The sequence below is a fragment of the Mizuhopecten yessoensis genome, unplaced genomic scaffold (genome assembly GCF_002113885.1).
Source record: "Mizuhopecten yessoensis strain PY_sf001 unplaced genomic scaffold, ASM211388v2 scaffold10403, whole genome shotgun sequence".
Taxonomy (NCBI): Eukaryota; Metazoa; Mollusca; class Bivalvia; order Pectinida; family Pectinidae; genus Mizuhopecten; species Mizuhopecten yessoensis.
Window position 1 is genome coordinate 242,620 of NW_018408529.1, and position 72,089 is coordinate 314,708.

At 35.9% G+C, this 72,089-nt stretch overlaps 3 protein-coding genes across 6 annotated transcripts in view; all 3 read left to right on the top strand.

The window, feature by feature from the left end:
* Window positions 1–27,391: 27,391 nt before the first annotated feature.
* Window positions 27,392–34,456, top strand: LOC110460465 (membrane progestin receptor beta-like). Its single transcript, XM_021513396.1, has 2 exons — window positions 27,392–27,470; window positions 33,012–34,456. The coding sequence occupies exon 2, from the start codon at window positions 33,099–33,101 to the stop codon at window positions 34,083–34,085; it is 987 nt and encodes a 328-aa protein (XP_021369071.1). The 5' UTR covers window positions 27,392–27,470; window positions 33,012–33,098; the 3' UTR covers window positions 34,086–34,456.
* Window positions 34,457–50,405: 15,949 nt separating this feature from the next.
* LOC110460462 (membrane progestin receptor beta-like) lies at window positions 50,406–53,996 on the top strand. Of its 4 annotated transcripts, XM_021513388.1 has the most exons (3): window positions 50,406–50,741; window positions 51,325–51,352; window positions 52,856–53,996. In XM_021513388.1, the coding sequence occupies exons 1-3, from the start codon at window positions 50,697–50,699 to the stop codon at window positions 53,860–53,862; spliced, it is 1,080 nt and encodes a 359-aa protein (XP_021369063.1). In that variant the 5' UTR covers window positions 50,406–50,696; the 3' UTR covers window positions 53,863–53,996. The 4 variants fall into 4 exon arrangements, with proteins under 4 accessions (XP_021369063.1, XP_021369064.1, XP_021369065.1 ...); XM_021513389.1 differs by lacking the exon at window positions 51,325–51,352; XM_021513390.1 differs by lacking the exons at window positions 50,406–50,741; window positions 51,325–51,352 and adding an exon at window positions 51,361–51,476.
* Window positions 53,997–69,661: 15,665 nt separating this feature from the next.
* Window positions 69,662–72,089, top strand: part of LOC110460453 (protein starmaker-like) — a 36,549-nt gene continuing 34,121 nt past the window's right edge. Inside the window, exons 1-3 of the mRNA XM_021513370.1 lie at window positions 69,662–69,755; window positions 70,246–70,342; window positions 71,300–71,374. Coding sequence (XP_021369045.1) covers window positions 70,255–70,342; window positions 71,300–71,374 — 163 coding nt within the window. The 5' untranslated portion in view covers window positions 69,662–69,755; window positions 70,246–70,254. The remainder of the gene's footprint in view (window positions 69,756–70,245; window positions 70,343–71,299; window positions 71,375–72,089) is intronic.

Consider the following 72,089-nt stretch of genomic DNA (forward strand, 5'->3'; position numbering starts at 1 on the left):
TATAGACTTGTTTATCATAACGTTAACTCTGGCAATTAAAGATCAATAAGACAGGTCATTGTGGTCAGATATTTGGATTTTCTTTATGTTAAACAACCATCTTTTTTAATTCAGGATTCAAAATGGCCACGGTGAACTGGGAATGGCTGATCATGATATATTCCAAATCTATTTGGCTGACTTTGTTGTGAGAATGAATGCATGAGGATGTTTTGCAGATCAAATGACCGACATTCAAGTTTCAGGATACAAAATATCTGTACTTATCTTCTTATTTCTGTACTAAATGATAAAATCAATTTCAGGTCGATATATATTTAAAACTTCTCAGCTGACTGAACACAATGAGGAAAATAAGTCTCAGAAGTTATAGTTCAAGGGAAGTAACTCCCAACTTTTAGATAAACATTTGTTAATGTTTATGAATACGTGTTATAACCTCAATACTTTTGAATCACTTAATCTTGAGGCAATGAGGCATTTATAAAATTCGACAAAACAAGAACAAGAGAAACAGCTCGTGACATACGAAGGAAATCGATCAAAGCAAAGAACAATATGAATCAATTCGAGTTCAACGAAACCTTTCAACTTGAGTTTAGAGAAACCCTAGGAACTTTCATTTTCTAACCTGAATTTTATAATGAGAAACAAAATTTAGAACCGACAAAGGTCTTGTTTCTCCAAACAAGAAACCACAAAGCATCACAGAAAAACAAAAGTTACTGAAGTCATACCGCACAGAAACCAAGGCCTGTTATCATTAAACTGTTCTCGTGTTCAAGATTGAATTTTGCGCTCAAGCCTAATTTGTTGTTCCAGTTACAAATTAATAAAAACAATCTAAATTGTCCAGGATTTGGAAATATTTTGAAGAAAACTTAAAGCCAAATACTGTTTTTAGCTCACTTGCCTGAATGGCAAGTGAGCTTATGTCATGGTGCGGCGTCCGTCGTCCATCCTCGTCTGTCAACTTTTCCTTTAAACAAATTCTTCTGAAGAATGGACATACCTAGAGTCATGATATTTGGCTGAAATCTTTGTTGATAGGAGCCCTACAAAGTTTGAGGACGAAAATGACCTTGACCTACTTTCAAGGTCACAGGGGTCAAATATGTCAAAAACTTTCAAACGACTTCTTCTGAAGAACTAAAAGGTATAGAATCTTCATATTTGGCTGATGGCTTCCTGGGATGGAGCCCAACAAAGTTTGTGAGCGAAAATGACCTTGACCTACTTTCAAGGTTACAGCAGTCAAATGTGTCAAACACTTCAAACGACTTCTTCTGAAGAACTGAAAGGTATAGAATCTTTATATTTGGCTGGTGGCTTTCTGGGATAGAGCCCAACAAAGGTTGAGAATGAAAATAAGTTTGACCTACTTTCAAGGTCACAGCAGTCAAATGTGTCAAACACTTCAAACGACTTCTTCTGAAGAACTGAAAGCTATAGAATCTTTATATTTGGGTGGTGACTTCCTGGGATAGAGCCTAACAAAAGTTAAGAACGAAAATGACCTTGACCTACTTTCAAGGTCACAGGGGTCAAATATGTCAAAAACTTCAAACGACTTCTTCTGAAGAACTGAAAGGTATATACTCTTTATATTTGGCTGATGGAGCTCATCAAAGAGTAAGAATGAAAATGACCTTGACCTACTGTCAAGGTTTCAAGGTCACAGGGGTCAAATATGTCAAATGCTTCAATCGACTTCTTCTGAAGAACTGAAGGGTATAGAATCTTTATATTTGGCTGATGTATTCCTTGGATAGAGCCCAACAAAGTTTGAGAATGAAAATTAGTTTGACCTGCTTTCAAGGTCACAGGGGTCAAATATGTCAAATGCTTCAATCGACTTCTTCTGAAGAACTGAAAGGTATAGAATCTTTATATTTGGCTGGTGGCTTCCTGGGATAGAGCGTAACAAAGTTTAGGAACGAAAATGACCTTGACTTACTTTCAAGGTCACAGGGGTCAAATATGTCAAAAACTTCAAACGACTTCTTCTGAAGAACTGAAAGGTATAGAATCTTTATATTTGGCTGATGTATTCCTTCGATAGAGCCCAACAAAGTTTGCGAATGAAAATGATCTTGACTTACTTTCAAGGTCACAGCGTTCAAATATGTCAAACGGTTCAAACTACTTCTTCTGAAGAATTAAAATTCATAAAATTATAATATTTGGCTGATGACTTCCTGGGATAGAGCTCACCAAAGTTTGCGAATGAAAATGACCTTAACCTACTTTAGAGGTCAACAACATTTTAAAGGATTTGTTCTCAAGAACTAAAAGGAATGGATTCATAAGATTTGGCTGGTAGCATTTTGGAATAGAGCTAACCAATTTGAGAAGGAAATTGACATCGACCTACTTACAAGGTCACGGGGGAAAATATAGCAAGCAACTCACGAAGAAGAATAAAAAGCATAGAATCTTATATTAATATTTTGCTGGTAGTTTTAACAGATAGAGCCAACAAAGTTTGCGAGGGAAATATTTGTAGTGCAATATAGTATTTAATGATTATATTTTGCTATGACTGCTTAAATATTCAGGTGAGCGATACAGTTGTTTTCTCTTGGGCCTCTTGTTTACAAAACAGATTACAACTAACTCATTTTATTTTGTCCACAATTTATTTATCGATTTGAATCTTCAATGAATTTTCCCTTGCGTCGTGTCAAACAAATCATAATTCAATAGAAAAGTTATGAGGGCTCAAGTTGTGACTAAACTGTATATGAAACAAGCGATTTATATCGTACGACCTCATAATTGGTGTCACGAGGTTATCGTTTCCGCGATGGTTTTTTTTTCACCTTTGCAGAAGAACATGTCACGGTTTATGAAGATGTCAACCGTAGGTCTCATAAGCGTTAAGAAAAACTAGCGATGTGTGTCATTCATACTTGCTTACACGAAGCAGTATAGTGTATATTTCAACTTAATGATATCTAAAGAATGAACTTGAAATCCTAGGAAAGACTTCGTGAAGGATGTTGGATATTATATTGTATATTGCCCTGCTAAAGTAAAAACTCAACACAGACTGACCTACCAGGTATAATTTTCATTATAGATTTAAGACATTACATTAATAAAGTAATCTCCCCTCTACCGCGTTAAATTTTCACTTGCAAAACCATGGCATACAAATGCATCTGTACATCTTTTACCGGAGAGACCCGGGATAGGTCATACTATACATGTACATGTACCATCGTGAATAACATTTCTAAAGATAAAATAACGATTTGGTTTGTTTGTGTTTTACGTCCTGTTAACAGCTATGGTCATTTAAGGACGTGTCGGGCTTTGGTGGTGGAGGAAAGAACACCCCCGACCTGCTGGCAGTACCTGGCAAACTGCCCCACGTAGGCCTCTAGCCCGCGACCCAATGGACAATTGGTGGAGGGCAAGTGATAGAAGAATGTCAGACGCCTTAACCACTCGGCCACCGCGGAAACAATGAAGGGTGCGTCACTGATCATTTTACCTATACAAGAGGTTTATACTGTCAACAGTTTATTTGTTTCTTAGTACTTCAGTGATATTTACAATGCAATTATTTTTTTTGTGAGTGACTTGCTCAGGTAATATGTCTTGCCGTAAAGCAATACTTCATTAAACATTTATATCTTTGGCTCCCCTTATAGAAAGGCAAGTGAGCTTAACAGTCTGCGCCCATCTAGTGACAATTGTTTTCTTTAAACAAATTATTCTGAATAACGAAGAGGCTTAGAGCATTACATCTGGCCAGTAGCATGCTGGGATGACAGGTTAAAATTACAACTGCCTATGTTTAAGGTCAATGGAGTAAAATAAGTTAAAACCTTTAGAGATCTTTTGATGAATAACCAGTATATTTGCTTATGATATCATGCCAATAGTTTGCTAGTATGCTTGGATGACGGTCTTTCAATTTTGTTCATACGCATTAGCTATACCCACTTACAGTGTCACGGGTATAAAATGAGCTAAAACGCTTAAATTTCCCCTAATTAAGCAAGAGATCTAGGGTCATGCTATTTGACCAGGAACACGCTAGGATGAAGAGTTGTCAGGCAAACTTCTCCAATTGAAAGACATAGATCAAGCTTTTTTTTTTCGAAACTTTACTGTCCTTGTAATCACTTTCATTATCAATTAAAGTAAAGCTTTCTCTACTCTTTTCAATGGCTTGTTGCCTGGAATTGTCATCCTAATTGACACAATTTAAGGTACACACGGATTTCCATAAGTATATCATTGTTATTTTCTACAAAAAGAGTAGTAATGGACACCGAGTTGCCACTCAAACCCTGTTGAATAAAAAGAAATCCCAATATCCTCAATAGCTTAGTTATATTACGATGAAGGATGCAAGAAGCAAGCGTTATGGATTGAGGCTCGCCAGTCACTAACATTGACCCAGTAGCAGTCCAGTCAGTTGGACAGACAGAACTTTTGATGGTCGCAGAAGTGTTTTAAGGAGACTCATCGTTCAATGTGAATGAAGCATACATAAAAGGTAACCTGTCAAATTTCGTCCATATTTGAGTAAATATTTAAATAATGCTGTGTCAAAGAAGTGGTTATATTAACTGCCAGTGGTTTTACTAGATCAATAAACATGCACATTTCAAATGTCGTCACTGACAACCTCAGCAGTTCTGAGTTAAATGGAATTTTAACGGTACCTCCGAAGTATGACTACAAGACATTTGACTATTCACCTTAAGCGATGGTATGGCATTGGTAACAAAATCAACATTGCAGACGATTTAGCTTGTTAATGGATTTGTGTCCGAAAAATGACCAACATACCTTTCTTTGGTGATTTTTAAAGGGCACGTCTAGATCTGGCATTAGGTAATTGGGAGAACGGACTTGGTTCTCACACACGATACACTTTGCATAGACGAGAGGCCGCTGAAATTAAAATTGTCCTTATCATAAAGCTTAAACATAAACTGCCTATGTCGTAAGCAAAGTTCTAGGAGAACGGCTACAGAAAAAGAGTCTGTTGTGTCCTTGCTCTTAAGTTCAAGATGGTATAAACGATCAACGCGGTTAAAACTAGAGACTATGGCATATCTTGCATCACACTATCCTTATCGAAAAGAGAATTTCACAAAATAACTCTCTCTCCGGTTTTACACAAACTTGAACGGTGTTTGTTACTAACACTAGCAAATTTTCTCTCAATATTCATCGTTTGTTTATAACAATATACATGTAAACAAAACTAAACATCCAGACAATACATTTCAAATATTTATATATATGTTTTGACACATAAAGCAAGTGTCGCTTTAACCCCTACTGCTCGGGAATAACTAAATATGCAGGCAAAGCTAAAGCAAATGTATTGAATGTTGTCCGAAAGGGATACCGAACGTATTCCGTAATGGAAAGTCATCATCACTGGTAATAAGTATATGATGTTGACGAGCGCTACACGATTGGCTCTCTGTTGTCCAATGGACGACGCAACTATTGGCCAATAGTTTTCTTTGAAACCTAGCTCAAATATCTAATTAGATTTAAATAGAATACATTGCCTGAATTTGAAAATACTGTCACTGTGTTTGAACCACTGAGAGTACCGTGGTCATCACGCAACCAATGTGAAAGGTAAGACCAACATTACCTATATCCTGTTGTCTGAAGATCTATTACATTGTAGTATAGCTGCGGGAACCGTAGCTTCTAGGCCCGATTTTTTTATTTATTTTTATTGTTATCGGACCATAGATGACAAAACAAAACAAAACAAAAAAAGATCGGGCCTAGAAGCTACGGTTCCCGCAGCTAATTGTAGTATTGCAATGTTTTACTGGTTTGTCGTTACCGATACAAAATGTTTGCCTTGTCAATTTAATTACTGTAGCATTACACTCTGCAGTCATTTCTCCAACCGCAGATAATTTTTAAAAAAAATGGTAAGTAATCCTTTTCTCATATTCACATTATTGTAGTCGATAAAAATTAAAGGAATCTCCAATACCTTATTGCTGTTTCAGAATCAATCAAACGTGTTAATTGACACCAAAAAAGCAGATAACAATCAGGCGCGTAGCTACCATGTAAGCCAATAAGCCCGGGCTTTCACATGATTTTGACAAGTATAGGTTTTCATGACGTGTTTTTTTCTTGCTGATACTATAAAGTGAAGTTTAAGTTTTGAATATATAGTATACATATGTAATTCCTCAGATATGATACATTGTTAATAGTGAGTGGGGCAACCTCGCTTCTCGAAATGCCCAACAAATAACAGGAGCAAGTATAAGGAACCAGTCACAAAGCACAAACAGGAGACGAAACTGTGTGGGAGACTGAGTAAAGGTGACAGTGGGGGTAACCTCGCTTCCCAATTAACTCGGATCAGATTATGAGAAAGACAAACCCAATTGCATGTTCACTAATGCAGAAGTATCAAATGCATTTATCAAGATTAGGTAAAAACCAGACAATGTATGTATGGAAGGGTGTAAAAAGCANTTGGCTCCTGAGACGTTCTAAAAAACAAAATTTTCATGGGGGAGACCCCCCAGACCCCCCTTAAAGTGGGGGAAGACCCCCTCCCAAACTCTCCCCCTGGTCGGGCTTACACATGGTAAAGGGGCTAGCTACGCGCCTGACAATATATAACATTCTTAGAAAAGGAGTGTAGCATTTTGGCCTTTTGATATTTCAGTAAATGTATGTTTTGTTATCGATTCTTTTCCCTTTTCTCTTTTTAACGTCACTGATCATTTTTTAGTTTGATTGTACGACTCCAGCTACCAGACATGGTTGACATTTGTTGCGGTCATGCAGCTTATTTTACCATCGTCAGTTATCACTGTTTTAATTTGTTCAGGTACTGAAATGTTCAATTGTAACGCCAAGAGGACAAATGAGAAAATATCAGCAGCATGGTTCTTACTGTTGCCGTGTGTTAGTGAAACAAAATAAACTTAAATTACAAGTAACAGACTTTAACGATGTCTTTTTCTACTTGCATGTTATGAAAATATGAGATAAAGAAATATATTGACATATAATGAACAAACGAGATGCATAAACATGTAAAATCACCGCCTTCCTGATGTTTAATATTTAATATCAAATAAGACGTAAATAATGAAAATCCATCATTGTAAAACTAACATTTTCAAATTTTCCGGACAGAGGAGGACATCAGAATCAAATAAGTTCTTCCTTTTTGTTTCCACTAATTTAATTATAATTATCTTTCTTTATGAGTGAAATTTATAGGTACTGAAAACCTTTTGCTATCCTTAGAAATATTTCTACACTTAACGATTAATAGGACGAGTCAAAACGAGTTTTTGAAGTAAAGAAGTTATGCTAAAGAAAAGACAACTTTAGGTTGGTCGTGGTCTACTTCTTAATAATAGTTCACTTGTGTTTAAATTTTCATCATAAAGTTTTCATCGGCTAATGCGTTAATTCTCCGGACAAGGCCGAATTACAGACGGAAAACGCCAAAGTATCATTTGACACCAGAGTGCTCTTAAACTCTTCAACGAATTGCGAGTATACCCACAGAAGCAGAGAAACAACGTAAAACAAGAAAAATGAGCGAAGAAAGAAAAGTCAGTTTTGATCTCTGGTTAGCCCATGAGAAGTCTATGTATTCTTTCTGGAGGAAAGGCTTTTACCTATGAAAATTTAATATTCTGTTTTTAGTTATTCATAAAGAAAACGCACATATTCCCTCGTATTTGCGGTATTGAACTTTCTGTATCATCAATGAAATAACATGTCTGCAACATCATGACGTCATCTCAATGTTTGATTCTAACGATGGTCTCACGTCAGGCTAAGCGAGAGCATATTGCTTTATAATTATAAATCCAAGAAACTTTCACTATATATCAGCTAACAGAAAATTTTACCTCTCCCTATGCGGACAATCTCTAAATTTGGGAGCATGCAACGACTTTTTAAATATAAATACTCGGAGTGGAATTCCTATAATAGGTCACCCAATTCATGACAACCATACCAGCGTATAAATCTGTTTGGGTCCAAGAAATAACCCATGAATTACAACAGTGATTGTTTAAGCGTAAATTTTAATCTTCTGTTTCCTCGTGATGACTGAAAACTCATAAAAAAATATAAAAAAAATGTGACATGTACGTATTTTCATTATATCGCTGCTGTCACGGGTTCAGAGGGAAAAGGCAGTTGGCATGTTCCATGCGAGAGTGTTGCATCGTCCCCTTGCACGAAAGTTTAGTTACAGTACGAAGCAGATCCCTTAATTGTGACGAAAGATCGGGAAGAGAGCTGGAAACGGCTGTTGCATCTGGTGATTTGCATGGAGTATATACAAATTATGTATCCCTACCAAGGACAGATGACAATTAAATCAGAAATTAACGACATGGCCCATGTTTTTTAGTTCTCATTATTATGGAGTTCTGATTGTAACGTGAGATACCATTGATTCTCGCTTGAAGGTTGCAGATTTATTCATTTAGCAAACATACAATTGCACCAAAAATATATTTAAACTGAGGATGACACTTGATTTATTTTGATTTCAATAACATGAAAGTTTTTTTGAAGAAGGTTAATATCAGTATTAACATCATTTTATTGTCATTCATATTCGTTATTCTACTGTAGGGAATTGGTCTAGCAATAAATGTCAGCTGCGAGCAATTAAGAGCTTTGATTTATTCAGTTTTTGACACATGCGTTAGGTAACGCAGGTGTCTAGGGGATCGCGCATGCTACGAAGTTTGTTTAACGTGGAATTACACATTTGACACTTGCACCTAATGTGACCTTATATAGTCTTTCAGCCCTTATATGGAATCTGATTTATTCAATTAAGAACTCAGTGTTTTTGTACACGGTTTAACTTGTGAGGATTAAATTTGCTATATTATAGGTGTTCATTATTAATTTTTGACAGAATTTCAGACTCCTGTGGTGCGATGCAGCAGATTGCACTCGACCAATACATTTCAAATTTTGCATGTGGTCAGGTAATAATGTGTTTTAAAACAGAGGAAATATTTTGGGGAAATGATTATTGAATTGTCGGCCGCTTGAAATCCCTGAGCACTCGTCCCTTCTCTAGCCGATTGACACTCATATTACGATATTATTCCGACTGCATCATCGAGTATCTCGACGTGTGAAACGATGGGCCCTCTATTAAAATTGTTCAATATTTAGTTGTTATTCAAAATGCAATACTATTCAAATTGATGTCTAGGAGTACCCTGTTATTATTATTTTTTTACTAAAGAGTATGTTTGTAATTTAATCGATAAAGTGATAATCTTTCAAAGTACTATCAGATGTTAGGTACTTATAAAACTTAAAAACATTAAAATGCTGAAAATTTGCACCAGAACTTTAATTCTTTTCAAAGGAGAAAAAAATTATGACACAGAAGTTGTGCGGAAAAAATGTAAAATAAACATAATTTGCCTTTAATTGCGGACTTCCAAATTCCAAAACTAAAGTAGCCTCAGTGACGCATTTTTTTTTAATTATTTCCCATGAGTTTCAATCCGCCGTAACTAATTTGAAAAATCAAAAATAAATCACATATTTCAAATAGTAGAACACGCTTGAATAGAAAGAGACGAATTTATAACGGTATTGACCAACCCTTTGAAATAATACTGGAGCACCTCACGTCGCGTAACTTAGCCATTCCCGTGTCGTCGCGATCGATTTGCAACAAATATAAGCGACCGCCATCGATGATATTCTGAACGGGTTGCTGTTCTCAAAACTGCATACCTGCCACGCTAATAACCTTTCTCAATCACTTGAAATTATGGAACGTAATATGAATGAGAGTACACAAAAACGATATATCGTTTGAAGTGATCTGAAATAGTAGTTCAAAGGCCGAAAATCGGCAATTCGACATGTTGTTTCAAATGCGATATTTTCTTTCTTAATAAAGCATATCGGGCGTATGTATGCTTGCTTCAGTACTGGAAAAGTAAATGAAGACAATCATGCAGACCATCTCTGGGTTTTTTAACTTTAAAACGTAGCAGGCCCATTTAGTAGCCACATCGTATCTTTAGTAGCCAGTTAAAAATAAAAATAGTCAATGGCTACCGAAAGCGCGAGCCCTGAAAATATATCACATTGTTATGCCTTGAAATCTAGAATCATTGCGAGATTATATCAATAAATGACAGTTAACACATTAAAAAACTTGCATGTAAATTATAATTCTATCTAATGATTTGGAGCGTTCACAATTCATTTTTCTTTATGAATATACAAGCTACTCTTTTGAAAGATGATTATATCCTGCCTACTGACAGATTGCATAATGAGATTTCCCCCCCCCCCTTTTTTTAAAACATTTTCAGTTGATACTTAGAAATTGAAGTTTTCATCAGAGAAACTTTTTCTTGCATGATGGATTAACAGGTATTTAGTGTTATACTTACGTACTACAAACCAAAGGAGGATATTTTTTCTGAAGAAAGTTGAAATAAATAAATACACAAAATTATTGGAATAACTTCTATGATTCATTCCACTCTAGCATTTTATTTTAAATAAAATGTCAGAAAGAATTTAAGGAAATATATAGATAAAGCCTCTTTGGAAAGTACAAGGTTTCTAGCCAAGACTGGTACATTTTGTATCGAACTTAAATTTATGCAACACTATATCGTTCAGATTACTTGCGTAACAAAATAAACTGGATTGGTGACACCTGTCTGAAGAAAATCTGGATCCGCTTCTGGTAAGGTCTAAAGAAAATATAATAAAAATTGTTGAACATGGAAAAAGCATGACTTATAAAAAAATGACTGTTAAATATTTTTGTATTTCAGACAGCACAGGAAGAATTGAAAGATATGAATAAATCTATAGAGGCTGCAATTATCAACTGCATTGAAACTGAAGATAATATTATCTGCAATAAAGATTGCCAGACCTCGTATACATGCTGTGCTGTTGTGACCCAATATGGATTCAAAAGTGTCCATTTCATCACATATTAATTTTTCAGACACATTCGGGATACATGCTCTCGCATCAAAAATTCATTTTTTTCCTTGAGAGTGACCACCCTTCTAGTTGAGGCCATAGCTCCCTCACATATCCTCCTCACCTAGTCACTTTCATCATTGACTGTTGCATTTTGCAACATTACATAGGACCACCTCTATGGGTAACGAGCTTTATATTGGTATGTCCTGGAACCAAAACAATATTTTTTCAGGTCACAAACAATATTAAAATCCAAATATGTTAAAGTTGGAAATTGTCAACTATTTTAAGAAACATGTCTACATGCGGATAGTTAAGAAGGATGGGGGACTTAAAAATAAAATAAATGTCAGTAAGATGTATTTGCCAAGGAGAGCTGGGCAAAATGAAGGGCTGTCACAATATATCGGGGGAAAAGGTATATCGCAATACACCGGTATATCGTATCGTACCACAATACAGAGATGAAATATTGCTGTATCGCAATATTTTTGTTGAAAGCTTATTTTTATGTATCTCATTCTGTTTGGTGTTTTAACTTTGCAAATTACTACAAGTTCTAACAGATATGCCAATAAGCATAAAACAGGCTTTTAATAGTGGTGCGAATTAGTTCAAATTTTGTAATCGATGGTTGGTTTGACAAAAACCTTAAATCCATGTGATCCATGTTATCTACATGATTAAGTTTGATAACATTCTGACAACAACTTATTATAAAATCGAGCACATCTTTTCTATGACAATATATCGGGATACGTATCGCAATATATTCGTTCTGTATTGCAATATATCGTGATACACTATTGGCGTATTGTGACACCCCTAATAAAAGGTACCCCACCCTGGTCAATTGGCTTAATTGACCCACAGCTTGGACAATTCTGGGGATTGTGATTAACTGTTGCCTTAGCATAGCACACGATACACTTAACTGACTAATTGTAGAATTGATTCCATACTATACCCCTAGTTTACGTATGTAAGAAAATAGTATTTTGAATATCAGAAAAATATTAACTCAAGAAAACTTTCACAAGCCTCCCCTATATTTTGCACCAAAACTGAAACATGTATTACAATATTTGTTTACAGTGAGGTTGTTATTTTAAGACACAATGTTAATAAGTCCCTGATCGGCTCCCGGGGAGGGGGACTATAGGTTTGCACTCCGTCCGTCCATCTGTCCTTCCATTCAAGAAGTTTGGCGAACATATTTTCTATACTCTTTTACCTGGAGTAACCAGATTTAGTGTACAAGGACATCTTGGCATGGTGGAGAATAAGGTCATTATTACCTCACTTTGACATATCCTTTGACCTTATTTGTTTTTAAAGTTTGTCCGGGGCATATCTTCTTTACTACCGGCATTTTACCTGGAGTAACCAGATTTGGGGTACAAGAACATCTTGGATGGCGGAATGCAGAGGCAAGAATTAAGTCACTGTGACCTATAACTTGACATTTGACCTTCACTTTTTCAAAATGTTTGTCCGTGGCATATCTTCTGTACTGTTTGACCTGGAGTAACTAGATTTGGTGTACACGACATCTTGGGATGACGGAGTGCAAAGTGCAAGAATTAGGTCACTGTGACCTATGACTTGACCTTTGACCTTTTCTTTTGAAAATGATTGTACGGGACATATCTTCTAAACTATTTTACCTGGAGCTATCTAGTTTTTGTGTTCAATGACATTTGGGATGGTGGAGTGCAAAGTGCAAGAAGAAGGTCACTGTGACCTGTGACTTGACCTTTGACCTTCACGTTTGAAAACGTATGCCGAGGCCTATCTTCTGTACTATTTCACATGGAAAAACCAGATTTGGGGTACAATGACATCTTGTGAAGATAGAGTGGAACGTGTAATAATTAGGTCACTATAACGTCACTGACCTATGCTTCCTGACATAAGTGTACTGCTTGTTAATTATAGAAACCATTACCGGTGGGGGACTAGGGATTGCCTTGCAAAACTTTGCCTTGTTATAAAACATGTATATCTGAAATGAAGTATCCTGGTAAGGCTGATTGAATACACCAATCAGTGAAATTACCTTGTATCCTGTTGAACTTGGTATCATCAGAGCATTGATTGAATCTGTGCTCCGATTAGGGAATACAGCAATTAAACTATAGCTAATAAGTAGTACAAATAATTAAACTATTTATTCTTCTTTGTTTATTAAGGGGAAATGATTTGTGTTTCATACAGCTACCATTAACATAATCATACATCTGACGTATGACACAAGGCAAAATCCTAGTTGACCGAAAGACATTTGTGACATGTGCACTGCTGCTGGTCTGTAGGAAATATATGTTTCACCCTCTACCAATAGGCACTAAGGAGATATTGCAACAGTCATATAATTATGCGTTCGGAAGTCCACTCTTTATTTATGGCAAAAGCAGAGCCAAACGCTATTGAAACAGTACTTATGGTTGGTCCACGGAGGGAAAGTACATTTCAGGCTATTGCCAACACAGACATTAAATAAGAATAAGTATCCGTTCACATCTGTTTCATCAAATTTGCATTGTGTTTATTCTCCATCTCTACTGACTGTATTGTGTTCTTTTTTTCTAAAATGTTTTATAACTGTGGCAATATTGCAACTTCAAAGCATGTGTCTGGAGTACTTTCAGTACTTTGATTAGTATATCAACAGTCTGATAGCATTATTATGTACCGTAGAAAATCGAGTATATTGACTCAGAAAAACCGTTCCATTAAAAGTGAATTCTGATGTACAGTAAGGCAAGTCACGTTCCCTGTGCCTGCATTAACCGTACATTAGCAAACGCAATGAACTTGACGCTTCAATTAAAAGTTCAAAGAAAAGCCTCAATGAAATAGCCTTCCATTCTTTTCTCCTCTCAGTTATCAGTTATGAATTCAAAATACCGTATTCCTTACTTTCTTAATAGTTTCTTAACATAAGTTTGATGTATCAGCAAATCCCTTTTTTACTCTAAAAATACTAGCATTAAAACGAAGTGTTTTTGTAACAGATGATGCTTAGGGCAATTATTGGCGAAAAACGGCGTACTCAACACCGAACGATCAATTTATAGGAGAAGCCTTTTTGTTTTACTTGGATATTTAAAAGCAACTGAATAAAAGCCGATTCCATTTCACGAAAGCCACACTGCAATATTTACAATTACTGAACCACACCATCAGGTCAACACATTCAAGGTCATGGTTTCCTTGCGTCCATGAATAATGCATAAGCAAGTAATTTGAATTTTAAATGTCAAGATTTCAAATTTTCAAACATAATATTAACGTCGTAATATCATATTACATATCGAAGCATGCTGTCATTTATGGCTTGTTCTATTTGCAGATTTACAAATGTGTACAGTTAGCAGATCGCTGATACTTAATGTACACGCATATTTATTCCTTCTATTTATCTGTGGATATATCTCGCATGTGAACTTCTCAATCTATATGTTAACAAAAAGGAAACGGTCGGTGTAGAGATACTTTCTAGACAGTCATCGAACTTCACAGCATTGTTATACATTATACATATATTACTACGCGTCATGATATTCAGGGCTTAAACTATTCGTTAATATAGAACAGGACTGCTATTAACAACACACATGTCTGTATGTTCCATATAGTGCCTTAGTCAGCACTGCAGTGCATAAGATAGATATATATCGGGTCACTTTGACAAATCCTGATTATGTGATAAAACCGCCTTGATTGATATATATTTACATATGCCCTTCCCTTTTTCCATTAACTCTATGGAAAGTCAGCCTGTAGTTACTGGACATGATCATGGATTCCGTGACGTCAGTGTTAGCGACACGATAGCCGCCATCTTGTTTTTGTCGTTTGGTTCATACAAGTCGCATTTTAACGGGTTTCGCAGACAATGAAGACATCAAGAATAAGAAAGAAATTTCTTACTTTTGTATTTAAATTTTCTATATAATTAAAGCTTTTAACTGCATTTAACAGTTGTCGCCTGGTTACATTTTTTTAATGGCGACCGTTGTTTGGAAAGTCCTCGGTCCGATAATGGCCGTCTGTTGCTGTTCCAAGAATTGGACCATTGAGGTTTTGCGGCAGCAGGACATATAAATTAAGCTCATCCGACTAATTTATAAAAGACAGGTCGTATGAGGAAATATAAATATAACGATTGAACAGATAAATAATCATGACGTCCGTCGTCACCCAGATTGCATTCATATTGGCTGTAACTGCAATCTGACAGACGATCAATCCTAAAAAAACAGACCTGGTAAAGATGTAATATCATTAATAATTGGCTTCACGAAACACAAACGTATTTCAAAACCTTATCTTTTAAATGATCAGGAAACAGATATTTTTTGTTAAAATCTATTGTAAGAAACGATGTCATGTATCAATCCTGTGTTCTTCCTTATATTAACGTCCAGGATAAAATAGTATAAGTAGCTTATTTTATTTGCTAAGGTACCAGAAGCTAGTTTGCCAACATTGCTTGTAAAAATTCCTTGGTGTACTGTGATTGTTATTAGCCTATTAATATACCCAAAGATTATAGATCTTATAATGAAACTCTCGTCTGCTTACAAAATCTTCTAAACTCTATGTAGTTCAAACGTCAGACAAAGCTAGGTAATTATTTTTTATTCTGAATATTTCAATATCTGACATAAAGAATTTGTTCACTTCAAATAGTTTTCTTATTTTTGCAGAGTTAGCGAAATAACGTGCACTTGAAAATTAAGTGACTGACAAAATTCAATAACCCTTAACAATATATATTCCTTGTGGGACTATGACCGCCAAATTGTTATGTTAGAACAAACTACCCGTCCTGATCACACCAGTGCCCCATAAAAGTTCATGTATGCTGCATCCTGGTACGTACTAGTATCCACCACCCATTCTTATTCTAGTAACAAAATTGAGCTTTTTATGTTTCTATTCATGCCATGCGACAAATGCAAACCGGTAAATAATCTGTAAATTCCCCTAATTTTTTTTATTTGACGTTAGGACATGGATTGTCTCCGGTTACACTGACAATACTGTTAAGGAATCGATTTGCAAAACTGTGGCTGATATTGTGTCCTCATAGAATATTTTGTCCTCATAGAATATTTTGTCCTCATAGAATATTTTAAGTTCAATCAAGGCTATACGGCGGAAATGATATTAAACAAGTGGTAATTTTATTAATATCTCAGTAAATTCATTATCGCCATAAACAATTATATACAATGATACTAAATTCTAAATAATATAAATATACTTTTGTTGTATAATGGATGTATTTTGTTGAATAATACATGTTCTCTGTTGTATGATGGAACTATTTTGTTGATATTCTGTTAAATTATTGATATGTGTTTTGTTGCATAATGGATTTATAATGTTGAATGTTGGAAATATTTTGTAATCTTTTTTTCAGAATGTCTTCCAACATCCCAAATATACCTAGCTTATTTGAAGGAGCAGGGCATGCTAAACTGTATGCAAAATACCGACCATCATATCCAAAAGAGTTATATGAAAACATACAAAAATATTGTCAACAATCGGTCGCAAACACATTGGACCTAGCCATCGATGTTGGATGTGGAAATGGACAGAGTACTTTCCCGTTGGTAAATATGTGTAAGCATGTTATCGGAGTGGACATCAGCAGAGAGCAAATATCAGAAGCAAAACGGGCTGTTAGCAACGCCGACTTCAGGGTAGGCCGTGCAGAGGACATGGGTTTTCTAGGTGATGGAACAGCAGACCTGATGACGGTAGGTACTGCCATTCATTGGCTTTACACACCGTCATTGTGGAGAGAGGCGACACGTGTGCTTTGTCCAGGGGGTGTTTTGGCAGTGTATTCCTACAGAGTCCACGCGATTCACAATAAGGAAGCTCATCACCTTATATGGGAGGTATATTCAATGTAACCTGTCATACTAGGACGACATGGTAGTCATGGCGTCAAAAACTTATATTCCGTCTTTGCATATTGCAGAGTTGTCTTCTCTTGTGAGCAGGTATTGATTGTTACGTCATTGGTTTGTGTGAAAAAAATTACGTCGTTTTCTCAAAAATTAGTGACGTTACTCTCACAAACCAATGACGTAACAATCAATACCTGCTCACAAGAGAAGATAACTCTGCAATATGCAAAGACGGAATAAGACTTGGATTTTCTACTTCAGTGACGTATTGCTTTCCAACTCAACTCAAGAAAAAGCAATTAGCATTTGATCATAAAAATAACTATATCCATGCCATTCAATTTGATGCAATATTTTGTTTTATTAATTGACGCGATTCCATTTGATAGAACAATTTGTTTTGTATCAGGATTTCTATAACAACACTCTGAAGGACGTTTGGACTGAGCACCGTATTCATTTGGATAATGGCTTAGCTTTGATAGAACTTCCCTTTGGGGATTCGATCAGGTGACTATCTCTATTTTGCACTTTTAAACAACAAACGTCTTGGCATTTGGAATGCAGACACAAATCAATAGCTTTAAATAAGTGAATCATATACATGTATATATATGAATCGAAGAAGACAATCCGTTACTTCCATATTATTGAAATTCAGATTGAATAGGTTCCACTTTCATGTTTTTTTGCTTTTATTAATATTTCCAAAGAAAGTGAAACATGTTGTGTGACCTTTTGCTTTGGCGAACACATACGACATTGGAACATATTCATAAGAATCACAGTCTACGTGGTACACGGGAACGAACATCGTTTAAACATGTTCTCGTTTATTTATTTGTTTTACATTCAATCGTAGAGTGTAATTAGTAATTAGTTTATAACGTAAATTTTAAACAAATAAACCAGACCATCAACGCACAAAAAGTATCTCAAAGGTGATGCAAAAAGATGAAAAAAATAAAAACCATGGCGACACCAAAAAACAATTCAAGACGCCTAACTCAACCAAATCCATTGATAAAAAAACGATTCTAAAAAAAAAAAATAAGATATTTTATCAAACGAAAATTATTTGAGAATTTACATAGTTAAGTTATGCGATATGAATGATCTGAGACTGATACTTTAAAACAATGGAGGTAATTTAGTCAATCAAACATGTTAACTACACATGATTTTAGAGTATATATGTAAGTGTATTTCATGCATTCCTCCAGTGAGGAACCTCTACTTATCGAGACAGAAGCAGACATCGATGACTACATTGGGTTCATCACGACTTGGTCTGCATGGCAACTATTTGAGAAGAGATACCCCGAATCAACTGTTTTAATGGATTTGCGTTAGAAGTAAGCATTAGCATTAATTGACTTATTTCTATTTAGAAGAACAGTGTCCAGACTCATTTAATGGAGTTTCCACTTGTCCGCTAGTATCACCAGTGTTTTAGAACATATAGTGGCCAATTACACATGCAGATTTATGCCAATCCTACACACGTCTCGCTATTCATATCAAATTGAGATCGGATTATTAAGGTTCCGCTGTAAATAAGATGTTTTTTTTCTGTTATTTAAACCATAACAATATAAATATGTCCTATCCATACCGCAGCACCTGATATTTCCCGAAGGTATTCCTAATTGCCTTCAAACTTGTACCCTTTTGTCTTCAATTTGGCCGTTTTAAGTTAGACTTTTTGATCATGCTGTACTTGTTGTTGTTATACATTATAAATACATTTGCTCTTAGTTCGTTATAGTAAAGTATATCAGACACATGCATTCTTGTTATGTGGATGCAGCACTTCATATTGCCATCGAATGACAGAATATATTTCAAGACAGGTGAAAACTAAGGAACTAGAATCGACACTTCGCTAATAATTCGCTGATACTGACTTATTCGTACAACGTGAGCAGTCAACAACTGTTAGGTCAAGTGATTTGTGTCCCCGCTCCCCCGAAAACAAAACACTGCAACAACAACAACAACAACAATTACAAAAAAATGGTTCAAGTCATTGTAGTAATACAACTGCTAGGTACTTCTTGGTTATTTGTTGATAATGATATATTCGGTCATGTCTATATAAAAACTTTAAGTTTTACGTTTTTCTCAAACTTTATATGAACCCTGCTTTATACTTACAGGCTGCAGACCTTGTATACAGATGATGTGTCGGGTGATGTCCGCCCAATCACGTTTACCTCACCTGTCTATCTGCTGCTGGGAAGAAAACCACTCGATCAAGTTTCTTAAATAATATGTCCAATACATTCAAATGAGTTAGACATTTATAATGGTTTTATTTATCACTCAGATGTCTTTTCTTTAACCAGGATTATGTTTTGCCGGAGAATGTTAAAATTCACTTCTTGATAATCACCTTTATGTGAAAAAATTTGAATGCAAATATAAACAGTTTTCAATAAAGTGTAATGGTGTCTGTATACTACAAATGGAGAGAATCAATTGTTTTTAGACCTGTCTGTGCTTTGTGTTACATTCAGAATTAATCCCATGTCAGCAATTTGTTAATTATGTAATGTATATACAACAATATCACACATATATTATATCGACATTCATTCTTTTGTCAATCTCTCAGCGTTATATGATTGTTTTCAAATCATTTTAAGATGATATAATATAATAAATAAAAGATAAATAAATGAAATCCAGTGCTCGGTATGTTTAGACACGCTTTCAGTTAAAAAAAAGTTTTTTTTCTCAGTTTGGCGTCATTTACATATTTTTCTATATTTCATTTTGTTTCTATTATTGTAACAAGATGGGAAATTCGTGAATGGTAAAAGTCCATTCTCGATACACGAAACAATTTAAAAGTAGTTCTATATTAGAACACTATATACTTACACATAAAAGACAATGTCAGCCGTTATCCTAATTTATGTACAAAGTGTGACATCTGCATTACTTTATATCTTAATGATAAATCATTTCATAGTTCAAGAACAACATATAAAGATCCGTTAGAGAGTTCATCACACATTAGAATCAGAAGGAGATGAGGGAGGAGACGTTCGGAAACAGTTAAAAGTCTTAAACACGAACATTAAATAGTCTTAAACACGACCATCTATAATTAAAACCTATTTGGATGGTTGGGTTTCACCAAGGCGGCCAGGGTTCGATTCCACGATCAGACATGAAAAGGTTGGGGTCTTCTCATCCACCCGATCACGTGGGTTTTATTCGGGTACTCCGGTTTCCTCCCACTAAGACCCTCCACGCGCTAACATCCAGGCCAACAAGAATGACTGATATAAGTTGAAATAACATGTTTCATAATTATTGTAAAATAAATAAAGTTTATTTTTATATCGTATATTAAAACATATATTATAAAGCAACAGTCAAAACTCTGACAACAGATACACAACAATGTGTGATGCTGATTTAGCCTTCAAAATTAAAAAAAAAAAAAAGCTTTATTAATGGGTCAGTGTAAATGTATAGCTACGACTTTGCAACAAGTTAGTATCATATTGGGCGAGAAGAAATACACACAGCTGAATGAACAACCCATCTTAGAATGCGGATTATATTGAGCCAGGTAAAAACGTACATACATGTCAAAATATATTAACTATTACATTTAGGAATCAAGTTTCAATTACACAACTTTATCGTTTCTGAATTATTTAATTACATATTTTGCAATCAACCTCTATTTGCAATTCCATCTCTATTAAAGCAAAATTAATTATCGATATAAAAATAGAACTCGTATTCGTAATATATAGAAAAAAGTGTTTACAATTTTAAATCTACATTTTAAACTCAAACCGGAGAAAAAAGAACTCGCACAGTAAATTTATCTCATAAGAGAAATAAACTACATATCTAACCTGAGCACTATTTTATACACAGTTAATAAAGTTAGAAGTTCATATAAAACACTGATGTCGAAAGCAGCGATAACAAATGGTGTTGATGATTAAAAAAACTATTAATTATCCAAACCTCCTTGGTAGTGCTTTATTTTTGTTTTACCTGATTAATGAATCATTAGGCAGACCAGATAACATTTACAGTTTTAATCATAAAACGTTTTCTTAGTTTGAAACAAATATCTGATCAAAGTTATATTTCATTTTATCCTGATTTAGTAGTCATTTAGGCAATTAAGTTTCTGCATTAATAAATCCATCTTGATATCTCTCTTATTGGATGACTCCTGTTATTTTGACTTTTATTTTTTTTATGAATTCTTTTTTTAGATAATCCCAACTTTATTTTAATACTTGTTCTAAAGTAACAATGTTGATGCATGCCAAGATCAAATATTACAGAAATCACTGGATTAAGTGAAATCAATGGTCCTTCGGTTGTAATGTATTCAAAATGTACTTGTTGCAACTTAATTCAAGACAGTTGGTAGACAAAAAGCAACATCATCTGAGCATATTCTTGAATCCTTTAGGTCCAACTGTTCACCATTTTGTGACACTACGGCAGACCACAGTTTGTCTTCATCTTTTATGGGGAATGTGAAGCATTGCTTCAAAATTATTTGTGATTTGTCATTTCATACCGAAATCACCCCATACCTAATAATGCACCATAACGTTAACTGTAACAACCATTTTAGTAAATCGCCTTGTTATCAAAGTTCATGAAAACTTTGTTTTATAAATAGATAATCTCCTGTTCGAATTTCATTGATGTGTTCATACTTGAATCTTACATTTGATCACCACCTACAATTCTGTGTCTTAAGCGTATCAGTTTAGCCCCATGCATGTATACTCGGGTCACAGCACCAGACTTTTGACATTTTGACAGATAGATGTCTGCCTTCCACATGTACATCAATCTTTCAAAAGTCTGGTGTAGGGATCATTGGAAAAACAATTAAATCGAACTCTGAATTACAAGCTTGTCAACTCATAAAAGGGCATATCGTATGATGGGGAAAGCTTCGACGTTATTTCCATGATTTTCTTACAGTACACAGGGTTTTCTTTGACAAGACAATCGGATTGATTGAAAACAAATAAGGTATGTCTCAATTTTGCATCAAGCATGACATGTGCGTGTACAATGTTAACATAAAACGGCAGCGTTGACAATGACAACTGGAGGGGAGGCGCTGATTAACGAAAGTTTTTAAAAGCCCCCACAGCACCCACCTTACAATTCCAATGACAGCGGGCAGGTTTGCTAACTGGGAAGAAATGGGTGTTTTATGAAACATAAAATAAGTGAAGAGATCTTCATTGTACATAAAACTATGACAGTGTTCTCGCGCATAAAACAGTGATATCGAACTGAACGACAGCCGATAGTCGTGCGTGATATATTTGGCCCTTGCGGGTACCAACGTTGTAGTAGATAGGCGTATTCTTAGTATGTTGCTTGTCAAGATAGGATTTTAAAGCGGATTTGATCGTACATTTTGTGGAAGACTATTCCATTGGTCTATAACAGAAGGTAGAAATGACTGCTTAATATGAAAATATTGCAGCACTACAGTTACTCTTTAAGGTATTGTCGGAGTTTCTGGTATCATATCGATGCCCTTCCGATACAGTACCTGGGATAAGGCTATATAAATAGTCAGGTATATATTGATGGAAAATTTTATGTTACTGGATACTTTTAGGATTTTGCCTCCGATCGAATAAACTGACCCAAGCTGATTCATTGAAAAGTTTGTCAATGCTTACTAATTTAGTTGCACCTGTTACAATTCGAGCGGCTTAAATATTGAGGTTTTCAAGTTTCTTTCCCAACTCATTCGGTATGTTCCCCCACACTATATCTTCATACTCAAGTAGAGGTCTTATAAATGAAAATTATATTGATTGTAAAGTATTTCTAAGCATGCAAACGACTTATGTATATAGAATTCTGAGTTCAAAGATTTAATAAGCTGTTCTGGGCATCTAAAGTTGAATTTTGTGGCATGGATTCCTCAAATTAGAATTGCACAAAAGAAATCTTTGCAATTGTCATTATAAAGATATTGGTACGAATATGTGCAAGATATTTTATTCTCCCACAACCACTATGGGTTCCCTCCCTCCCAACTCATTGGATCAGGCTGCTAGGAAGTTGGACGTAATCTTCTGATTTTATTATACCTCTACTTATTTTACACTATACAAAAGTAACCACATAAACAAGCTATTTCCCCTCTAACTGCATGCCAGGGAAATAGTTCGTCTGGAGGGGTGCGATAGTTTTGAAACTATTTCCCTCAGAAAATGCGGGATATTGAGTGACGTCGTAGGCGGGGCCTGACCGAATATTGACCAATCAGCGCAATCGAATGATGTCGGCAATTTCCGGCCAGCGGAGCCGGTACTTTCTGGACCGACCTTCACCTCGCATTGTTGTTGACAGACGACAACAGAAATGGCGACCCCCAGGTTTTCTGTGTTGGACGAGAGCGAGTTGTCGGACATATTGGAGGCAAAAGACAGTTGGCTAATTTTCAAGCAAAAACTGTGATTTATTGTTTATTGTACATGTGATATCCTTTATTTCATGTTATTGCGAAAACTGTTTTTTTCTGATGTTGATTCTCAAGAAAATTTTAGTTTTGTTAATAAAGTGTCCCAACTGTTGAAAATTTGTTGTCTAATAATATTTAGAATATTGTAAGGGAGTGTTTGTATCGGTATAATAAAACAGTTGAAGTATGGGTATTTCGGGATATAGCAAGTTTATGATCCCCCTCGTCCAGGACTATTTCCCTCAACTTCGCCTCGGGAAATAGTCCTGGCCCGGGAAATAGTCCTGGCCTCGGGGGATCATAAACTTGCCATATCCCTCACACCCATACTTTAACTGTTAAATAACTTCATGTAACAATGCTTTGTGACGTCATATTCTATTGTGACGTCATATTTTATTGAGACGTCATATTTCGTGGCAATTACTTCCCCGATCGAAAATAGGAAGTTTGTGTTCCGATGAAAAACGTACGGTTTTATAGAAATAAAATGAATGTTGTTGGAGAAAATGGTCCATAAACTTGTGATGTTTAATTATCATGATTATCTTAATCTCTGTACGTAATTTCAAATTTGTAAACTGTAGTATATACGTCTCTGCTCGAGTTATATAAACATGATAACTAACCATCACTCGTTTGGGAATTACGTCGGAGCAAAAATTTAGTTTTGCGCCAAATACGGCTTACGGCAGAGTAAAATGCTCCCATGATGGAAGAACGTGGGAGGTATTTTTGCGCTTTCTTGTATAAATACTGAAAACTTACCATTGTAACTCAGTCTTAGCTGCTATATGAATATTTAAATTTGTAGATTGAATTGGTTTTGACTAAATACTCATATATATATATATACGGACATCAGTTTTCATACAGCTTTGCGGAGATTTGAATGCAATAACTATTTACATGTCATTACATTACTTTTACACAACACATGTCTTGGCCAATGACCCATCAACAAAACAACATTGAATAGTCTGAACTAACCACAAGTTTTAGCGATATTTTTAGCAAAATATACAGTTGGTATGTATGCTGATACGGATTACGACCCTGTATGATACGGATTACGTTCATTTACAAACTGGTATGACACTGATTACGGTCAAATAATCATATTTTAACTAAATGAAAATCAATATCTTAACAAATTTTAGGATATTTTCTCGGTCACACAGCATCACATAGGAACAAATAGAATGTTTAAAATTGACTTTCTTAATTTTTTGATTTTTTCTTCTGGGTACCACACTCATTACAAACTTGTCCGTCATTCGGGGTAGATGTGTATCAGTTATATAGACCGAATATGTTCGTAATTATGAAATCTAGACAGGTACTATTGGAATAAAATAATTATCAGACAATTATATAAACTTACACTCTTATTCATATCACATATATTTCATTCACCACACACTGCAGCTCGCACATGCATGGTGTGACTATCAAAAACAAAATCACACGTTTAAACAAACGATGTATGTTTCTAATGAAAACATTTATTCTGTCTCGGAATCACTTAAGTTCAGCTCATAAGTTATAATTAATAACTAGAAAATAAAAAAATAAAAATGGTAAGCTACTTATTAAGGGGTAGTAACTCTTATTTCAAGGGAGGGAATTCGAAATGCTCGGTGATGCGACCTCACAACTTTTACCAACTTGAACTGTAGGCCAAAGGCTAACTAATACCCCCGGCTCCTATATGAACCAGAACTGTAAGCTAAATGCTAAGTAAGGTAAAGCAATCCATAGTCTCCCACCAGTAATGATTTATTTATTCACTGAGCTGTACACTTATTTAAGTATATAGGTAACTGACATACTTTCTGTACTCCCTCCCAATTGCAAAACATACTTGCAAACTAAATCTTGTTAACCCAGATCAACCAGTTTTGCTGAAATCGACATAGTAAGGAAGAGTTGTCACGACAAAGATTTCAACCAAAGGGCCATAACTCTTTAAAAAGGGGTCGAAATGGAAAAAATAACATACCCTGATGCACGAAATCAGGGGGTAATGACCATATCTGTAAACTTTCATTGAAATCGGACCAGTAGTTTAGGAGACAGACAAAGTTTTTTTCCCAACAATGGACCATAACTCCTTTTAAAAGTGTTCGAATGAAAAAATAATACCTGGATGCACAGTAGCAGGTGATAGTTATCATATCTGATAAATTTCGTTAAATTTGGTCCTGCAGTTTTTGAGGAGTTTTCCGGACAAGGATTTTTCAACAACGGTCCATAACTTTGTAAATAAAGGTCAGAATGAAATAAGAATACCTGGATGCACAACTTCAGGTGGTAGCTATCGATCCATATTTTAGAAGGAGTTGTCCGGAGAAAAAGTTTCAGGATTTGTTAAACAAAGGGCCATAACTTCGTCAAAAAGGGTCAGTATAACAAAAATGGTACCTGAATGTTTCAATGAAACTGGTCCATCACTTTAGAAGATGATGTCTGAACAAACTTTTTCAGATTCCAGTATAACCCCCTAACATCGTTGCGGGGGTATAATAACATGTCTAACTTACTTACTCAAGTGATAAAACAATTACATGACTGACATGTTGAGGGTATATAAAAGAGTAACATAAATTCATTTTCGAAGTTACTTTGTCTCTCAGAGCTATTAATTTCTTTACATTGGCATGGCTTTTCCAAATAAGGGGAGGGGACCAGTGCTTGTTATGGCTCAACATTATCCAAACTATAAGTGTGCTGGTCAACGTGTAACACCACCACAACTATTGTGCCAGTTTTTTTTTACATAATGACAAGATACATAACTCACCTGAAGAGACGGAGATATAAAATAGTGATAAAAAACTCTCGCGTGATAATCGATTTAATACAACGTAATCCGTATCAACATAGAACGTAATCCGTATCAACTAAAATTGAGCATGTTCTGTATCCGTATCACCAGTATCAAATTGCAGTTTATGCACAAATGTAATGTATATTTAATAATAATAGTTACTGGTACGGAGAGGACTGATACGGGTTTTGGGGTGTGATACGGCGGGGGCTTTTTCAATATTTCAAAAGAAAAATATATCATAAGACAGTGTAGCTTTTATTAGTAAGTATGTACTAAACAGAATAAAGCATGTCTTTTTCCATATCACACGCGGTATTGTCTCGGGTTGATACTGGGTGTGATATGGAAAAGGTCCTGTATTATTCTTTATTACATACTTACTGATAAATACGGGTTTTTTGTATATGCGATACGACACAATTTCTCTACCCCATATCAGCCCCCGCCGTATCACCCCCCAAACCCCGTAGCAGCCCCCGCCGTATCACACCCCAAAACCCGTATCTGCCCGCAAAACCCGTAAATATGTAATAAACAGAATAAAACACGCCTTTTTCAATATCACACCCATTATCAACCCTCGACCAATATCATTCCTCGGGCCCTCGGGCTCATATTGCAGTCTCGGGTTGATACTGGGTGTGATACGGAAAAAGGCGTGTTTTATTCTCTATCTATCTATTTATTAGTAAGTACAAATGTATGTAATAAACAGAATAGAACATGCCTTTTCCCATATCACACCCAGTATCAAACCTCGACCAATATCATTCCTCGGGCCCTCAGGCTCATATTGCAGTCTCGGGTTGATACTGGGTGTGATATGGAAAAGGCATGTATTATTCTCTATGTATCCCCCGAATTCTCATTAATTAGAAAAATTATGGGTTTGTGATCTATTTTAGATTACTCTCACCTTTTTAACAAAATTATTATCCCCGTGATTTCGTTGTTGTTGCTGATTCCTTTTTCTTCTTTTTAAAAGTGGGGAATATTGAACAAGATCCAGATTTACGAACATCTGTCCCGAAAGGATGGGACGTTGTGGCTAGACAAATATTATCGCGCCTTTGCTACGAGGAGTACTCTCCCATTTTCCGTAATTCTGTGTACGGGTGTGGTTTTAAAGTTATAGGCCAACACTGCGTTTCCTGGTGAAGTGACACATTCCGTTCGCACTTGGAAGGAATACGGCTGAGGGCCTAATGGTAGTTAAACAACGGTAAGCAAAACATTAACTTATCGACTAACAAAGAAATTATGAGATATTCGTGTATGATAAAGATATTCGTGTTTATCATGCAATAAAAGCGCACCATCAGTTCTTAATTGTCACCCAGAGGCAGTGCCGCCGAGGTCGAGGATACATGAGCTACTAGGCCTGATCTCCTTTTGTTTTGACAAGGTTATCGTGGTTACCTACTAAGATCTGAACCTTGAAACTTCCTGACGCAAATAACATACAAATTCTGTAAACAATGCAGCATTTACATTCATGATTTATTCTTAACTTTTCCGCAGGTCACAATAAAAATAGTAGATCTATACAAAATTAAAGCCGGGTCAATGGCAACACTGACGTGCAGGTGTGACAGGTTTTAATTGTACATAGGATTAAGGTCGCCTTCTCGCTTCGAGCTAGACGAAAATTTCCCTTTAGCTCAGTGGTAGAGCGTCCGACTAGGAACCTGAAGATCGAGGGTTTGATCCCCGGTGGAAGCACACTATTCTCTTTCCTACACAGGCACATCAATATATATATATAATGAGATCATATTAATGTGTGTTTATTATATCGTTCCAATGGAAAAAGGGTCACCTTCAACAGGCTCAAGGTTTTATCATGTGAGAGAGCATAGCTAGCAGTCATAGGAAAAGGATATAGATACATGGAATAGGAGAATAATGACGCCAATTGGTTGAATATATATCATCCAATCACTACTCATCTCACAACTCAATCACTTATTTATTGCATTACCAAACCCAAATGATTTTTTTTAAATGTCTTATGGAAAAGCAAAGTTGACAAAACCGAAAGAGACATTGTTATTAGAGACTATATTGATGGTGAATTGAAAATGATGCCTGTAATGTCTTTCATAGAATCCTTAAAATTAACATGGATAAGGCCATTAAGGAGACTATTTACAACATCAGGTAAATGGTATGAGATTTTAAAAACTTATATTGATTTAAATATATTAGCAAACTGAGGGACGGAATACACTGTTTAATGTGAAATGATGAGTAATTTTTTTTTTGGAAAGACGAGTTTAATGCATGGAAAAAGTTAGTAATAGTAAGAGATAATCAATGCAAGGGAGATAATTTCTTTTCCAAAATGCCTTTCTGGTATAATACATGGTTTAAAATAAATAATAAGAGTATTTTTTTATAGAAAGTGGTTTAGTAAAGGTGTAGTAATAGTGAATGACCTACTTAAGGATAATAGTACAAACTTGTTTATATACTTTTACAAGAAGTTCAACAATTTTTTAAAATTGAAACAAATTTTCTTCAGTACCAAGGTCTGCTATCTACAATTAAAAGACATCTCTCTCAACAACATGAAATAAAATGTATAAGTTATCCTTACATACCTAGTAATATACAAATATTTCTAAGAAATAGGAAAGGGACAAAAGACTTTTATAGTTTGCTTTGTAAAAATGATACACTAGATTATAATGATAATACATGGAGAAATATCTACAAAATACCAATTTAAGTAACCAAAAACACAAAACTACAATGGTTTCAGTATAGAGTTAATCAACACATCTTAATCACAAACTCATATCTGTACAGGGCTGGAATAGCAGATATAATCTTCATTGTTATTTTTGTAATTCAGACATTGAAACAATAGAGGCATGCATTATGGGAGTGCAATCAAGTTCAGAATTTACTAACAAACTTTGAGATTTTATTAGATGCTTTGTTTATTCCTTTTGCCTTTAATAAGGAAACATTTATCTCTGATATATACGATCAAACCAGAACTCATTACATGGTAGATAACCAAATTGTTCTTATTATAAAATATTATATTTACAAAGCAAGATGCCTAGAAAAAGCTCTATCAGTAAATAGCCTTATAAACTTTATAAAAGAGACTTGTGCGATACAGAAATATATTGTGAATGGCAAAGATGAAAAACATAGACATAACTTCCTAAAAGACTGGGAAAAGTGGCAATACCTTCTTAATATCCCATAAAACCCTCAATTTCATGAGTAACATGTAGAAAACCAATTAAGGGGTAACAGTTATAGATAGGAATACTCTAAGTATATTGAGCTGATATGATAAAAACGATTACTGTACGATCGACAGGTTAATGGGATAAACTGTTCTTCTGTAACCAATCTCCATCCTCTCCCCCCCTCCCCCCTCCCCCCTCTCTCTCTCTCTCTCTCCAACCTAAGAACCTTGGATACTTTACTATTCCTGAAGACTGTATCTCATTTTCTCCTGCACATAGTTGTATGAATCATAAGATTTGAAATAGAAATGGCTGAGGATATTTCTTTAATTGACTGTATCAAAGGTCCCTTTCTTTTCCTTTCCGTCTTCTTTCTATAATACATCTGAACATCAGAATACATTTAAAAAAATTAAGAATTTATTTCAAAAGAAAGTATGAAAGGTGCGAGAGAGATGATATGATATGCTTTAGCAAATTAACACTCACATGTGAATAAAATTGGTATGTTTGCTTATTATGATGATGATGACAACGATATGATAACTACTTTGTATCATGATGAATAATGATATTATTATTATACAATGAAGATGATATCAGTTAGAGGTTGATGATGGCATGAGTCTGATAATGATGAAATCAGTGTGATTATGACGATGATGATGATGATGATGATTTTAGTGTTATGTTGATGGAATTGGTGAGAGTATGATGAGGATAACTATGAAGAAGATTATGTCAATGTCATGATGAAAATGTCTGGGTAATGATGAGGATGGATTAAATGTTATATGATGATGATGACAAGTGTGATTACGATCAATATCATTGTGAGAATGAGGATGATTTTAGTTGTGATGATGATAATAATAATAATAATAATGAAAAAGTTTATGTCAATTGGATGATGGTTTTGTGTCATGATGGATTTATCAGTGTGATGATGATGATGATGATGATGATGATGATGATGATGATTTTAGTGTTTAATGTCATGATGATGATGATTATTCCTGTGTTTAATGTCATGATGATGATGATGATGATTTCAGTGTTTAATGTCATAATGATGATGATTTCAGTGTTTAATGATGATGATGATGATGATGATGATGATGATGATGATTTCAGTGTTTAATGATGATGATGATGATGATGATGATGATGATGATTTCAGTGTTTAATGTCATGACGATGAAATCAGTATGATGATGTCTGGATGATAACGAAAATATTGGGGTGATGATGATGATGATAATACAACATTATAAAATGTAAGGGAGTATGAAAAGTATGAGGATGGGGGAGAGGATAGGAGTTGGCATGGGTTGCAAAAGGGGGAGTAGGGGTGCAAAAGGGATTGTACTGACCAAATACAGTATGAGAAAGCAAGTGGTCAGGCCATTCCCCACTGTTGACATGACTTACTGGACTGGTCACCAGGGGTGGAGTTGAAACATAGATAGAAGAGAAATGAGGCCAGTACCCCCAAGGACAAGAGTTATCCAGGCATGCATAACAACCAGCTCTAAAAGGGGTGGAGGAGGAGGAGGAGTGATTTTCAATACAATGTTGACAGTATAGATCTCCACTATACTTTTACTACCCAAAAAATACATTTGATGAAAAATTCATGACTTAGATTACTTTTTACCTACTATGTCAGTCCCATGCCGATACTCCCATCAAAAACACAATAATACAGATGAACCTTGTGGTAAGTTTTTCCAAAAAAGAAAATGGACAGTCACACCAGCTCCTACACTGGTTGGATCTTTTTCTAATTCATTACACAGAGTTTACTTCTAGCTCTGTGTACATGGTGAAGTTACATGTATGACAGAGTTCACTTGCACATCTGCTGACTCAGAGACAGCTTAGGGTGAAGGTGAAAATATGGGATATTGGGGATGGAAAAATTAACTGACACAATAACAATGATACGCTCCGTAACTTTTTTAAATTCCTGGATAATAATCTGATCGACCACTAATTGACATTCAATGACATATTTCAATAGGTGGCTGTATTGGAGGCTATCAAAGTTGTTTAAATACTTGAACATTGACTCAACGTCATGGGTTTCAAATCAGTTTCAAGCTAACTGCTTTATAAATACAGCACTATATAAAAATCATCAAAAGGTCTAGAGCAGTCCCTGCATTGCTGGGTATTGATCATATTGGATATCTATAAGGGGTATTGAAATGCCTCAAAGGAACAAAAAAACAACCCCACAGACGTCCTCCAATTCAAAAATAACAAGAGTATGTTCTATGTGTTAACTCCCTGTTACAGATGACAGCATAAGATTCTTAGTAATATTATTTGATCAAAACTATTTACAAATTTCTGTCACCGGGAAATAGTTCCCGGAATGGTGAAATGGCAAAAGGTAAACTTGTTTAATTTCCAGGGGAAGTAATCTCTCAGGGTTAGAGAGTTACAATCAGGATATTTCAATTATTAGACAACTACTCTCCAAAAATTGTTGGCAAGATTTCAAGATTTCAAGATTATTATTTGTATACAGCGGAATAAGGAAATAATGGAGGGACAGATGATAAGGGAACCAGACAGTGAAATTTTACTGTTTTAATATTCAATTGACTACCTTTGATGTATCAAACAAAACACAATCAATCCACTTGACAAGCACTTGACATTGACTCACGCCAAAACATATATGAAGCTAGACAATAGATCCAGGTCATTTTGCGCTAAATCGATTTTGACCAAGGTTGGTTTGCCCTTATAGAAATATACATTTTATGTTATAAATATCAATTTAAATGTGTTCAATGTGTTGCCGGAAGAATTTCAGGGAATGCTGGAGACCTGGTCTATCATATGTACAAGTCCAATATTTGTACTGACAAAAAAATGACTTCAAAGGCCTAAAAGAAGTTTCGTCCAACCAAGCACAAATTGACCCAGGACGAGTAGGATTTAGGGCAAAACAACCCGACACCCTGACAATTATCTAACTGTATCAGGAAACCAAGTTTAAGAGACATTTGTAAAACGCAGGTATACTATCAGACACAAGGAAAGTGTATACCACACAAATACTCTACTTGAAATATTGGAACATGTGTATCACTCATGTATATATGTATACTAGCAGACATGTATTGGGAACATGTGTATAACACAGGTATACTAGCAGACATGTATGAGGAACATGTGTAGCATTAAAGTACACACTACCAGACACATTTTTGTACAATTCCAATCATCCTTAAACCTCTAGTGCATGTATATATATATCACCTGGCTTTAGTGAGCACACCTTGTCACTTGTCAAGGTTAAGTGGAGAACACATGATGATACTGATATTGAACTTAGTGTTTGAGGTGTAAAGGGCATACAGTATTGTGTAATAGATTAAATAGAGATTATGTATACACAGTCACACAGCGATTACATATACCTGGTAGGACACACACGTTTTGTGGCCATAGCTTGAAGTACTGATTTAACACATCACTGGTCTCAGTTAGATCTGACTAACAAACACTGATCAAACTGTTCTTATTTTATTCCACAGGAGGAGGCCTTACTACAAAGATCTGTCACTACTGGAGAAGGTCTTACTACAAAGATCTGTCACTACTGGAGAAGGTCTTATCTACGGATGATGCTGTCTTCCTTAGCTCCAACCACCACCAAGAAGGGTGTACCGTTAGTGTTCCACGAACCACATGTGGAGACGGGATTCCGTACGCCCCACCAGCCATGGAGCTACTATGTCTACAGCCTCTTTCAGAAACACAACGAATGTATGAATTGTTGGACACACCTGGTAGGTCTGTGTTTGGCTCTGAGCAGGGCAGTTGACTTTGCACACAATCACCGCATGCTGGGAGACCCCCACATGTGGCCCCTGACGGCTGGCCTGATCACCATGGTACTGATGTACCTGTGTAGTACGACTGCTCACTGCTTCTCCAACAGGTCGGAACTCGTGCACTACACAGCCTTTATGATAGACTATGCGGGTATCGGACTGTTCGGAGTCGGCAGTGTCATCCTCCACCACCATTACTGCCATGACGACGCCTGGGTGAACTCGTGGCTCCAGACCAACGCCGTCCTGGTGGGGATGATTCTCGGGGTGATAGTCTGCTTCTGTTGCAGTGTGTCCAAAGTTATATACAAGCGGCCTTATCCAATTGCCAGGAAAATTTGGCAGGTGTCCTCAGTGGTGGCTATTTACACTTGGTTAAGTCTTCCCATTCTGCTGCGGCTGTATCAGTATGCGGCCATAGGTGTGTGGCACTCCAGTCTCGATCACCACATACAACAGATGATCTGGTTCGCTGTGGCGGGATTCTTCTTCGGCTCTGACATTCCTCAACGCTTCTTTCCAGGGAAGTTTGACTTTGTCGGCCACAGTCATCAGATATTTCATCTTTGTATCATCATGGTGACCGAAAAACAGCTGGACGGCATCACCCATGAACTGGAACGGCTCAGCCCCAAGTTTGCCAACATGGCGCTGCCCACCTTTTGGAACAGTATAGGTGCAGTGTTTCTAGTCATCATGTTTAATGGCATTGTCGTATATCTATTCCATTTATATGTGAAAGAAAAATTAGTCAAAGGGGAAAAAGTGGAATAAGGTAATCTGGGTATAGGCAATGCATTGTGTGTGGTTGAAGGTAAAAAAGTGTGACTACCTCCCCAACTGGTAGACTTGGGATATAAATGTCGGGCACATTTCATATCCCAAGTTTACAACTGAGCTATCAGAATTAGGTTAAATGTCTTTTCAATGAAAAGCAATGTCTTAGAAGGTATGATGTTGTTTAACAGAACAAAAATAAGTAGTAGTAATACTCTAATGGAAAGTTGCCAAATACAAGTAGTACATATAGCATACAAATGATTGTGTCCTAAAATGTCACTAGCACCTCTCAGCTAGCACAGTTATACATCACTTTAATATGAAAGCATTGTATAATTTACAAAGAAACAGATTTAATTTAGTTGTGTCTTCATATTTTTTTTAATATTTTTTTTTGTGTGTGAAGCATACCTTATTCAATAGAATACTAAATGTTATATATAAAAGGATACATAAAGAATACATTGCCAAATACCCTTCTTACAAGGACACCTGCCCATAAGGAACCCCTTTATCTAAAACCTTGAAATATGCTTGTCTCGCTCTAGGGTCATAACCATTGTATGACGTCACGTCAACAAGGCAATAGTGTCACGCCAATGATGCATTTAGTCCTTAATGTCAGCATCGCATTACGTGACACCATCAGTGCAGGGTAAAAGAAAAAAAATCATTAACCCCATAGGGATGGGATGAGGATCTCAACCCTTGGGGAAACAAGCCCCGTGCTACTTAAGAATTTCCCCCCCTTGGGTTGAGATCCCCCCACATCTCAACCTTACAGCAGAGAAAAACTCTATTACTGTATTTAACCAACAATAAGTCCATGTCTGGTAATAAGCCCAGACATGTTTATTGCAGTTCAGTAAAAAAAAAAAAGCCAACAAATGCTATTTCATTGTCTTGTAGTAAGCCAAACTTACTATTTTGAATGAGATACTATATGTTGACCCCCCTGCGCTTTTTGAAGGATAAATACGGTAATCTAATGTGTGTGAGGACAGACTAACCCGTCTGTCCTCGCGTACATTAGGCTGTATACATGTTACACTCACTTAGTGGTCTTATGTTTTAATAACAAATAAACTTGTTTGCCTTGAGATATTAACCTGATCTGTCACCTGTTCAGGTGTAAAAATTTAATCATTTCCAATAGTTTTTAGTAAGTTCCTAGAATTCCACCAGATTTGTTACAGATCGTTCAGATATAATTCTACAGAGAGGGTGATTGTGCTGTCCGGTACAAGTTTTAAGATTTTCATTGAAAAGTTTTAACTGTGAAAGACACAAGATACTTTCATTATGTTAAAAACATCCATAGTGTTACTACAGATTTCTGACATATCTTTCTATATTTTATGCCATTTCATACAATTTTTAGGACATATATTTGAGGTGAATGAGACTCTATCGAAGTCGATGTATGTGCGAAGGCTATATTTGGTTTCAGACTTATGGTATATGTGGAGTTCCACCAGTCACCAACAGGTATAGCCTTTTAATCCTGGTTTTTCTCTATAGTATAAAATAGTACTGATTGGATATTACTGTGTGTTACTGACCACTATGTGTGTATGAATTAGGGTTGTCAAGGGTCAACCGACTAGCCGGTTATACTTGATCAGAAGACCAAGAACTAGTTTCAAAATGTAATAATCAAATTTAAAAAAAACATTTAACACCCTATAGGTAGTAGTCACGTGACTACCTGGCTTAGATCTACCTACCTTGCTTTGATAAACAGATAGTATAACAAAAATGGTCCAAACGATAATATTGTTTAGTGCATGATTGAAAAACAATAACGTGCCATTCAAATTAGATGTTAGTGATAGAAAAATAGTGATAAAAGAAATGGTATAAAAATATGCTGTACTTGATATTTATTGTTTATACTTTATTTTTTTTACAACAATTATGAAACAAGTTATTTCAAGTTCTATAAATCACTCAGTCTTGTTGGCCCGGATGTTAGCGCACAATGGGTCGTAATGTGGGAGGAAACCGGAGTACCCGGAGAAAACCCTCATGATCGGGCAGGTGATCCTTGACCCCATATACCTTTTCACGTCCGATCGGGAAATCAAACCTGGCAGCCTTGGTGAAAAGCAAGTGTGCTATCCACTAACTGCGCCACCCGGCGGTCAGGTGGTCAATTATATATTGTTGAAATATTGCTTGATTATCAAATCGTATGTGTAAAAAAAATGTGTAAAAATTCATGACAAAATTTAATATTACGTATATTTAACAGAAGGCTTCAAAAACAATCAACTTCAATTTTACACCTGTGCAATTTTAAGCATTTAATGTGCAAATTTTGTCAGTGTGATATTTTGTTTGCACAAATGGAGATGCTCCTATGTTTTTGTTATTTTTTTCATAGCTTTACTTTTCTATGCTTTTATTTGGGAGTAAATGACCAGGATCTGGTATACCAATTTCGTATTCACCGTAATTAGCCCTCCTCCCCTCTTCCTTTTTCGGTAGGAATTGGAATTACATAAACCCCTTCCTGATCTGACCAGGCCCAGTCAATGATTAATAGGTACTTACGCTTTAAAGTCGACTTTATATTGGGTGATCATGTCTCGAATTCCTGTTCAGCGTGAAGTAAAAGAAAAGTTTTAATATCCTAATAAACACCCCCTTTAAGTCAAATTTTTAAGACCCTAGGGGGCTAATTACGGCGGATATGGTATATATTTTTTTCGTATTGATGCTCATTTTTTTGTTAATTTGCACAGCTTCACTTTACTTTTCTGGAACTTGTTGATCAGGAGCTGGTCAGCTAGGGAGATGTAGACATCTTCAGATTTTTATTAACTAACTGACAAGCTGTAGTCAAAAATTTGTTAATTTCAGTACCGGTAGTTAAACAGATTTTATAAAATCAGAAAAGCACACATTACATTATCTTTGAGAAAAAATATAGTGTTTAGAGTGTATGTTTTAGTGTTTTTTCCCGTACATGTATTATTTAATTAAATATCCCTATTTGAAGTAATCGTGTGGAGCGTTCATCAAAATGTTATACATCTGTATGAGCATAATAGCTTTAGTGCAGAATTTTATTATTATGTTGCTACAAATCTATTCATTTTGTAGATATCTATTTATATGATATACATATTATTTGATAATATCTACAACAATTTTTGTTGTGGACATTTTCGTGATATCTGTGTTATACATATGCTATCGGAATCTTGTGTTAATTTACCTTATTTTTAGCTATAATTTACTTTGTTTTTATTGTTGCATCATGAAAAAGTTTATATATATTTAAAATGTATGATATGTTTTGTTTTTTTGAAGAATCAAAATGTTATAATTCATTTTGATTTCTTTGTTGACCTTTTGTTTTATTGTTGTCCACTGTTTTTTGGGACCAGGCAATTTTTTTTTATTTTTTTTTTCTTTAAAATTTTGCAATCTTTAATTTTTGGTTGGTGATTCAAAGGGGGAGAACTGAAATCTGAAATTTTCCCAAAAGAAGAGCCAATGTACGGTGCTCTATTTCAAACAAATGAACAGGTATACATTATTGATTTTATTTGTTTGCTTGATATTCATGACAATTAACAGTTACAAAATAAAAAAAAATAAAAAAATATAGGGCATTTGATATAGGGCCCTATCTAGGTAGCATAAGCCACTCTAAAGCGCTTTACAGTACATAGATATACAATTATGTGTTGGTTGCCAAGACCCAATGAGATACATATTAACGACACAACGTACAAATAATTTACTAACACATGCCACAAGGTAAACTGGACCATGTACAGTCCTTAATTTTGTTTTGTTTCAATTTTATAAATATATGTGATTATGAAATCCAGGGCCCATATTCCTGTAACGCTCAAACATGGATTCTGTGCTCAAACCAACTTCCTTGTAACTTGCTTAGATCATGCAACACAGCCAAAAGATCAAGTGTAAATATCAAAAGCAGTATTCAGCTATAAGTCTCTCTAAAATTCTTCCAAATCATTGAAAAAATGTTGGGTTTGTTTTTACAACTTTTTCATCAGAGCAAAACATTGGGCTTGAGCACAGAATATGAGTTTGAGCACGAGAAAAGTTTCAGGATAACAGACCCAGCTCTCTTGTTTTGTTTTGTTTGGATGGTATGTATTTTCGTTCTGATTGATATTTTTCTTATTTCTGATAAAATTAAATACAGATTAATGTTTTAGTGCTTCACCCCTAGTGATTTTTGGTTGCATCACTAAGTTGTTTTATCTGATACACTATAACATATCCTGTGTCCTTTTCTTTTATAATAGAAAAAATGAAAATAGCATTAAGGTACATCACTAAACTTACATATTTTGCAAGAATCTGCTCACATTAATGTAATTCTATTTTAAGGAGCTTTTTGGATATATTGATTATTTGTAAAAATGATAGTTGTGATTTTCTGTTTGGTCTCATGCTTGTATCTCTTCAAACTTTTTGTTTGTTATTAGTTAATTGTGGGATATTCTATTACTGTTGATCACCCCCAAAACGTTCTGCCCATTTGTCTGTAAACATCTTATTGTATCTCTATGTATACTGTTGATCAGACTTAATGTCTCTATGTATACTGTTGATAAGACTTAGTGTCTCTATGTATACTGTTGAGCAGACCTAGTGTCTCTATGTATACTGTTGATCTGACTTAATGTCTCTATGTATACTGTTGATCAGACTTAATGTCTCTCTGTATACTGTTGATCAGACTTAGTGTCTCTATGTATACTGTTGATCCGACCTAGTGTCTCTATGTATACTGTTGATCCGACCTAGTGTCTCTATGTATACTGTTGATCAGCCTTAATGTCTCTATGTATACTGTTGATAAGACTTAGTGTCTCTATGTATACTGTTGATCAGTCTTAGTGTCTCTATGTATGCTGTTGATCTGACTTAGTGTCTCTATGTATAGTGTTGATCAGACTTAGTGTCTCTATGTATACTGTTGATCCGACCTAGTGTCTCTATGTATACTGTTGATCTGACTTAGCGTCTCTATGTATACTGTTGATCAGACCTAGTGTCTCTATGTATACTGTTGATCCGACCTAGTGTCTCTATGTATACTGTTGAGCAGACCTAGTGTCTCTATGTATACTGTTGAGCAGACCTAGTGTCTCTATGTATACTGTTGATCAGTCTTAGTGTCTCGATGTATACTGTTGATCAGAACAAGTGTCTCTATGTATACTGTTGATCATACCTAGTGTCTCTATGTATACTGTTGAGCAGACCTAGTGTCTCTATGTGTACTGTTGATCTGACTTAGTGTCTCTATGTATAGTGTTGATCAGACTTAGTGTCTCTATGTATACTGTTGATCTGACTTAGCGTCTCTATGTATACTGTTGATCTGACTTAATGTCTCTATGTATACTGTCGATCAGACTTAATGTCTCTATGTATACTATTGATCAGACTTAGTGTCTCTATGTATACTGTTGAGCAGACCTAGTGTCTCTATGTGTACTGTTGATCTGACTTAGTGTCTCGATGTATACTGTTGATCAGAACAAGTGTCTCTATGTATACTGTTGATCAAACTTTATGTCTCTATGTATACTGTTGATCACACTTAGTGTCTCTATGTATACTGTTGATCTGACTTAGTGTCTCTATGTATAGTGTTGATCAGACTAAGTGTCTCTATGTATACTGTTGATCAGACTTAGTGTCTCTATGTATACTGTTGATCAGTCCTAATGTCTCTATGTTTTTACAGTCATAATCCATTTCCATGTGGCACAGTGCAACCCTCCTCATGTCAGTTGAGATACCTACATGTTATTGAAGATATCAGTGTCTTTTCTAGTCGTCATTTATATTTGTTGAATACCAACAAGGTCTGTATCATTTATAGTGCCAGCTTGTGTTGGTTGAGACACAAGCTAGTTCGGTGATGACAGGCAGAGACGCTAACATCAGAACTGACGCTTATGAAGTCATCACGGATTCCCTCTAATATTTTTGGGAGCTAACAAGGTTTGTGATGCTAGCAAAGTCTGTACTTACTTCTTAGATGTTATTTTGTGTAATAATACATAAGACAGTCGTTAGCCTAGTCCAAGGATTGTCCACAGCTTAATGAACCACCTTTCAGTAAGTTAAAATTTCTTCATTTATGGCAAAAGAATATATGAAATCGTTTGTCATTCACATTTTAGTAACTTAAAGCCCAAATCATTGACTATTTGTATGGAACAGAAATTTCGCTGTTACCTGTTTTAGTGAATAGTGTTAACGTTTTTTCATTGAAACTGAATCTGGAAGAATGTTCTGTACTGGAACCTGTTTTTATTTAGTTTTTCTTGGAAATTGTTGATTTAATTTTGTCTTTGATAAGAAATATACCATGACATAGATTTTAGCTCACCTGGCCCGAAGGGCCAAGTGGGCTTATGCCGTGGTGAGGTGTCCGGCATCCATCTGTCCGGCGCCAATATTTTACTTTAAACAACTTCTCCTTAATAACCAAAAAGCCTAGGGTCATGATATTTGGCCAGAAGTAAACTTGGATGAAGGGCTAACAAGTTTGTTCAAATTAATGACCTTCACCTATTTTGAAAGTCACAGGGGTCAAATATGTTAAAAACTTTAAACAACTTCTTCTGAATAACCAAAATGCCCAGGGTGATGATGTTTTACCAGTAGCATCTTGTAGCTATATTTTAGTCCACTTTTAAGATTACAAGTGTGAGATTAATACCAGGTAAGCGAATCAGGCCCATTGGGCCTCTTGTTTTTATTATTTTCAAAGTATCAGCGATGATCAAATCAAACTAAAATAACTTTGCCAAAAGCGGTATTCAACATGTATGCTAACATTTATTTAAATAAGTTGAATATTTGAAATGCATTCTGATATTGAAGTGACTAGACACACTGTTCTCATATTGAAGTTAGTTGACACACTATTCTAATATTGAAGTGAGTTGACACACTGTTCTCATATTGGAGTTGACACACTGTTATCATATTGAAGTGAGTCGAACACTGTTCTCATATTGAAATGAGTTGAAACACTGTTCTCATATTTGAGTGAGTTGACACACTGTTATCATATTGGAGTGAGTTGACATGCTGTTATCATATTAGGTGAGTTGACACGCTGTTCTCATGTTGGAGTTAGTTGACACACTGTTATCATATTGGAGTGAGTTGACACGCTGTTATCATATTAGGTGAGTTGACACGCTGTTATCATATTAGGTGAGTTGACACACTGTTCTCATATTGAAGTGAGGTGACACACTGTTATCTTATTGAAGTGAATTTACACACTGTTCTCATATTAGAGTGAGTTAACACACTGTTTCATATTGGAGTGAATTGACACGCTGTTCTCATATTGAAGTGAGTTGACAAGCTGTTCTCATGTTGGAGTGAGTTGACACACTGTTCTCATATTGGAGTGAGTTTACACACTGTTATCATATTGGAGTGAGTTGATACACTGTTTTCATATTGAAGTGAGGTGACACACTGTTATCATATTGAAGTGAGTTGACACACTATTATCATATTGAAGTGAGTTGACACACTGTTCTCATAATGGAGTGAATTGACACACTGTTCTCATATTAGAGTGAGTTGACACACTGTTCTCATATTGGAGTGAGTTGATACACTGTTATCATATTGAAGTGAGTTGACACTTTTTTCATTTTGAACTGAATTGACACACTGTTCTCATATTAGAGTGAGTTGACACACTGTTATTATATTGAAGTGAATTGACACACTGTTCTCATATTGGAGTGAGTTGACACACTGTTCTCATATTGAAGTGAGTTGATACACTGTTATTATATTGAAGTGAATTTACATACTGTTTTCATTTTGAAGTGAGTTGACACACTGTTATCATATTGAAGTGAATCGACACACTGTTTTCATTTTGAAGTGAGTTGACACACTGTTCTCATATTGAAATGATTTGACACACTGTTCTCACTTTGAAATGAATTGACACACTGTCATATTGGAGTGAGTTGACACACTGTTCTCATATTGGAGAGAGTTGACACACTGTTCTCATATTGGAGAGAGTTGACACACTGTTCTCATATTGGAGAGAGTTGACAGTCTGTCATTATTTTGTAGTGAGTTAACACACTTTTCGTTACACTACAGTTTGTTGACACAATGTCATTTCCTAGAAGTTTATACATTGTCCTCAAGTTGACATATTGTCATAACAATGTAGTTGACACATCGTTTATGTACTACATCATTTCAAACTAAAAGTCCAAGTCTAGCAGCTAGTTTGTGATTGTAAGGACCACTACAGTATAAATACTGATATTGACTTATCTCCCTTTGTGTGTGATGTAACGACCATATTTGTATAAATACTGATATTGACTTATCTCCCTTTGTTGGTGATGTAAGGACCACAACAGTGTAAATACTGATATTGACTTATCTCCCTTTGTTAGTGATGTAAGGACCACAACAGTATTAATACTGATATTGACTTATCTCCCTTTGTAAGTGATGTAAGGACCACAACAGTATAAATACTGGTATTGACTTATCTCCCTTTGTTGGTGATGTAAGGACCACAACAGTATAAATACTGGTATTGTTGACTTATCTCCCTTTGTTGGTGATGTAAGGACCACAACAGTATGAATACTGATATTGACTTATCTCTCTTTGTTAGTGATGTAAGGACCACAACAGTATAAATACTGGTATTGACTTATCTCCCTTTGTTGGTTACTGACATTGACTTATCTCCCTTTGTTGGTGATGTGAGGACCACAACAGTATAAATACTGATATTGACTTATCTCCCTTTGTTGGTGATGTGAGGACCACACCAGTATAAGTACTGATATTAACTTTTCTCACACCTCAGACAGAGATACCCCATGCTAGATTTTTCTTTCTGGTCCGATCTGTCTGGTCCCTTTACTTAAAATTTCTTGGAATTTTTACACTGCGATGTATTCATCCTCACGTTAACTGCTTGAAATTGACAATTTGCAGTATAAATGTTCTGTTTTGTCGTTATATGTATAGTTATGATGTTGTTAGATATTTGATGTTGTAGAAAAAAATATAATCTACACTATGTAATGACGGACTACATTTTTACGCCGAAACATTTAAGTGTAGCTTTAGTAGTGAAGGGGTCATTATCATTTGGGGCCCAAGGCGTGATACTTGTAGTTTTTAGCAAAATTGATTAGTTCTTTTCGAGCAAAAAGGTGCGAGAAAAAAAAATCTATTACCTGTAACTGAGCGAGATCTGGTTATCTCGGTCGAGGGTTAAGATTCTGTAACAAAATCCCAACCGAGGCGTAAGCTCATTTACAGGTAAAATATTTTATTAATCTCCCTTTGTGAGTGATGTATGGACCACTACATTATAAGAACTTATATTAACTTATCTCCCTTTGATTAGAAATGATATGAGTTATCTCCCTTCGTTGGTGATGTAAGGACTACTACACAATATAAATACAGGTGGTGATTGTACAGCTAAACTGTTAGAGGGATCATTTATGTTTTTGTTTGTTTGTTTGTTTGTTTGTTTGTTTTATAAGCTTTGAAGGGATACATGTTGGTATGGGAAGCATCCGGCCCTCCTTACCACACTTTGGTTTCCCCAAGATAACTTGCTGAATATCGTTTAATTTTGATTCTGATGAAACTTGGTCAATATTTATGTTATACGATGACAAGGCTTAGCCGAAAGGTGAGCAAAACCTGCCCATAAATCTGCCAGTTATTATTGGACAATAGATATATCTTTGATTTCAATGAATCAATTATTTACTAAAAAGAAGCAATTTCAATTTATATAACATGGTTGAAATATATACAAAGGGAGACAATTCCCATAAAAACTTTTTGTTTTGAAATTTACATGAATTGTTTTCCCTTCAGCTTAAGTTTGTCAAGCACAGTATGTTTTTTCCTTTCACCAATTTCAATTGAAATAGTTCTCAACTTCAATGAGTAAACAGCACAAATGCTTCTTCTGACATTTCCATATTTTCACACACTTATAATACAATAATGCACCAGAAAGGTTTTCAGTATGCCATATTGGCATTGGACGGGCGTATGTTGTTCCGCCATACGGTACTCTTGTTTGCTTTTGGTTATTTTAGTTTTGCTTAAAATCTTTTCAGAGTTAAACAATATGAGGACCTACGGATCTGTCTTTTTTTCGTCCTCATGCCAGACTGAACCTAGCCTCACATACACTCTTTTTGTCGTAGAAGATGTGATATATTTTCATGCAATGACTGAACAAACATGTAAGGAATGACTTTGTAGTTGATGATTTAAAGAAATGTCCTGATATTTATTGGTGGTAGGTTTTTAGTTAACACAAAACTTAAAATAGCAAATAGCATTATGGTTATTAACAGAAATGTCGATTTTATTAAGTTATAAAAATTGTAGTCAGATATTTACAGATGTATGTAAGCAGAACAGATTTAACCCTTTCACCCCTATGTAACTTTAGTAGACCTTACCATGCATTGATATGGAGGGGTCCATTACGGTCTACAGTGGTGAAAGGATTAACAACATATCTTGTTGATGGACTAATTATGTCTAGGGCCAGTCACAGTCTGACTATTTTAACTCATTTACCCCTGAAGACACATTTGAGCGCTTCCAATTCAAAGATTGGAATAGTACATTACAAAATTTCAGGGGTGAATGAGTCAATGTAACATTAACTCAAATGTTTAAAATTCAGTTATCTGTTTATTTTGTATGTCCGTCGTCCCTGGAAAATTATTTCGAATTGCTATGCATTTAGTTCTAGCACGGAATTAGATTATCTAAGTCCGTGGTTTTAGTCTTAAATTAAGAAATTTAAAACTACGAAATATGATATTGACATCAAGATAAACAGATTTTGATTGACTGGGCCCTCCTAATAGAAATTATGATATATATTCAGTCCTTTAACATGATCAGCTGTTATTGATATTACCACTTTACCGATATGTTTCAAAAGAAAACACGAACAATGTATTCAATTTTGACATGTTGGTGGCACATGGCACGTTTTAGTGCATGAAACACGTGTCACATTTAGTATGGGAAACATAGAAGACACGTGTTTGATATTTAAATGTGTGAGACGTTTGTGATATGTAAATGCAGTATGTGAGATGTGTTCGGTATGTACGTTAAGTGTGTACACGTAAGACAAATGTGTTATGGGAAACACGTGTGTGTGTGACGTATAAAAGCGGAAATATCTCACCACCTGTTTGATGTGTTCTTACACTTACGTGTTTTCGAGTGTTTCCTGAAATAAAGTAATGCACAATTATGATTAAATAAAATTGCATCACTGGAAATTTCTGGTTCATTTTGTTTATTCTTTTATAATTTAATCTTGCTTGTAACAAGCATTTTCATTGGCTTAAAAAATAATGTTATCAGCCCATAACATAAAAAAATGACGTCGACGTTTGTAACGTCGCTTTTGATTGGTCAATACAGCGGCGTAGTAATTTCTAAGACGAAAGAGTCCATCAATGAAATAGGATTTCCACATGGCTTGTGTATAGTAGATTAAATTATAAGGATTTACTTGAATATATTTTTCATGTTATGGAGATATAACACAAAAAACCGGAGAGTACACTCCGGTGTTTTGTGTTATATCTCCATAACATGAAAAATATATTCAAGTTAATCCTTAAGAAATTATTGATCAGCTTATTTGTTTACGTGAGTCTAAAATAGTATTTCAATATATCTTCGATAAGGTCCACCAGTTTGGAAATATGTTTATCAAAGTTTTACTTTCTACACAAACAATGTACGTATTTGAAACGTGTCGCAACGTTTCAAGTCCGACTGTCATAGCTCATAATTGTGTAGCTTGACAAATTAAAGGGACCAGTCGGCCTTGAAAAGTTGCGACGTCTTCAATATGTTGCACGACCAAATCAAAAAGGAAAATAAATTGAAAACAGTAAAGGGCGACTGGACCTTCTGTGGAAGAAGCTTTCCCTTTTTGACGAGAACGATTTGTCCGATAGGATCGGCCATCGAACACAATCACTTGTATTCTCTGTACGGAATATCTCGTCAGATTCTGGATGAGAAATTGACACAAAGGAAGGTTAATCGGGTATTTCCTACACATATATATATAAATGTGTAGTGCTTTGTAAATCATATTACCAAATTTCTAATCCTTATTTCTGAGATTTCTTTTAATTGAAGCACGGAATTAGATTAGATAAGTCCGTGATTGAAGCAAATATCTCAAATATTGAGAAGTAGGTCATATCCGTACTCCTTGACAAAAATGTAAAGTGTTTACTACTCATACGCATACATGACTTAAGCATATAACGATTATTTCTGAAAAATTAAAAAGTGTTGTCAATTTAAATAAAAATTAAAGTTAAAATGAAAAACAAAGATAAACTTATCTGTGTAAGCACGGACTTGGATAGCAATCCAATAATAATCTAATTACGTGGTGTAAGTCATTATTTCATTTTTTTCCGGAAAACAGCAATAATGTATTTCATTTTTTTTTCACCAGGGAAATATCAGGAGTTATCCATTCAGTAGATACAAAATGTCATATCTTTCACATTTGAATACATGTATATCACTTTTAGTACTATTGTCCAATCATAACCATCCTGTCTTCTATTCATAGTGTAAATTTTCAGTTCCAATTAAGTTCAATGGAAGCAACAGCAGAATAAGAGGTTTATGGTACATCTTTGCATCATAAATACACTATGGTATTTACATACATACACAAATTAAGTGATAAATGTTTTGATGCAGATTGTTTCACGTTCGTATGACTACTTTATCAAATGCTATTTTCACTGTTGATCGCAGCGCTAGTGAAATAGTCCGTCGTGAAAGAAATAATTTTAAAGCTTCTCCATTTCAGTGTGAATGAATACATGAAGCAGCTGATGACAAAGTTATGGAATCTGAATCGTATAATACAAGTTTGACAAGTTTTTTTTATTTATTTCACTCAGCCACACTTTTGTGTGGTACAAGAGGTCACATTTATACAGATACAACATCTAATTCTTTATAACTTATGATATAACAGGATTTACAGCATAATTAACATTTTCAATATTGTTTTTAGAAATCTACAAACTTTTTTTAAGGAGAACAGTGTTGCAAATTTTGAAACATTCCTTTCATTTTCACGGTCGTCGGATAATTATAGTAATACTTAGGTATATATTTTCGCCTCAGTTCCGTAAACTGACTTTTATTACAAATAAATAAATAAAGGAATTCGTCGCCAACATCGATGTTACAGAGAGAACATATTCTATTTTCCCTTGGGACACCTGTCCATCTTCCTGTTTCGATAGGGAATTTCAAATTTGATGTTCTGAATTTAGACATTATTTCCCTATCTTTTTTCCCAAGCCGTTTCAAATATTCTTCTAAGCCAAAATCTTTCTTAAAAATAGAATAGGTATTCCCTCTGGGCGATATTGTGACGTCATAATTCCATTTTTGAATAAATTGATCCTGTAACTTAGATTTAAGGGTATTTTTCAGTAGCGGCTTTCTTACAGTACATGTTTCTTGAAATATCCATACATAGTTCATTCCCGAGTAACCAAGTATTTCTTTAATATTTTGCAATCGTTTAAACTTAATGACGTTATTTTCGTGTAACTTATACATGATTTTGTAAATTTTGCCTGAGAGTTGTGTGTCTCCATTAAAAGAAATTTGATTCGACAATTTTTGCAAAAGTTCTTGCCCTTTGTTCATTTCAGTATTTGATTTTTGTCCGGCGATCTCCTCCTACATTTTTCAACGGATAATCATGATATGTCGTTGTGTTTTCTTGAAAAGAATTTTGATTCGACAATTTTTGCAAAAGTTCTTGCCCTATGTTCATTTCAGTATTTGATTTTTTGTCCGGAGATTTTCTCCGACATTTTTTATAGCATGTCAGTTAACCACTCTTAGAATGATGCAGATCTTATTTCAATGTAAGAAATTATAAAACACTATATGGCATTCGACGGGCGTATATTGTTCCGCCCCGCGGTACTCTTGTTAAATATAGGCTTTATTATACCTGTTGTCCAAGCATCTGGTACTATACGCCTGTACCAAGTACATGTACAATATTTAAAAGTTTGTGATACACAAAACTGTCTATACCGCATGCTTTGCTGTTTGCGAGTCGCACCAGTAATCTCATCTACGCTAATATCGCTATTTAATATATCATCATATTCATATAGGTTATTCTCTATTTCGAGATCATCATCATGTTCATTTATATCAACACAGGTATTCAGATTTTTTTCAATGTCGATATCAATACCTTGTCTTTTTTTGTTGTCACCTAGGTTATTGAGGATATTCCAGACAGCTTTACTATCAGTTCTTAGCTGTATTTCTTATTTCTTCTTGTTTTATTTTAAAGTTTTTGTTAAGCAGTTGTCGATATTCTTTGCTTGTTTTCTTTAACCGTTTCCAATTTCTAACAGGTTTGCATTCCTCAGTAAACCAGGGTTTGTTGACCTTAGGTTTGTACATACCCGAGCTGGGCTTATGTTTCTTCCTCTTAACCCCAAATACCGTTTGTGCCGAACATTTAAATATATCAGATATGCCATTACTAACTCTGTCTATTTCTGAGCGTTGTACATTTTCGCGGGGTAATTTCCGTAAAATGTCAAGTTATTCATTAATATTGGTCAGCCTTTCATAACCCGTTTCCTGAACGACATTTACAAACTCTCCTTTTTTCCCCCATATCAAATTTCCCCGATAGATTCTACTGATTCTTCTAACATTTTTTGTCACAATCGCTGATACATAGGCGTTTAATTCAAAACTGATTCTACTATATACGCATCTGAGAATAGCGGATCAAAATAGATTATTTCAAAATTTTTAATCATTGGAAAAACCTTTGATGAAATTATAAGATAATCAAAGACACTAACTCCTTTACATGTAGTTTCCCAAACATATAAATCTTTACCGAGTCTACCTTTTGCAACACACAAGTTATTGTGTTTACGCAACTGAATTAAACGACAACCAAAAGTATTCATGCTAGACGTATCCTTACTGTACCTTTCCAGAGATTTTCATAATCAATTATAAATTTATACAATTCATCATTTTCATTCAATTTTAGACAATCAATCAACTTTTCGTCAGCGATGACAAAGTTCTGTTTACATTGTGTTTAAGCGTTGAAATCCCCAACAACTAAGTAAAGCTACATTGAAATCATTTCGAGATTAACATATCATTTCATTTTCAATCTCATCAAAAGCTTCAGCTGTAGCATATCGAGAAACCTCGGGTGGAATATAAACGCACCCTAACAGCAAACTAGACTGAGATGAAACTCCACTTAATCTTGTATTTCTAAATACTAAAAATCGTTGTAAACATTCTTTGTAAATAATAATAATACCGCCTGATTTTCTAATGAAGTTTGCCCTTTGTTTTACCAGATAGTTATATCCTTCAGGCAAATTCTTTAATTAATTCAGTAAATACTGGTAAAAGTAATTTGAACTTAATAACACAAACAATTATATGAGAAAAACGAATTTCCCGCTTAATTTGACCTCCTAAATGCCCTGTGTCTAAAATAAACCGCAGGCCAACAGATCACTGCAACTGATACACAACGCGAGTAACCGGTATGTAATGCTATGGCAAGCAAACTTAACAATCAGGTGGCGCAAATAAATAGATATATATCTTTAAATAAATTACATATATCTTAGATTCCAATAAAAACTATTGTAAGTGTAATCACAACATATTTAATGGATTATGAAGCATTTTAAGAAATCAAATTAACAAATAAGTTGTGTTGTAAGTTGGTGAAAAAAACCGTTTTTAAATCATAGACTTTGATAGCATCTAATCTAATCTAATTCCGCGGATAAATTTACTTCTACCCTTTTCTCTCCCACAAAGCTTCACCCGATCACCTATCTGTACCTTTTTTAAAGTTTGAAAATTAACTAACTCTAGTTAGATAAACATGTTAATCAACCGACACTCTTTGTGTAAACTCTATATATTTACATACGTCTCTGATTAAGTTAATATTATTTTAACTATAATCATTCAACGATAAAATCCAGGGGGAAAGCTAGATAAATGCATTTGAGTAATCTTTACAAAATCGACCGGTAGCCAAGTGTATCTTGATACAGATTCATTGGACCAAGCTCTAGTAGAGCAACCGGCCGTCTACCGATCACGTTGTAAACGTTTTCATAACAATGACGTCACAGTTACTAGCCATGTCAACTGTATCTTTCAAATGTAGATACACTTGTAAGAGTGTCACCTTGCTTTATAGAACGCTTGTCAATGTGGGGGTACATAATGGGTAAATGTATGCACGTCAAGACATAATTACGACCCTTACTTGAAGTGTATACTATACATGTGTATACGTGTGTTTACGAGCCGGCTCATTTTTATTAGTTGTCACTACAACTCCAGTCGTGTAACGTCACATAGCTTCCGTTCGCCGAAACAACTAGCTGTGCGGTTTCGCTCTGTATCGGAATGACCTGAAATACTGAGGTGATGCTGACTCTCCACTGGATCCAAGGCGGGATGCGGCACCGCAAGGTATAGTACAACAGAAACACGCGTACATTTTGCATCACCCACTCCTAACATAACTCACCCTAACTAACTTACATTTGCTTCTAGGCAGTATGGGGTCAATGCTTCAGCTACTGAGGGTGGGGCTGGCGTTTTACATAGAAAAAAATAGATTTTAAGAGTCGAGTTACACAAGAAGTTGTACAATGTTATTTTTAGTGTGATGTGTGAAGAATGCGTGCCGGAATGTAACACACGTGTTTCGTCCTGGAATGTAGCACCGGTGTAGGTAGTGTTCACTAACGTTCTACTCCAATAGGTTTAAAGGTTGCTCAACCAAGTGTGTCCTATATATACAGGCAGCTTTAGAATTCAGTAGTCGTGACATCATGTCTACAAACATGAACATATCTGTATGACCTTATAATGAAGATGACCCGAACAGATTGACCAGTTTTACGCGTAGGGCCGGAGTGTGAGATCCAATGACCACGCCCACACTTTACTCTTGATACAAGTATGTAAAGCTATTATGCCTTGAGGATCCCAAAGTGATATGCGTACCGTGTTGTCGCGCGATGGTTGCCAGTTTATTTTATAATTCCAGGGATATCTCGATGGTGGACTACTGCTGTGTAAGTTACAACAATTTGATACTGTTGAAATGGTCAATATCGACCAGTTATACGCGTAGGGCCGAGTGTGTCAAATCCTATGACCACGCCCACACTTTCAAGCTTTACGTCACACTGGAAACAGGTATGTAGCTGTGAGGACCACAACGGGGTAGGCGTACCTTGTAGTCGCATGAATGTTGCCGGTAAAAAGTTCCAAGAGTATCTTAATGAAAGAATGTTGAAAATAGTTATTTTAAGTTGTAGGTCCGAAAATTTAAAGTTTTATTATTTACCTGTAATCAAATTATTTTTAACGAATATCTCCTTAACATTTTTCGAAGACAAAACTATTTCTTATAATTATAACTAATCAATAAAAAAACGTATATATCTGGACTACGAGAATGGTCGTGGAAGGTTAAGGATAGTTGAACGACATACGACTAGTTCAAGGATGCAAGTATTTGTCGTCTTGTGTGACTTGCCTACAATTCTATAAAGTTATGGTTAATTAGATTGTCTATCATGAAGACCTGCCGCTCGTTATATAAGGTTAGGATCATAATACGGAATATGAATGGTCACAAGCTGTATAGAACGTTTGATTTAAGAAAAAAACAGTAGTATGTCACTAAAAGAACAAGGTAAGGACTATTTAGGCTGCATATGATAAGTTGTAGAAAGCTGGCATTGGACGGACAATGAATTGACAATACAGTAAGATAGGGTTAGGCCTAGTTACAATTAAGGCCTCTAATATATAATATATAATGAACGACTATGACTAAAATACTTGTAGCGCTGTGTATTGTGTTTGTACGAGTGGTATACTAGTATCATTGGTCTCGTAAATGAGCCCAAGCGTAATCGGATTGTAACCTGCTTGCGAGTACTATATATGGCACGTGTATATGGTAACGTTCAAACTATATTATGCATCCTAGATCGATCAAATACACGCCTTGTTTTAACGCACATAGTTAGTATATAAAAGACGAACTTAAATTGGACTTAATTTATGAAGATGTGACACACGTGTGTGGCCCTAGCGAAGCGCCATTAGCGTGTGTGTTGTATGTGTGTTTATAGTACGAATAGTGTCGGAGTAGAATGTACATTATTAATGTGCATTGTATTTGTGCAGATCGCGATCAATATCACTATTCCCTCGTCTGATTACGAAACATACATTTGTAGCTTCCTTGTTCGCGGAAGGGCGTACAATGAGTTAAAAAGTTAGGGTTTCCAGCTTCATCTTCCGTCCAGACAGCCAAATGTAGCCTCGTCCAACAACGGGTCCACCAGTGTTGGGTCTAGAGGGTTTTGTTTGGATTCGAGTTGTGTCTGAATTTGGAGCTTTCTAGAGAAGTAGTACTGAGGTAGGCGATATAAAACCATGATCATGTAATGTTAACTTACCCAATGTGGCTCTCGCTGGTATAAAGTCAATGCTCCACGAAATAATTGGGAAAATACATGTTATGTTTCATTAGAACTATATAACGGAATTTTTTATTGCAGGGAAACAGTCAGACTCCGACAGTATGTTAGTATCTCTCGTCCCCACAACCTCAAGGAAGAGTGTTCCGGAAGTTTTCCACCTGTCACATGTGGAGACCGGATTCCGCACTCCTCACCAGCCATGGAGCTACTATGTCTACAGCTTCTTCCAAAAACACAACGAATGTCTGAACTGCTGGACACACCTACTGGGCATGTGCATGGCTCTGAACAGGGCCACAGAGTTTGCACAGAACCACAGCCTGCTCGGAGATCCCCACATGTGGCCCCTGACGGCTGGTCTGATCACGATGGTACTGATGTACCTGTGCAGTACGATCGCTCACTGCTTCTCCAACAGGTCAGAACTCGTGCACTACACAGCCTTTATGATTGACTATGCGGGTATCGGACTGTTCGGAGTCGGGAGTGTTATCCTTCACCACCATTACTGCCATGACGACGCCTGGGTGAACTCGTGGCTCCAGACCAACGCCGTGGTAGTGAGTGTGGTCATGGGTATGCTGGTGTGTCTGTGCTGTAGCGCGAGTAGCTTTCTATACGAGCCACCCTACCCTTTCGCGCGGACATTGTTGCAGATATCGGCCGTTGTGACCATCTACCTTTGGAACAGTGTGCCGATTGTGCTAAGGCTCTTCCAGTATCTCGGGGCAGGTCTGTGGCACTCCAGTCTGGATCACCACATACAACAGATGATCTGGTTCGCTGTGGCAGGATTCTTCTTCAGCTCTGACATTCCTCAACGCTTCTTTCCAGGGAAGTTTGACTTTCTCGGCCACAGTCATCAGATATTTCATCTTTGTATCATAATGGTTACAGAAAAACAGCTGGACGGCATCACCCATGAACTGGAACGGCTCGGCACAAAGTTCGCAACCATGGCCCTGCCCACTTTTTGGAACAGTATAGGAGCGGTTATACTAGCGATAATATTTAATGGTATAGTGGTTGTTTTTTGCCACATATATGTCAGGGATATGTTAGCAAAAGAGAAAAAGAAGGACTAACATAATTTATGGAAAAATGCCGTGATATTTTACATTTTTCGTTGTAATTGTGATATTATGCAATTTTTGTTACACATTCTCACTTGGTATATATTTATAGTTGATGTAATACGTTTGATAAAGATTTACTCATACCTAATTGTTGCTAGAGTTTTACTTCGACGCCTTTAGTTTACAACGTAATACATAATTCATGGCTGGCCATGAACGCCATCGTCTAGCCCGAGTTTCCTCCGGCCCTGACACTAGACTTAGACATTGTGACAGATAGATAGATGTCTGGTGTGGGGCCAGAGCGCACAACGGTATATGAAAACGTGGAATTATCCGACACCGTCTGGTCTTGTGATAGTCCTAAGTCATGTATATAACACAAACCTATTTTGCCACTTGCCCTGGATCAGGAAGCATGTAACTCCCCCTCTGTTATTGGGAGAGACAATCTGGTCATTTGAATCGGTATCAGTCCTTTGATTTGTGCTTTGTTTCAAACTCCGTTAGTGCTACCACAGGGACCTGATAATTCGTTACAACTATATTTGGATGTGATTGGCTGGTATCTTTACGAAAAGCGCAGCCATTTCTTCCTTAAAATAGCCAAGGTTATCACACATGTTTCGGCACGTGGCTGACGGTAATCTTATGAATATGAAACAAATAGCTCTGTGACTGAGAACAACTTTGAAACTCATGAAAAAATGTTGTGTGTTTTTGGAGAAAAAGGAGTTCAGGTCTGTGGAAGGAAAATACATGTGTACGTGCGTATCGGAGGAAAGGTGGTTTTTGATGGAAGACAGTTACGTTGTTTTGACATCGAGAGCTTTCCTCCTTTCTCGCACATATCTTTGGGGTAGGCGGTTTTTACCGAAAGTTGATCTAAACACCTAAAACATGTAGACTTACTCTGTATAGCTGTAACAAATTATCAGGTCCCTGTGAATACTTCCAAACAAATGTCAAGTTCAACGTCAAAAGACTGAATGTCTGTTGTGTTGCTTTCCTCCTTTACAGGAAACTTGATTCCAGCTACATCGAACAACCAATCTACATTATGATTTCATTTGAGATGCAACAAGACATTCGATTGGTCATACACGAAAAACTGCCCGCAAATATAAAGAAAACATATGTTAATCGCCTAAATGTACGTCTTACATACTTTACCTTGGAGTAAAGCTCTCCGAACTGGAGGTCAAAGCGAAAGATCAATAACCGAGGAGAAAACTGAAGGTTCTCACTAAATAGATAGCAAAGCTGAATTGATACTAAAGAGTCAATATAAAGGTCTGTATATGTATACTTCTCTTCGGAGATAAACCTCGCTCCAATTACAGTTCCTTCCAAGGTAAACGGACAAGAAGTTCCGAGTGACGGCTAAGGTCATATGAAGACGATAAGTGTCTAGCGTGACACCACCAAAGGAGAGAAATCAAAAGACGGAGAGTCAAACTGTTGTAACGAGGACAGCAGGTCAGTTTTTGATTTTCAAAGCGAAGGAGACGGGCACAGGGGGAAACCCCCGCAGGCGCCCCTTGTTAGTCGCCTCTGTCGATACGTTGTAGCATGCAGTGGGATAGACCATGTCGTCTGCACAGTTCTGGGTTGGCAATATTACAAAGTGAACCCCCCCCCCCCCCCCCCCCCCAACTTATAACGCTTTCACCACCGTAGACCGTAATGGACTCGTCCTTATAAATGCAGGGTAAAGTAACCTAGGGGTGAAAGGGTTAATCGATGAGGAAATTAAGACATTAGAGAACATTGCTTAAACAGTATTGATTCAGCACCTTGAATTGTCATGTTTGTTGTCAATGGATTCCGTCCTTCTGCATTCTTACACTACAGAAAACGGTTTCCATGATTATCGATTGTGATAAATAGAATGATCTTTGTACGGCATTTTAAAAAAGTTGGTCAAATATTGTTTGATTTATATTAATATTTGACAAAAATAAACTTCCTGATCTACACACATAAGAGAAAAACAAGCAAATTCGTGGAATGTATATCCCCCGCTTGCAGGACATATTGTAGGTAAACATTATTGAGGTTAGGTTTAAACATGTGAGTATCGTGCTGTTGAGACATAATGTACAGTTTGAAACTCGAAGGGAAAAAAAAAGTATACAGAAGTTATACTTTTTATTGAACATGTAGGTATTACGGTGTAAATTAATCGTTTAATCTATCAGAATTTACCAACCTCATTAATTATCCGTATATATGCACAAATGACATCGGTTGGCAAACTTAGCATGAGTCGGATGCGTGGAAAGACCGAGGAACACAAACATTGTTATCAAGTTTGAAGGAATTTGGCTAATATTTGCTAGAGCTATTAAGCGGAAACTGCAGATACTGACGTTTTTCGTTAATCAAGAGGCCATAACTCCGCCAAATGGAGTCCGATTAAAGTGATTGTCAAACTTGGTCGAGAACCCTGTTACTAAGTTTGAAGGCAATCGGATAATATTTGCGAGAGTTAATGAACAGAAACGGCAGATAATGAAAGTGGTCATCCAACTTGGCCGAGCCCTTAAGGCATTTAACCCTGTGACCAGTTTTGAAGAAAATCGGTTAACATTTGTTGCAGTTATTGCACGGAAACGAAGCGTGACAGACAGACAGACAGACGGACAAACCCAAATTAATATCCCCCGTTGCAGTGTGCGGGGGATAATAAAGACAGGTGTACCGATGTTCAGGATCACAGGGACCTGATAATTTGCTACAGCTATATATATGGACCTAAAATAAGGTGTTCATAGTAATTTTACAGGTTTTAGGGGTTTAGATCAACTTTCGGTATAAAACATGTAAAATTACTCTGAACACCTTAGTTTAGGTCCAAATGTATGTTTAACAAACTCTCAGGTCCCTGTGGTAGTGGTAGCTGTTTAAAAAAATGTCAATTCAAGGGACGCAACCGGTGCGGCACTAAACCTTACCAAAACACTGAAATAAGCAAACATTTTTTTTCTCCGGTAAGAAATGAAATTTAAGTTATAAATAGGCAGAATTGACCCTAATATTAGTTTGTTAGATTTTGAAACGTTATGTTACTCTAGTTGGAATACGAATATTTCACCAGATATAAATGTTTAATTGTAAAAACATTAGTTAGGCTTCTCCAGTGCCGCGCAAGACGTTTTGTTAAAGCTTTTGTTACAAAATGCACATATCCCAGCGAATTTTGAGCATTATTTATTTGTGATTCCAAATACATTCCAAATTCATTTTTCGGTTTGGTATTCAAATAACCAAAATAGTATGATTCCAATTGCATAAAGCCCACAGTGAATTCATACAAGAGAAAAGCCTAGCCAAAACTCGTAATATCATCAAAGATTTGATATAGTGGCGCACGGCAAAATCGTAAAAACGCAAAGAAAAATCAGATGTCCGAGAGCGGCAATAGTTTGCCGTAGCAAGGCCGCTGATTTTGTATTCCCTTTTTCATTATTTGCCGTTTTCATATTAAAATTGTGTAAGTACGTTAATAAAACATATATGTGTCTTGAAGTGAGTAGTTTTAACAAATTACGAATAAAAAAATATTTGTTCTGGTTTGTTTATTTTTTTTATTAAGGCTTATTTAGCTTGATTAAATTTTTGCTCTAGTGAGAAGGTATTGATTGTTACGTCATTGGTTTGTGAGAGTAACGTCATCAAATTTTGAGAAAACGACGTAATTTCCTCACACAAACCAATGACGTAACAATCAATACCCTGCTCACCAGAGAAGATAACTCTGCAATACGCAAAGACGGAATAGAGACGACAAATGTATATTATATTATGAAAGTGCAATAGAGGATGAATACCGTTTTATAACTAATTGTAATGGATACGCTAACAATTGTTCTAATTTCATCAAGCAATATTTAAGAAGACCAAATATGTTAAAATTTATTCAATTACAACCCAAAATAATTTCTGAAGATGTCTTTTCTGAACGTTTGTGATTGTGTAAGTACATCGCAGACCAACGCAAGAGAACAGGTAGTCCTGGCCTACGTGAGTTGTGAGTCGTAAGCTGTGTTATCACAGTAAATTAGAAAAGTCACCAGGCCTCACACAGCGAAGAATTCAAGTTGACATAGGGTAAATATTGCGCCCTTTTGAGACTTGAAGTTACAAAACGAAATGAAGATCAAATCTCTTCAACACGAAAAAGACGTATGTGGCATGAGCTTAGAAGTGTACCACGGTTTCAGGTAAAACTATCTCATGGAAGGAACTGAGCGCCTACAAAGTGTGTCAAAAAGATTTTACTTTTCAAGTCCAACTCGACTACGACAACGCTGCCGTGACATTTACAACACGAAAGGTGGATCTCATTTCCCGCTTATCTGACACCAGAACCAATATTAGATGCCACAACTGAAGTTCCTTACAAGCAAATGCCTGCCTGATGTTATAACCTACAAGTGATGTATTTACTAAAAGACAACCTGTGGTTCAAGTAAAACAATACTCTTCATTCACAACTCCAGCCTAATTTCATTCCCTTTTTCGAAATAAAAAACAAACATAAATATTTACCGAGAATTTTATTTCAGCCTCCGACCACTACACGTATCTCTGAAATTCCCATTACTTATCGCGTGTGTAGTGTTGATTTGTTTGTTTGTCATTTCCTGGTAGGTTTCATAGCGTATCTAGTCTACTAAACGTTTCTTTCTTTTGCTGTAGGTATATCCGTATCTAGCTACAACGAACCTGGACTCCATGGGAGTAAAATTTGGGAGTGTTAGATTATGTCCACAGGATGAAAGTTCTCCTCAACTTGTTGAAGATGCCCCCGTCCACACAGGTACCGATCATATACCCTGCGTAGAGTGTGGTCAGGATAAAGGAATAATCCTCTAGTGGGCACTCCGCTCATGATTTGGAGGTCTGTTAGAGAGGGGCATATCTGACCCTTGGCAAATCCCTAGAATGAAGTCCACTGGTTAAAGGTCTGAGAATCTTCATTGACCTTCTGCAAGACAGTGTGTTAAAAAGGTAGCTTGACCTTGGATTTCAGCATTACGATCTAAAGATGTAAAAATGCGCTTGTTTACTCGTAATTCAGGTAATTATTTGACGCTATTGGCTTATTGTTGCCATTTTGAATATAATAGAAACAATTACCTGTTACTCTAAATTTATGTCAAAATACAACTGAACAAAAATGGAACCTTATATTTCCTAGACCATGTTTATGTGTTTGATCTTATTTAAATTTATTTGAAAAAACGAGACAAAATTGAAACATACAATGTTTTATCTTAATTACTTAGCTACTGACACCTATATTATTACCAGACTTCTATCCTTTACATTGGTTTGTTTAATACTGGTACTTCTCCTCTTGTCTGTCTATCTTCCCGTCTGCCTGTCTGTCTTTCTGTCTTTCTTTCTGTCCATTTACCTGTCTTTATTTCCTCTATTTCTTTGTTTTCTTGTTTCTCTTATCTGATTTTCCATAAAATTATCTGATAACATTACAAAAAAAATATACCACTTACAAAAAGAGCAATATCAATTAGTATGAAAGTATGGGTGAAAGTGGAATTCATTATGTATAATGAAATGTATATGTTAATGTAATGTGATAAATACTTTTAAAAAAAGGCAAATAAAAAAACCCACAAAAAATGGAACATTGTTGGAAAATAACGCCAGCGCTGCGTTGTAAAAACGGGAGAACCGACGTCCATGAATTTAGCCACGATAACACGTTCAATCCAAATATCCTGGCACGATAAGACCTGTACGGGTAACACTACAAATATCACTCAGACTACCACACTACTGTCACGAAAACGATCCCGTTCAACGACTCAGCATTTAGCAAAGCTTTCATGAGTAGCTAAGACCTAAGACGTTGACGCTTGAGTTATTTCATGAATAGGGTGTCCCTTGGTAGGTATTCCACTCCCAAGCATTTGTACCACAAAACGTCGTTCTATTTCATAGTAAGTAAGGGGAGCTGGTAACAATTTTTAGCTGATATTTTTTTTAATATCTGTTGGCTGGAAATATGCATGCTTTATATATATTAATGCATCATAACGCTTGTTGCAAAAAAGTATTTAACTCTTTTGAATAAAAAAACTTTAACAGTAGAAAAAAGTCTTTATTTTGGTTAATCGCTATTGAAATTTTGTACTTACAAGTGCAAAAAATGACAAATACAAGCAAGCTGTTCTGGTGACATTTTGGCGGAATAGCCAGTCCTCTTTATAGCTGATCATACTGCACGTGGAGGGTCCGGATTTACATCACAAACCGGATTGAAGTCCTTCGTTAGAATCAACAGATTACGAAACGATCGTCAGTGTTTCTTATTCGGGCATAATTTAAACTATGAAATATAGATGTAATTTTCTTTTAATGGCTCATGAATTTGGTAGAAAAAAAGAAGCCTTTATTAATCAGCTATCTGATAATGATGCCACTTATTAGTCTTGGTGGACTATCGGTCCCCAGTGTTGGCCGTAGTCTTGTAGCTGGAACGGAAGATGAAATACTAGTTACGAATAAATTATCTGGTGTAGCTAAGAATCGAACATGAGAAACGTTATAAAGGGTTTTTATGCATCCATTTTCGCTGTATTTCACAAATTTTTCGAAACATTTCAGACGTAAATTTTCAATGTATTGACCAATGTGACTTAAATGAACGAAATCGCCAAAATAGTGCAGAACATATTTACTTTGTTTAGCATTCTAAAAGCTCAATGTTCAAAAAAGGTGTTGGCTTACCTTGCAGCTCTAGTAATTACTGTAATAGTTATATTGAAAAAGAAAAAAAATCATTACATGGTTATCAAAATTTTCAAAAGTTTTATAAAATTCAATATATTTTTGAATATGTAGCCTCTCTAAATATTCATTTGTCTGCACTGTTGTTATTAGTTAAATCAAATTAAGTCAAATTATCTCATTTTTTTTAATCTTAGTTCATATATTTTGTATCATATATTGTTTCATATTAAAAACAAAATGTGAAAAATACTACACCCAAACCAGATTCCCGGTGTGAAATCTTCAAGCTACGGTCATGCGTATGATGCGAGTTCAACTGATGTCGCTTGCTGGTCAACTCGAACCATGATGAAACATAATATAAATCATACTACAATGGTAATGCGATATGATTAAAAATAAGGCCGTTCATAATTAATTCTTAATTAATCGGGGAGAAATAGTTTTTTTTCCTGATTCATTTAGTAGATCAGTGCTCATCTGACGTTACGGTCATTGCATGATGTAATGTAATCCCTAGGAACCTCAGCTTACTGTTGCGATGCACTGTACATTCGCGATATATTTCTCTGAATTTCAGACCGAACTTGCCAACAAGCGTGTATCCAATATGATTACAGAATATGACATTACTATAAACCATGCCGAAAGAAGTTAAAGGTTGCGTTTGTGTCTGTATCATTGTAACCAGGTAAGTCATATGGTAAAAGTATTTCAAGACATGGATGTAACTCCCAAGTGCGACACACTTCAAAAAGTGGGGTTGATTTCGTGATCTTGATGCATTATAGGAAATATACATCCATGTATCAAGGAAGAAAAACCTGAGACTGAACCCTGACACATCCTCCAAGACTGCCTTCTTTCAGTGGCGATCCATCAGTCAAAGGGAGGTACAATCTGAGTTATGGAGCTATGAAGTTGAGTGTTTGAGGAAAGATACGCGAAAAAGCAGAGAAGTTGTGACACAGGCGTTGAGACGATAACTTAAAGGCGTTGCCGGTGTGGTAGATATGAGACGCTTGGAACAACTGTAACCATCTCAGAGTTGATGAAACCACTAGAGAGCAATTATGAGGTTTTAAAGGGCCAGGAAGCATTGATGAGGAAATTTTACTATGCCCAGCAGACAAAGACTGTGTTCAATTGGGTTGCAGGTTAGAGGACTTTCTTACCACGGCCGACCGATATTACTCTTTAACAAGAAGTAAAATGAACCATATGCTCCATAAAAGGATATGGTGTTGACTTAGGACATTTGTGAATTGGCTGCATGGTAAGACTGTACCATGTACGCAGACCAAATCAGAGAGGCCGGGAACGCAGACAGTCTCTAACCAGACTAGGATATACGGGGCGGGGACATACATAGGTTTCAGTGAACAGGACACCAACTTAAACCGACACCAACAACACTGGCTTACTTGGCGCAGCAGATGACGTGAAGATCAGTTTTGACGGACAAGAGACGTTATCATTGTTGATCCACAGTATCAGCAACTTAGGAAGCCTTACTACGACTCTAAACTAGCCAAGTAACTGCATACTTATTAATATTTACGGGGTTTATATTTTTTTCTCATTTCGCGAACGCATCAAAATCAATTGGTTTGAGGCTACTATGGCTTAACAAAGCGTTTAAAAAAAGTTCAATAGATAAAATTTAACAGTTGAAAAAAATCTGAATGAAAGATTCCAACAAAGTAAATACTCCTGATATGAATATTTTGAAAAATGCTGTATCAACGTCAGGATGAAGAGCTTCGAGCGATCAGCTATGCCAGTCTGAGAAGAACTATCCGGTTCCCAAATTCGACTTCATGGCGTTAAAGTGGGCTTTTACAGAAAGGTGAAACGACCACCTCCATGGACAGAATTTCAAGCTGTTCACCGAAAACATTCAACCCACTTATGTTTTTACTTTTAAGTAATTCAAGTACAAACTTGCGCTACCCTCGTTTATCATCGAAAAGACACCCTGGACGCGACAGATTTCTCTCGATTCTGTAGGATTTGCTTAATTAACTATACATGACAAGAGATGCCGAAGAGTGGTTGAAGAAGTGTCAGAGTTGCATCAAGGCGAAATCATCAACACATATGTGAGGGCACCATAGTGAGCATAGAGACATCCGATATCCCATCCATCGGAGCTTGTCTGCATAGATTATTCCTCTCTACAAACAGCCACAGGTGGCTACCAGAATGTTCTAGTGATAATGGATCAGTTAACAAGATACGCACAAGCAATACCAACATGCAACCAGACAGTATTTCTTCGTTCACTATGTATGAAGAAAACTCCATGTTGACGAAGATGATGTTGCAAGAGCAGACTTATATCAGGGCTCTGTCAGCTTACATGGATGACCAGGTATAGGACAACTCCTTACCCCCATCCCCCGCCCCCTCCCTTACAACAACAACTATACAACTGTCCCAGTCATGAGTCAACCAACACGTCGCCACTTTTTCTCGTGTTTGATAGGGAGCAATGCCTGCTAATCTGGTCGATGAGCCCCAGCCTCTCATTGTACCACCTCTCACTGAGTAGGCCCCACCCCCCTGCAGAATCGGGGCGATTTCGTCCTTGTTTTCTATTAGGGGATATTGAAGAAATCAAGAATAGGCCTGCTGGATCCAACTACATGCGTCTCTTAATATGCAAATGTGGAGGCCCCCTGTAGAATCGGGGTTTTTCTTCCATGTCCATTGAAGAGACGAAAATTGATCTGCTGCCCCCATTGCAGGCCTGTGCCACTGACCTCCGTGTCTACTACGTTATACATGTACTGTGTGTTAGTGTACGAGGCCAGTGTCACTGACCTCCGTGTCTACTACATTTACTNAACCAACACATCGCCACTTTTTATCGTGTTTGAAAGGGAGCAATGCCTGCTTTTGGACATATCCCAGCCTCTCACTATACCACCTCTCACTGAGTAGGAAACCCGGGCGGGTTCCCATTGCGTGATGGTAAGAGGCGACAAATGCCTACGTGTCTACTACATTTACTGTGTGTTGCCGGATGAGGCCAGTGTCACTGATCTCCGTGTCTTCCTCTGGTTTTCAATGGTGAACTACATCCTATTGACAAAACTGAATCTTTTTTTTATTTTTATTATAGTTCAGCGTCTTTATCTGTAACTGAAAAGATTTTTTACCTTCTGACTGTCCCCGACCTCTACATAACTTCTCAACAATGGACACAAATGAATATGACATTATTGACCAGCTTCGTATACTCAATACTTAACAGGCCTGCAGGTCCTCACACCATTCCTTCTTAATCTACAAAAGGAGTCTAATGATCATGTGTGAGACCTCTCTATCTTATATCACAGGAAAGATAGTTAATGCTATATTTAATCTGTATGCAAACACTAAATATTGCGTACAAGCTAGCAATGGTATGACTGATTTTTTCACATGTCACGTCGGGATAAAACAAGTTGAAAATCTCTCCCCATTTTTGTTCTCAATATATTTAAATGAAGATTTTTTCATGCAAAGTAATGTTAACCAACTCCATTATATTGACAATTTATTTCAAGAACGCATGGGTATATTTGTTAAATTATTTATTCTGCTATATGCAGATGACACAGTTGTTATGTCAGAAACAGCTAAAGGTCTACAGAATGCTTTCCATGAATTTGAAACTTACTGTACTATTTGGAAACGTTTTCCTGTTTTTGGTGAAGAGTTGCATGACAGTTACTCGTTTCTAGGACTGCTGTTTCATTATAATGGCAGTTTCTGTAAAGCAAGAAAAAAACTTGTAGAACAGGCTCAAAAAGCAATGTATGCATTATATAAAAAATAAGAAATATTATTTTACCAATTGACCTACAATTAAAAATATTTGACGTATTAATATCCCCAATCCTCTTGTACTCCTCAGAAATTTGGGGGTTCGAAAATACCAATATGATTGAGAAATTACATGTACAGTTTTGTAAAAGAATTTTAAGCATACGTAGCTCCACAGCAAATATAATGGTATATGGTGAAACGGGTAGGTACACTCTGAATATTGAAATTAAATCTAGAATGATAGTGTTTTGGTGTAAACTAATTACAGATGAAAATAAATTGTCTAGTATAATGTACAAGCTTATGCTGAATTTACATGAAAATGATTTCGCTGATTTTAAATGGATTTCATATATCAAGAATCTATTCAATTGTACGGGACTAAGTTACTTGCACTATGAATACAAATCACCTTAGGGTTAGTTTTAAAACTAGTCTGTATGACCAACTTATACAACAATGGTATTCTGATATTGAAAGTTCTTCCCGGGGTCAAACATATGCAATATTTAAACATCAATTTCAGTTTGAAAAACACTTAACTATGCTCAAACGAAAAGATAGAATAACTATCTGTAAGTTCAGAACCAGTTATATATCTCTGCCAATAGAGACTGGGCGATGGACTAGAACACCACATGAAAGCAGAATCTGTCCGCTTTGTTTTACTGGAGTTGGAAGCGAGTATCATTATTTGTTTATATGTTCAAATGTTATGTAAGTCAAATCCGCAGAAAATATATACCTATTTATTATACCTCTAATCGATCTGTTCACAAAATGAAAGGATTGATATCAATATGCAATGTTAGAATATTATCAAATCTATCGCTGTTCATACAATTACAAGAAAAACAACTAAAAACTAATATGTGAATTTCACACATCAAACTGTTAACTTGTGTATGCATGTAGATATTACTGATCATTTTGTTAAACCTAACATAATTGTATTGTATAATAAGTGTGGTTACAGCTTGTTTATTATGGTTTGTTTGTTATATCCCTGATTGAAGGTATTTGTATCCGTCTATTACAGTATTGTATGATGGGATTGTAACACTGTCTATTATACCTTTGTAATAGTATATGGTATGGTGAGTATGATAATGACTATTATGCCATGGTATGATTGCATTGTATGGTGTGGTATACTATCTATACCACTGTGTGAACGCACGGTATGTGTGAATGTAATGCTATGTATTATACCATTGTAATAATATTGTAAAATGAGTGTAATAATGTATATCACAGTGTATGATGAGTGTCATTGTATGAGCAGTGCGTTATATTGTATATTATTAATAAGGTATGATAGTACGTATGAACAGTGTAATATTGTGTTTATCAGTGTATGAGGAGTGTAATAGTTTCCACTATATTATTGTACGCTAGCATAGTAAGATGAGTGCTTTACGGTCAACCATATCATTGTTATAGTGTACTTTATGATGACCTCTTGTTGCGTACAATAGTGTGCCTGAGTGATAATAAAAATCTCTGAAAATCTCTATATTGAATAAAACTTTTCTTCCGATTTGATTCCTAATTCTTGGAAAAAATGCTCATGTTACACCCGCCTAAAAGGACAAATATGGTAGAAGTAATTCCTCTAACTACATGCCCATATCAGTTACTCCTATTTTAGCGAAATTCTTGAAAATGTTGTTTTCAATTATATGTTTAATTATCTCTCGAGACCTATTATTATTTTTAAGAATCAGTAAGGATTTTTGCCTTGTGATTCAAATGTCTACCAATTATTAATTGTATATGATGAAATAGTTCAACATTTAGACAAAGGCAACGAAACTAAGATGATCTTTCTGCGATATGAGTAAGGTCTTTGATAGGGGTTGGCACCATGGCCCGATTTTTAATTTAAAAAGTATGGAGTAAGCGATACAAAGCTTACTAGAAAATCTAAGACGCAGGGGGACCACAAGGGCTTGCTTTAGGGCCATACCTATTCTATACACTAATGATAATCAATATTAGTGAAGCACGTGACACGTGTGTATATGATTTTATCGAGGAAAACAGGCAATTTGCTGCTTAAAATGTCTATAGGCAAATCAATGGGGAATTATTTTGAATCCGGCGAAAACAGAGACTTTTCTCTTCTCAAGACTGGTTGATTCTGAGACGTCGCATTCTAACTAATTTTGATAACCACGCTATTGATAACGTTGCTTACCATAAACACTTAAATTTGATTTTAAAAGGTCTAATCATGCAAATTATAACTATTACAAAGCTTACAATTATTTTTTAGCATTGAATCGTTTCTGGCACAACTGAAAGGCAGAGATTCCGGAATAGACGCATTGTTGTAAAAGATTATGCTGACGTTACATTCAATATGATCTATTTGAATTAACTTTGGGATTGAGTCAAAAAGACGACACCGCTTCCTATTCATCAGTCACTTTTGCTGCAAACTTATTTATCATGTAAGGAATGTGTTAAGGAATTAACCAATACACAATTTGAATAAATGTGCAAATTACGAGTAAACAAAATCAACACGCGTCACACGTCAACGGTAGACACGCTCGGATATACAAAAAGAAGTGTGCGACAAACACAGCGTGCAAACTAGGCTATAAAATGATCTTACCCTTGCTGTTCAGCTAACAAAAAGAATGAGTTTGCTATAAATATAATTTATCTTCTCTTCGAAAAGTTTTTAAACAGATTTATTACCAATGATAGCACTAGTCGTGTTAGAGATATGTGTAGACCTTTGATACTTCAGGTATAGATATAACACAATCTATGACTCATGTAGCACTTGTTATGATGTTTTGTATTAGACCATTAATTTAAATGATATTTACTTATTTAAGGTTTCCGTTCGACATTATGTTTCATATTGTGTCGTTGAAAAAAGAAATATCACTAAAGCACTGCGGCGCCGAACACTAAATGAAGTCGGTTATTGGCGGCAAGACTAGTCCAGACAACAGACAAATAAAAAAAACAGAACTTTTACGAAAAAAATCATGCATATGAATGTTATTTGTGTTGAAGGTCATGTAGATCTGTGAGGTAAAATAACGTCAAGTCTGCAAATTATATGCAAATGTATTCAGAAACATTGTTAAGCACCCGTGTTGCTATTCACTTTCAGAAATATCGACGATGTGCTGTATTTTAAGCATAACATTGTTTTGACCGCGCCTATCAAATAATAAACCCTCGTGAAATTAAAATCAATGACAATTCCGTCTTTGCGTATTGCAGAGGTATTTTCTCTTGGGAGAAGGTATTGATTGTTACGTCACTTGTTTGTGGGAGTAACGTCATCAATTTTTGAGAAAACGACGTAATTTTCCCACACAAACCAATGACGTAACAATCAATACCTGCTCCCAAGAGAAGATAACTCTGCAATACGCAAAGACGGAATATAGAGTCTTCTACATCGGCAGCTTTCTTTGATCGTTACTTATATTATGACCATAGTCCGGGACGGCTTGCTAAAAACCTTGTATTACATTCGGTATTTAGGAGATTGTTCGTATATCATAACTTGATTTCAATAAAGGATATGTGGTGTTTGGCGAGTGAGTGTGCGCTTTTTGCCCTCAGTAATCGGCTTAGAAGAAGTCTTGATCATCGAGAGAAAGACAAATGAGAGGGATATTTTGACAGACCGGATCCTTTATTGTGGAGATGATTTATTAAGGGGTTTGAAGGTCATTACTTGCGTTTTTCAAAAATAAGATAGAAAAAAAAAATGATAAGATAATGTTCTCATAAATATTATGTGCTAGTATGTCATACCCTTCAACTTTCGCCGTGCTTTATGCTTAAATAGTATTTCCTTACAACGTATTTTTCTGTACAAGTATTTGTAGTATCCTACAAGTTATGCCCCGGTTACACATTCACGGATCGTCTCGCCGGATCCACTACGGATGGAAACTCTCGAATCACACCGGAATAGTCTATATCGGTGGTCCGCTACGGATGCACCACAGTATGACTATGGATATAGGGGCTGGTTGACAACGGGGAGTGATACGGATTGCTACGGTTCGGTACGGTTTAGTATGGAAAGACACGTGTCACGGCGTATGCACTGCGGATTAACAACGGTTCGCTACGATTTTAGTACGGGTTAGCACGAATTCGAACGGACTGGCACGGAGCGCCACGGACATGAACCACGAATGATGCCGGATCGTATCCGTGGCTAATCCGGCGTCCGATCCGTGAATGTGTGACCGGGGCATAAGGCGACAGATAACTGTTTCCTTAAAAAACGGAGAACTTGATAATTATCACCTTTTAAAAAATATAAGATTTGAGAAACGAAACCGTCACCCACACAATACTGCATCATAAATGCCCATATTAGTTACATTGTTATGTACCACATAACATAATAGTTCATATTTAATATTGCCGGCATATATTTTAATGACAGTCATGTTTTATATATAACAGTTCCGTAAAATCCTTGGAAAGTTTGATACATTTTGATATATGTTGCCTGCGCAGCATGGACACGAAGACATTTACGATAATTAATTTTGAATCATCTGATAGTTACATGTTATTACGAAATCGAAAACAGCCAATTTATCAATAGGGTCTTTTTGTCAGTGCCTAAGCTTCCGACTAGAGTTCAGAGTTCAAACTCCGGAATGGCCGTGCATTTCTCTTCTGCTACAGAGGTGCCATGTGTTGTAAAAAACGTTGCCTTCGGGGGCGAAGACGTAGAAAAAGGAGGAAGAATGTCGCGGAATTTGACTAGATCGATCACTGGCGACCAGGTAGCGCATCCGTCTAGAATTTCGGGAGGTCAATCCGGTTCGAGTCCCCGTCTGGTTTCCATTGTTTGATGGAGAAATAGCTAACTCTGTCAACGATATATAATCAAGAGAGGGAAAGTTAGGATGTGCTGTGACAATACTGGTGTAGCAGGACCGGACTGGGAGCATTCATCGGCGACCACGTAGCTCAGTTGGTAGAGCGTTCGTCTAGAGTTTGGGGAGACACGGGTTCGAATCCCGGTCTCGCCGTGCATTTCTTCCGCTCTTATTACATTGGTGTAAAAAATCGATAGTAAAACCGAATATAACCAGCGCGTGCGTGGCACTGATATATAAAGAAGCATACAATGCATTGTGACGTCATAGTTATAATGTCATCACGTGCTCTTTAATGGTGTGACGTCACTGTTGGTATGCTTCACAACCAGATTGCGGTAGTATTTGTATGGTCAAGCTTTCCGATCACATTGTTTTAAGCGTCGTCAGGGCGTCAGAACATAAACCGAACAAACAAAATATTTATATTGTAATTAGGTAAGTACGGCATAATTCCTTTACAAGTTCTTTTTTATCAATACCATCCCTGTCATTGTGTAAATCACTACAGTGTCTCTTACTCAAACTATGTTTGGTTTGTTTGTGTTTTATGTCCTATTAACAGCTATGGTCATTTAAGGGCGTTCCAGATTTTGGTGGTGGAGGAAAGCCGGAGTTCCCGGAGAAAAAACACCGACCTACGGACAGTACCTGGTGACTGCCCCACATAGGCCTCGAACCCGCGGCCCAGTGGTGGAGGACTAGTGGTAGCAGAATGTCAGACGCCTTAACCACTCGGCGTCTGACATTCTGCTACCACTAGCCTTCAAATTATGTATTGTTTGCCAAGATTTTGACGTTTTTGTGTCGTTATTAAAGATTATTTTTTAATTAATAGACATTTAAAACGAACCGTTCATTTTATCTACATGTCTGCAACACCCTTTTTATCCCTATTTTATGACTGTTTTTCCCTCTTGTGTTTTAGAGATTCAACATGGATAAAACATCATATGATGAATGGAAGGCAACACGAGAGGTTTTGGAGAAAGTAACGAGGTCCTTAGAGAAAACATTGAACAGTGGTAGGTTGGACACGAGGGATCGTTAGACAAGGGGAGGTAACAAAACAAATCATACTCGTATAACTGGTATTTCAACAGAAATGATCAACAATTATGATGATACTCATAATGTTGATTTTGGTGAAAAGGTATAGAAAAAAATGATATGCGTAATTTTTTCAATATTACACATTTTGAAAGATAGTTTCCAAATTGATGCAATTTTTGATAATCGGCCTTTACCGGGGATAACCCATAAAAACTATGAACATCATAGTGTATTTTCAATGAATTCTTTACAGGTATATAGTTTTAATATATGTAAAAGAGTTACAAAAAATACATTATCATACATGTTCTGACACCGTAGAAATTGACGTACACCATTTGAGGAGGCATTCAATAACTTCGCATTATAAATTAGAGACGGTGAAAAATGCCATACAATGACAGAAGAATTTCTTGTAAAATGACTAGATATATCAGTAGAAAAGGACTAAATATAGAAGTAAAAAGGACTAAATATAGAAAAAGGACTAGATATAGAAGTAAAAGGACTAGATATAGAAGTAAAAAGGACTAGATATAGAAGTAAAAAGGACTAGATATAGAAGTAAAAAGTACCAGATATATCAGTAAAAAGGACTAAATATAGAAAAAAGACTAGATATATCAATAAAAAGGACCAGATATATTGTAAAAAGGACTAAATATAGAAAAAGGACTATATATATCAGTAAAAAGGAGCAGATATAGAAAAAGGACTAGATATGTAAGTTAAAAGGACCAGATATAAAAGTAAAAAGGACTAGATATATCGGCGAAAACGGCTAGATATAAAGAATATGAGGCAAACTATGAATTCAAATATCCCGTCTCAGTGGACACCGATATTTTTTACAGTGTTTGTTCATGAATATATTTCATTTGACAATGAAGAGATCTATCAAAGAATATTTATATTGTTATATTTTGTAGCTGAATATCTACAGAGGGCCGGACAAGAGTATGTCGGGCGATACAGCCGTGCAACTAACCGTAGTGAACTGTCTGGTAAATATATTGTTAACATGTATATTTATATATCGCTCCATTTAATGTTAATAGCCGGTACAAAGATACACGGTATACAGACAATAGATAGGTACACGGTATACAGATGTATAGAGATACATGGTATACATATNAAAGGACTAGATATATCAGTAAAAAGGACCAGATATATCAGTAAAAAGGACTAAATATAGAAAAAGGACTAGATATATCAGTAAAAAGGACCAGATATAGAAAAAGGACTAGATATGTAAGTTAAAAGGACCAGATATAAAAGTAAAAAGGACTAGATATATCGGCGAAAACGGCTTGATATAAAGAATTTGAGGCAAACTATGAATTCAAATATCCCGTCTCAGTAGACACCGATACGTTGTACAGTGTTTGTTCATGAATATATTTCATTTGACAATGAAGAGATCTATCAAAGAATATTTATATTGTTATATTTTGTAGCTGAATATCTACAGAGGGCCGGACAAGAGTATGTCGGGCGATACAGCCGTGCAACTAACCGTAGTGAACCGTCTGGTAAATATATTGTTAACATGTATATTTAAATATCGCTCCATTTAATGTAAATATCCGGTACAAAGATACACGGTATACAGACAATATATAAGTACACGGTATACAGACAATATATAGGTACACTGTATACAGACAATATATAGGTACACGGTATACAGACAATATATAGGTACACGGTATACAG

What these genes read in the sequence shown, in the direction of transcription:
- LOC110460465 (XM_021513396.1), top strand. Translation starts at nt 33,099, where the DNA reads ATGATGCTGTCTTCCTTAGCTCCAACCACCACCAAGAAGGGTGTACCG.
- LOC110460462 (XM_021513388.1), top strand. Translation starts at nt 50,697, where the DNA reads ATGCTGACTCTCCACTGGATCCAAGGCGGGATGCGGCACCGCAAG. An exon ending in GCGGGATGCGGCACCGCAAG is followed by an intron (nt 50,742 to 51,324) that starts GTATAGTACAAC and finishes TTATAATTCCAG; the next exon opens with GGATATCTCGATGGTGGACT. An exon ending in CGATGGTGGACTACTGCTGT is followed by an intron (nt 51,353 to 52,855) that starts GTAAGTTACAAC and finishes TTTTTATTGCAG; the next exon opens with GGAAACAGTCAGACTCCGAC.